The sequence below is a fragment of the Lolium rigidum genome, chromosome 6, assembly GCF_022539505.1.
Source record: "Lolium rigidum isolate FL_2022 chromosome 6, APGP_CSIRO_Lrig_0.1, whole genome shotgun sequence".
Taxonomy (NCBI): domain Eukaryota; kingdom Viridiplantae; phylum Streptophyta; class Magnoliopsida; order Poales; family Poaceae; genus Lolium; species Lolium rigidum.
The window spans coordinates 38,435,924-38,506,257 of record NC_061513.1 but is presented as its reverse complement, the minus strand read 5'-3'; the positions used below and the strand labels follow the sequence as shown (position 1 = coordinate 38,506,257).

Genomic DNA, 70,334 nt, shown 5'->3' with positions numbered 1-70,334 from the left:
CTGATCTAACGGCCGATATTGCCAGGTACCGATTCGGTGTTTAAGAGTCACTGACGCGCAGGCCCCACTTCGTCAGACGGCCCGCGGCGTGGGCAGCGCTAGTTGGGCCAGCCCAGCTCGTCTCCCCTCGTCCTGGCCCATTCTGTTTCCCGCGTGGCCCAGTCATTCAAATATGATTTAATCTATTTGGTTCAAATCCAATACTGCTGCCCACTTCAAATTTGAATAGTTTGAAATCTACTACACCAAATTTAACCAATTTTATATATATGGAAAGCCCATGAAATTATCTAAATAATGCCACTGGCCTCATAGCCAAATTCGTAGTTAAATTTAAATGATAAAAATAACAAGGCCGGGCCTTTTCTAACTTCAAATAAATATTAAAATTTGTCTATAAATGATTTTTAGTTGATTCCAACTCTAATAAATCACATTTGACATAATATATTTGTTTATGCAAAAATATAGCATAGTTATTTTGCATGATCATGGACTAGATTCAAATAATTGCTATGGAGCCATTTCTAGTCCATTTAACACATACACACAAACTTAATTAAATAGTATGAGAGCTCCTCTCTCATTTAAATTGTGATCCTAAGTAATTAAAATAGAGGTACTGACCTTGGTCTAATAAGCCTCATGCTTGGTTACTTAGAGACATTAAATTATTTCCATACTAGTATTAAGATGTATGAGGTGTAGCACCTCATTTAAATTATTACTCCCTCCTAATAGATATGAAAGGTTGACCTTGGTCAACTTATATTTCACACCTTATTATTATTTGTGGAGATTAAATCTTGATAGGATTTAATGAGAGGAAATTATTTTCTCCAAAGACTTAAATAGCAAATCAAATAAATACTTATAATGAGAGGAAATTATTTTTCTCTTAAATAAGAACAAACCAAGTAATTCACCATACCATGCTTGAAGTGATGTTAGAATTAGTTGTGTGAACCCTTTGGTGTGTTTTAGTCTAGCATGTAAGTATTGTTTGGTGATTGTGTACCTCGTATTCATTTATAGACACTAGTACCAGAGACTATCAAGAGGAAGATGTATTCTACCAAGAGGAAGAAGAAGAGAACTTTGATCACCTCACCAATCAAGGCAAGCTAGACTAATGCAAGTTATAATGTTGCAAGCTAATATTCTTGCAAGATACCCTAAGGCAAAGCTCTACAAGAGCAAGGCCTCATCCCCATTTAATTTATGCTTGATCCTATCCCAATTTTTTACCTTACAAGTTTTTGACTTTGGTTTATCAAAGCTTACTTTTGATTCATGATTCACCTGGTTTAGAGATAGAGTAGAACAAGAGCATCAAAGTTAGCCTAGAGCAAGACAAGCTAGTTAGCACCCCTCATGACTAGTTGCTAGTGCTAAACAAATAAAATTGACTACTCTAGATGGGAACTTGTGAAATGAAATGACTTTGAAAACCTTGGAATGATGATTCATTCTATTGAAAGATTTTGAAGGTGAATATGACTTGTGAATGACTTGGTGAATTTCACAAAAACTGATGGTTGGGTTCGGATGCGATACCATTCCAATTTTGAAAGTACCCCCACAATACCCAACATGGGTAAGGGCTTAACTAGAAATTTATGTGCTTTAGTATGGGTTCCCTCTGAACAAGCGTCATCGGGGTTATGCCAAGAGCTGCCTCTACAACAAAAGAAATGATACGATATGACGTGAATGAGGTGAATGTCCGGCCCAAGCCCTGTGCAGTTCCCAGGCTGACAGTCTGTCTTCACTGGGAGGCCAAGCTCATGGGGAGAGGTGCCTATACTAGAGTATGTAAGTGAAAGGTTATGGTTGGTAGTCCGCATACGGAGTATGATAAATCAGGGCCAGTTAACCCTGAAGGATTATTGCAAATGTTGTGGCACAAGTGTACGACCTCTGCAGAGTGTAGAACTATTCGAATAGCCGTGTCCACGGTTATGGACGGTTGGGAAGGCCATACTGTTCCGTCATCAGAACTTTTCCAAAATATGAATGGTGACTTGTGACTTGAATTTGAAAGGTGACTTTGAATTGAATCACAATAGAGTTGTGGGAATGACACTAATGCTCCCACTTGAGTTAGTCTAGCGATTCAAGCATCTTTACTAAATGTTTATGAAATAAACTTGGCTTTATGCAAATAAACCTAGAGCTTAGTATCCCCTTACTATAATTGATGGTGCTTACACTAGTATTAGTTTGCGAGTACTTTAAAAGTACTCATGGCTTTGTCCCTGGCTATTCAAATGGCCAGACTATGAAGGTGAGCAGCAGTACGAGGAAGATGGACAGCAGGACGTCTACGACATCTAGGACTGCTCCTGACGTCAAGCGTTGGCCTGTGGATTAGATAGCCACTACTACTTCGCTTCCGCTATTTGTGATGTTCGTTGATCGATAGATCAACTACTATTGTAATATTGGATCATGTGATCTACCTTTGTAAGACGATTATGTGTTGTAATAAATGATGACTCTATGATATTCAACTATTATGTCTCGCAACAACAATATTCCTGGGATTGCGATGTATGGCATAATAGGCATCTGGACTTAAAAATCCGGGTGTTGACACCACCTTCCTCCGCACCAGGGCCATGCTCCTGATGGAGGAGATGCAGCAGGCCAACGCGGCGGCCACCTCCGCCAACACCGCCCTCGTCGCCCAGGCCCGCGGCCCCGCCTCTTCATGCCCCGGCCCCGGATGCCGCGGTGACGGTCCCGCCCCTGGTGCGGACGCCGGGAAAGGCAAGCAGCCGGCCAAGCAGAAGGGCCGCACTAGCGGACGCCAGGGTGGAGGCGCCACCCAGGGCAACCAGCCCGCCCGCGCGCCGGCCCCGACCGGCCCGTGGGTCTGTTTCTCCCCGGGTGCTGGCCAGTGGTGCGCCCCCTCCTCTGGACAGGGCATCCTGGGCCCTCGGCCCCAGGCCTACACCGCCACCGCGCCGTCGACCTCGGCGACTACATGGGACAGCTCGGCTCTCATCGCCGCCCTCAACAACCTCGCGCTTCAGCAAGGTGGTTGGGTCATGGACTCAGGCGCGTCCTCACACATGACCAACGACGATGGTAACCTCACTCGTTCCTCCCACCTTCGCACTCCTCACTTCGTCACCGTCGGGGGCACCACCATCCCCATTACCTCTTCTGGTTTCACCTCCTTTCGCACACCTTCTGGTCACGTCTTTCGACTCAACCATGTACTCCTAGTACCGCACATTATTCGCAATTTGCTTTCGGTTCGCAAGTTTACCCGCGATAATATGTGTTCCATTGAGTTTGACTCCTTTGGTTTCTCTGTGAAGGACCTGAAGACCCGTCGCGTGATTCTTCGTTGCAATAGTGACGGAGATCTCTACACCTTTCCCGGGAGGAGCAGTTTTTGCCATTCCTCCTCCACCGCTTTGGTCGTCACCGCCACCGCCGAGCTATGGCACCAGCTGACATAGGCATCCCGAATGGGCCTGCCAAAGATAGTACCCGGGGTTTTACTGAAGGCCCACTACCCGAAGAATAAGAAGATTCGGGAGCCCAAGATATATTAAGGAAAGTTAGAGTTGTAATAGGAAGTGTTATTTGTAATCTGGCGGGATGAGTTAGGAACCGTCCCGGACTACGTAACTTGTACAAAACGAAACCCTCGGCTCCACCTCCTATATAAGGGGAGTCGAGGGACAAAGAAAGGATCGAATCTACTGTCAACATAACCCTAGTTTTCATAATCGTCGAGTACTTTTCGCTCTGAACCTTCGAGATCTACTTGCCCTCTACTTCTAGCAAAACCCTAGTCTACAATCTGTAGGCATTGACAAGTTAATCCCTTGTCAATTGGCGCCGTCTGTGGGAATTAGAGGTTGCAAGGAGCTGATCTCGATGGCACGTTCTTCGACTTCGTCGACAGCAAGCAACGCGATGGATCGAGGTAACAAGGGAAAAACTGATCTATTCAATTTTATTCCTCACCCGCCCTCCCGTATGGATGCATGTGCCTATCTGGAGGAGCCCATCATCATGACGTTCGGAGAATTCCGATTTGGCGTCACCAAAGAAGGATCCTACCGCCTCGAAGTTCCGATCTCGTCGGAATTTTCAGCGGTCGATTCTAACTTTTCGTCGAGCGACGAGGAGTTTTCGTCGACACGATTCGTCGACAGCAAGGCAAGCGGAAAGCTCGCCAAGATCTTCAGCAACACATCCTTCGAGTCGTCTGCGGACTCCTTTATAAGCAGCGACTCCGACAGCGTCGACAGCTTCAACTTCATCGACAAATCTGCTGCCATCGGAAAGGTCTTCACCACTCTATATGATGGTGTCACCAATCCTGACAAAAATCAATACGCAAAACATCATCAGATTTATGCGATAGGAGAGGCAAGCCGATCAGAGCCAGAGACGTCGGAGGCTTTCGACGATTTGGGAAATCCATACGTCGATCCCGCTGATCTCAGAAGAGGTCTAGGCACCAAATATATTGGGAATCCACCTCGCAACAGAGTCCAACTCCCGCAAGAAGCGTGGGATAGGGCTGCGAAAGCCTTAGATGGATCAGAACCAATGACCACCACCGCCACTGTCGCGGAGTTACAAGCATATCAATATAGACTTGCTCGGGTGAGCAGAGAGTTGGAAAAACAGACAGCTGACTTGAATAGAATAAAAGAGGCAGCATCCGCGTCAAGCAGGCGTCGAGCAGAGCTCAGCCGACAATCAGGAAATATGGGAGATAGTCACAGAGAAGCTCGAAGGAGAGCAATGTCCCGGCTACAAAACATACCCGAAGTAGAAAGAGGAAACATAATTCAAAATCTCGACATGTCCTTTATGTCGATTGATACAAGGGGAAATATCATCCCGAAAACGCCAGAAGCAGGATACATGGCGACACAAGCTTACATCTTAGCGTCTAGACCACCCCCTGGGGACCCGAGAGAACCATTGTTCAATATGGCGATGGCTGGAGTAGGAGTAATGGGAACAGCGTTTGCAACAACGCCTCCCGAAGAAAATCCTAGGCAAAATAGTCCACGACACAACACAGCAGTTCAAGACCCACCACGAACAAGTGGGGCAAGAGACACAGCAGCCCAAGTAAGGGTGGACAGAGTGCGACAAGAAAGAAGGGAACGTCAGCACTCACCAGAACTTGCCGACGAACATATGTGTGGGCTCCCGTGCTTTACGAGAAGAGTTCGAAAAACTCGAGAGAAGATGAAAATCGGCACGGTCTAAACCTCATGTATGCAGACACATTGAGGAAGATGAACATATCCCTAGCAACTTGAAACCAACTGACACACGTTTCCATGGGATTACACCAGAGAAGCCAAGTTACCCATTGGGCAAAATCAACCTCGATGTTCAGTTTGGAACCCGAGAAAACTACAGGATAGAGAACTTGGAGTTCGAAGTTGTGGATTTCCCGTCGCAATATCACGCTTTGTTGGGACGACCAGCGTATGCTAGGTTCATGGCAGTGCCGCATTACACATATCTGTTGTGGAGGTTGCCTGGGCCCAAGGGACCTATCACAATCAAAGGAAGTTTCGCGTTATCTGATAAATGCGACAAGGATTTTCATCGACTGTCAGAAACTTTCGGGATGCAAGCAGAATATGCGGCGCCAAGGTTCACCGATTATGATGTGCTGCCGGAGGTAGGGAGATCTTCTAAGGAGCCAACTTTCAACACAACCAAGGATTCAAAAGAGGTACAGATCCACCCGACAGATCCAAAGAAAACGACGTCCATTGCCGCAAACATGGATGTCCATAGGAAAGCGCGCTCGTCGAGTTCCTCCGTGAGCACTGGAAAATCTTCGCATGGTGTCCAGCTGACATGCCAGGAGTACCCAGGGAACTCGCCGAGCACCACCTCAATTTGGATCCTCTCGCAAGACCAATAAAGCAACCTTTGCGGCGTTTTTCGGAGCCTAGCCGCAAAGCCATGTTATCTGAAATAGATCGACTCAAAGATGCTGGATTCATCAGGGAAATATCTACCGAAGCCACGTGGGTAGCTAACCCAGTGATGGTGCCGAAAAAACACACAGTAGTCCTTCGCATGTGCGTCGACTTCACGTGTCTCAATAAACACTGTCCCAAGGATCACTTCCCCCTCCCAAGGATCGATCAAATCATCGACTCCACGGCAGGATGCGAACGTCTTTCCTTCCCGGACGCATATTCGGTTATAACCAGATTAGATTAAAAGAAGAAGATGAAGCCAAGACAGCGTTCATCACACCTTATGGCGTGTTTTGCTACAAAACAATGCCCTTTGGTCTGAAAAACGCGGGAGCAACATATCAGCGGATGATGCAGAAGTGCCTAGCAACACAGATTGGGAAAAACGTACAAGTCTACATTGACGATGTCGTAATAACATCAAAGAAAGGGTCGACTCTGATCGAAGACTTGAAGGAAACCTTCGACAACCTCGACAAGTTCTGCATCAAGCTGAACCCGACAAAGTGCTCTTTTGGAGTTCTCGAGGAGAACTTCTCGGGTTCTTAGTATCAGCAAGGGGGATTGAAGCTAATCCCGAAAAAATACAGGCCATCGTTACTATGAGAAAGCCAACAAAGCTGAAAGAAATACAACAGCTAACGGGGCGAGTCGCAGCTTTAAGCAGATTCGTCGCCAGGCTAGGAGAAAAAGCGCTGCCGTTCTATGCATTGATCAAACAGGGGGACAAATTTCAATGGAACGAAGAAGCAGATAGAGCCTTCGAAAACCTCAAACGAGCAATTTCGACACCACCAATCTTGGTGGCGCCTAAAGACAAAGAACCTCTCCTCTTGTACATTGCAGCCACACCCCAGGTGGTCAGCACGGTCCTAGTAGTCGAGAGAGAAGAAGAAGGCAAGCTCCATGGAGTTCAGAGGCCAGTATATTTCATCAGCGAAGTACTGTCGCCTTCAAAACAGCGGTACCCGCAATATCAGAAACTGGCATATGGAGTATTCACGACAGCAAGAAAACTGCGACACTATTTTTCGGCGCACCCGATAATAGTGGTCAATGAAGCTCCTTTGTCAAATATATTGAACAACCCAGAAGCTACGGGTCGTGTCTCCCTTTGGGGAATAGAACTTTCCCCTCGGGACATCACGTATGAGAAAAGAAAAGCAATAAAATCGCAGGTCTTACCAGATTTCATTGCAGAATGGATGGAGCTACAAAATACGGGGCCTCCAGATTTATCGAGAACCTGGACCATGAACTTCGACGGGTCCAAAAGGTTGGAAGGCGCTGGAGCAGGCGTGATATTGGTATCACCCGAAGGCGATAAGTTGAAATATGTTTTGCGGATGACGTTCCCAAACGCGTCTAATAATGAAGCAGAATATGAAGCTCTCATACACGGGATGAAGATGGCGAAAGCTTGCGGTGCAACGCGACTGAAAATTTTCGGCGACTCACAATTGGTGGCACAGCAAGTCATGAACCAATGCGATGCAGTCAACGAAAGTATGATAGCATACAAAGAGGTGTACAATGAGCTGGAAAAACTATTCGATGGTTGTGAGGTAAACCACATCAGCAGGATGAGCAACGATGAAGCCGACGTTCTTGCAAACATCAGGTCGCAATGCCTTGCGATCCCTCCAGGCGTGTTCTGGGAAGAGATTAGCGAGAGATCAACAAAGCCAGCAAAAACAAAAAAGGAGAAGAAGGAGAAACCCTCGAGTATCGCCAAAGACACAGCAGAAGAAGAAGAAGAGCAAGAGCTAGTCATGATGGTGCAAATTCCATGGATGCAGGTTTACATATCATACATCTTAAGGAAAACGATACCCGACGATCCAGTTGAAGCAAGGCGAATAATCAGGAGATCAAAAGCTTTCACTGTGGTAAAAGGGGAGTTGTACAAACGAAGTATTTCGGGCGTGCTGCAGAGATGCGTCACACCCGAAGAAGGAAGAATCATCCTGAAAGATGTGCACGAAGGGATATGCGGGCACCACGCGAGTAGCAGAGCTATCGCGGCTAAGGTTTTCAGAGCAGGATTTTATTGGCTCACAGCAATTGAGGATGCAAAGAAAATAGTGCGCACTTGCGACGCGTGTCAAAGATTTGCGGCAAGACCTCACTCACCAGCAGCAGAACTTATGCCAATCCCACTGTCTTGGCCCTTTGCTCAATGGGGTCTCGACATGGTGGGTAAATTGCACAAAGCTTCGCCAGGAGGATATGAGTACTTGCTGGTGGCTGTCGACAAATTTACCAAGTGGATAGAAGCGAAGCCAATAAACTCACCAGACGCAACATCCGCAATAAAGTTCGTGAAGGACATTGTCTTTCGTTTTGGAGTACCTCACAGCATCGTCACAGATAACGGCAGTAACTTTACTTCCAAGGAGTTCAAAGCATATTGTGCAGAGGTGGGCATCAAACTAAGTTTTGCGTCTGTCGCACATCCACAGACCAATGGTCAAGTCGAAAAGGCCAATGGCATCATCTGCAATGGCATCAAGAAGCGCCTGCTAGGACCTTTGGAAAAAGCTAGGCATACTTGGCCAGAGGAGCTACCAAGTGTTTTGTGGAGTATTCGAACAACACCAAATACAGCGACGCAGGAAACGCCGTTCTTTTTGGTCCACGGAGCTGAAGCAGTCTTGCCGATAGAAATAGAGCACGATTCTCCACGAGTCGCAGAATATGACGAAGAAACTTCGAGAAAAGCTTTGGAGGATGATGTCGACGCACTCGATGAAGCTCGAGACGAAGTCCTGTCACGAGTCGCCAAATATCGACAGGACTCGAAAAACTATCACAGTCGACGATTGCGACCAAGATCTTTCCAAGTTGGCGACCTGGTTTTACGACTCAATCAAAAAAGCCATGAAAAACTCGAGTCACCATGGCTAGGACCATACATCGTCACAGAAGTAATAGAAGGAGGAGCATACAGAATCAAAGATAAGAAGACAGGGATTGACGAGCCAAATCCCTGGAATGTGGCACAGCTCAGGCGTTTCTACGCCTAGATGTCGAAAATATAGTCCTCCTTTGTAAAGCTACAATGTACTGAAACGCCCGTGAGTTTTCAGACGCACTCTTTTCCTTTTTCGGGGCACCGAGTGGGGCCGGGAAAGGTTTCTAATGAGGCGGGCTCACGGTGCTGCAATATAATAAAGATAGTGGAATTATATATCTTCTTCCCGACAAGATCAGGGGTTTTCCCCTACATGATACAATATATATATATAAACACAGTGTCGACAAACGCAAAAGAAGCATCTTGCCTTGGTAAAAATACCTCGCCAAAATAAAAAGAGATATAGACAAAATAGTGATCAACAAAAGACTCGGGGGCTTGTACCCACAAAATAGTACAGTGTATATTATCTTGCCTTGGTTTAAAAACCTCGCATTATACAAATACAGCGAATAGCCACCGAAAATACTCGGGGGCTAGACAAATATAGAAATATGCTGTTTGCTTCACAATAGAATCATAATCATGATTTACAAAGGAGAATTATCTACCAAAGGAAAATAATTAGTCTTGATTCAATATATCATCAAGGGTCACTCTATTCTCTTCAGGAGCAGCACCAAGAAAATCAGCATAATGACCATCTGCAAAAAAGTCGGCATCCATCCGAAGAAGGTCTTCAATCATTTCTTCGGCTATAGGTGAAACCTTCGTGTTAATACGATCGACACCAACTCTTCGGTGCCGTACCTTCTCGTGAACTTTCTCAACAACTTGGGTCAGATCAAGCTTTGAGTGGCAGATCTGAAGCATTATAAGGACAAATCTGGCGCCAGCCACCAGTTGAGCCCTGACAAAGTGATGGATCCTGTGGGCATCCTTAAACTTCTCCATTAACTCGGGAAGAGTTTTTGGTTGAATGTTCCGAGGAAACATAGAGTTATAAACCATAGAGAGGGTCTTGGTACAGAAGTCAAGATACCCGCGAACCTGAAGAGCGCGATCTTGAAATCTCACGATTTGGCGAGTCCGTTCAGGCGTGCCCCAAAAAGTCGACCCATGTTCACGTGCAAGCTGAAGAAGAACATTGGAACGAGCCTCGACACGTTCATCCTCAGTAGCAGTATCCAAAAAAGCACCTATTGTTTCTTACAACAGGTCAGTAGGTAATAAGGAGGCAAGCAGCAAAGAAAAAGAAGCACGACAAAGATAATGAAACATACCCGCCATATCCAAGCTAGCATCTATTAGCAGTTGGAGCATGGAATTTTCCCGAGACGCAGCTGCAGCAGCTTCAACAACAGCAGAGTCCTTTTCAGCAATGGCAGTTTGTGCTTGTTGGAGTGCATTTTTTTCTCTTTCAGAGGACCCTCGAGATTGTTCCATGAGCTTAAGCGATTGTTTCTTCGTGAACTGAAGTTGTTGTCGAAGTTCTTGCAAATCTTCCGACAAAGGTGTGCTTGAAGGAACTTCACGGAAATTGTCATCGGTTTCTACTTTCTTCGACAAGGAAGATGCAGGAGCAGCATCGGGAGAGCAAGGATTGGTCGAATAATTGTCAAATATTAACTGGAAAATAAAATCTTCGGATCAATGACAGCACCAAGAGGAATTTCATTGCTTCTAAAAAGTTTACACTGTCATTACAAAAGAAGTTCTCCTAAGGGACTAGCAGAGTAATTGTCGCCAAAGCTAACGTGGCGACAATAGCAAAAGAAATAAAGAAAGCAAAAAATAGAAAAGACAGAGGCATGCAACTAGACCTCCGGCCTCGATGAACTAGGAGTCGAAGCTGGCTTGATCCCAAGATACGCCAGGATTTTCTTCGTGTTGGGTTTCGCCGCCTTGACCAAGGATCGCCACTTGAGCTGTTCAATTTGCTCCGTGTCGCCAACTTTGGTCCAGTCAATAGTCTGTTGACTGTCAGCAACCAGGGCAACAGTGCTTTCAACGGCAACCTTCTGGTTTTCATGGCGCATCTTCAGCCCAAGATCTTCGGGAGGATTAAAGCACTTGGCTAGTTTCAGGAAAGTTGCGGGTGCCTCTTTCTTCGGGAAGAAATAGGGGAAGAGCCGCAACAGTCCTGCTTTGGCTTCATCGATACCTTCACGTGCCTCCGTCCCGTGAAACTCGAGGAATGAAACAGCGTCAAGCAGAGGATCATTATCGGGATCTTCAAGTTCATATTCTTGAGCCGTTCTAGCTGAAAAGACGAAAATTCATTTAGCTACAAACGAGTAAAGGAAAGAAGATCCAAAAGATTTGAATTGGGGCAGATACTTACCGACAAAGCGACGATTTTGGGTCCTTATGCGCTTAAGGATAGCTTCTTCGCGAGCAGATTGAGCAGCTATATGCTCACTCAGCGAAGTCTCGGCATCGTGAAGGCTCTTCTGGAGATCTTCGACACCAGCAGCATCAGCCTTGGCCTTATCAGCCTCTGCTCGAGCACCAACAGCATCTGACTCAGCCTTTTTGCGAGCCTTTTCACTTTGCTCTAATTGTCGAGCAAGTGTGTTGGCACGCTCATTGGCTTCCGCCAGTTTTTCTACCAAGGAAGATAAATATAGTTAAAAATCTCGACAACAAAAAAGCAAAAGAACAGAGGCAGAATGAAGGAGCAAAGCATTACCTTCAGCTTTACTAGCATATTCACGGTACCCGACAAATTGGGCACTTATACGAAGAAGATCCTTTATCATAGGCTGTTCAACAAGGATAAAGGGAAAATGGCGGTATGAGAAAAATATAATGGTACGTAGAAATCAACAAAGAAAACATAGACAATAACAAGGAAGTTAAGAACTTACATCCTCCAAGAGAGGGTTAGAGGAGCTACTCAATTGGAGAGTAGGCTCCGGGATGATCTCCGTCCTTGCCCTTTTTGTTGAAGGGGCTCGGGGGCTTGAAGGAGGAGTAGCAGCGTCGACGTTTTGTCGAGGAGGCGAAGTTTCTTCTCCTTCAACTGGCGTTTCCGAGGCGACTAATGTATGTGACGTACTCGTTCGAGCAGCCACATCAGCAGTTGGTACCTCTTCTTCCTCGTCACTACAAGAAAAATGTCGACAATTTAACCAGCATGATAGACACGAATCTTCAAATACAAATAAAGATAGAAAAAGGACTTACGAACTGATGAGGGTCCCGAGGTATGGATCATAAGCTGCCTTCTGCGATGAAGGAACAGCCTCTTCGGGTTTCGAGGTCCCGGAATCTTCGACATCATCCCTCTTCCTTTTGTTCTTTGGAGAAACAGCAAGAGGAGGAGATTGGGCTGATGCAGTGCCTTCAGAGGCAGCATCCTTTTCAGCAGATCCCGCAGATTTTCGAGAATCTGCGGGTTCATTCACAAAAGAGGGGGCCTCTTGGTTATCATCAGAAATAACGGCCCTTTCTTCGACTTCCCCACCTTCAGGAAGAGGAGGAAGTGAAACAAGATTTGGGTGGTCCTGTATAAAAAGAGGGAAGGATATCAGAAAGGAGCAACAATGCAAAAAGCAAGGAAATAGTAAAATACGCGACAATGTTTACCTTAGGAAGTGCATGGGCGGCGCTGTATGGCTTCACGCGACAAGAAGAAGGGACAGAATCTTTTTTGCTGAGGGAGGTGATTTTTCGGACAAGTTTTTCCAAGTCCTTCACCTCCAAATCTGTCGACAGCCGATCCACGTCTTCGTCGCCAGTATATTTCCAGAGAGGAAATTTGCGAGCCTGAAGAGGCTGAACTCTACTCTTAAGGAAATACACTATAATCTGGATACCTGACAATTCTTTGCCGCGAGTATTTTGCAACTCATGGATGCGAGTCATCAAGGCCTCAGTCGAAGCTCTTTCTTCTTCGGTAGCCTCTGCATCCCAGGAACGGCGACGAAGAATTCTTTCGGCACCATCGAACGGAGGGATGTTGTCCTCTGCGCATCCATGGTTTTCTTCTCGAATGTACAACCACCTCTTGCGCCACCCTTGAACGGAGTCAGGGAGTTTGACGTCGAAGTAATTGGCAGTGGAGCGTATAGAGATAACAACGCCGCCTATATTATAGGCGACATTGTGAGAGCCATTGCGGCGACAGAAGAAAATGCGCTTCCATAGCGCCCAATTGGGCGAGACGCCAAGGAAAGCTTCGCAGAGAGTAATGAAAATGGAAATATGGAGGATTGAGTTTGGCGTGAGGTGGTGAAGTTGAAGACCGTAGACAAAAAGCAATCCACGGAGAAAAGGATGAATGGGGGCGGATAAACCGCGGATGAGGTGGTCGACAAAACTTACCCGGTACCCCATTGGAGGGGCTGGGTAGCTTTCTTCACTGGGGAAGCAAACCGCTTTGGCTTTCTTGGTGATCCCCAGTTTCTTCAAGAGATTCAGGTCCTGGTTCGTGACCTTGGACCTCTCCCACTCCGCGGTTCCTAGATCCGCGGCAGCCATTGATGAATCTGGTGTGCTGTGCCTGGTCAAGCGACGCGGTGGCATCAGCAATGGCGATGGAGTGCAGTTGCGAAGAGAAGAGCTCTGGGAGCAGTGGAGCGCAGGAGGAGATTTTGCAGAGGCGAGTAGAGGAACGGCGCGAGCGGAAGTGTTCGGGGAAGAAGAAGGGGATCTTATATAGAGGTGCGGCGAAGCGACGGAACCGTTGGATGAAGAAAGAATGCAGGAGATGATCACCACGTGGCAACAAGGGCAAAATAGTATTTCAACATTGACGAGGTTACAGAACGTGTACCGCAAAAAGGGGAGAACATGTGTCCTCCACTTGCACGACGTGTCCATCAGATAAGGAAATGGGACCCACAAGGCAGCGAAACAAGCGGTAATGGTCAGTTTCCAAAATAGAAATCGTGGCTATCATCAGCAATGACGCCGTCAAGATAAAAGAAAAAATTCGATTTCAAGGTTTCAAAAGTTTATCGACAACGCAAGATTATCTCGGGAGCCTTTGATCAAATACAAGTTTTTGCCCAAATGCTCGGGGGCTACTTTGGAAAAATAGAAAATTTCGAGTATGACAATATAGAAATGGCGAGAGCCTATGACCAAATGCAAGCATTTGTTCATAGCCTCGGGGGCTACTCCCATCGGGAGCGCTGGTCGCGCACCCGATAAAATATAAAAATATCGAGAAGGATTATAAATATAGCGGCAAAGGATACTAATCTGTGGAGCCTACACCCAAGCACAAGTTCTTGGCTGTAGCCTCGGGGGCTACTCCCATCGGGAACGCTGTTCGCGTGCCCGATGAATTTTTTTTTTTTTTTTAAAAAAAGAAGTGAGTATATTTCGAGTTTACAGATAACTCTACATATACTCCCATCGGGAAGACAAAATAAGTCATTAAATATGACTCGATAAAATGTGCTATTCCAAAGGCGAAAAGCACTCGACAATATATTCTCAGAACGCCAAAGCTGCGATCAATTTCTGAATGCCGCAAAATTGCGAAGGTAAGACCCCAGATCCGTTCTGCTCGGGCGTGGCATCGCCAAAGACTGCGCTCTGCTACTTTTATCCGTATCAACGGATACGAAGAAAAATCCTAACGGACGCGTTAGGTACCCGATAAATTTGATCGGGACTTGACAGAATGGTAAGACCTTAAGCGGCACTCGTCGAAGTTTACACCAGTATCCCGAGATCATGTCCAGGGACGTGATCTTGAAGTAGGTTTTTGCGGATTGCCACTAGAGCAGTTAACTAGTACCTGATCTGTCAGATGAACTAGCCCCAATTACCATTATCCCTGTACAATATAGAATTTTTTGTGAAGAAGTATAAATGAAAGTTCTCGAATAAACAGTCGAGATTTTCCCTGACTCTACGATTCAAGCAAAATCTCGGGGGCTACTGACATAGGCATCCCGAATGGGCCTGCCAAAGATAGTACCCGGGGTTTTACTGAAGGCCCACTACCCGAAGAATAAGAAGATTCGGGAGCCCAAGATATATTAAGGAAAGTTAGAGTTGTAATAGGAAGTGTTATTTGTAATCCGGCGGGATGAGTTAGGAACCGTCCCGGACTCGTAACTTGTACAAAACGAAACCCTCGGCTCCACCTCCTATATAAGGGGGAGTCGAGGGACAAAGAAAGGATCGAATCTACTGTCAACATAACCCTAGTTTTCATAATCGTCGAGTACTTTTCGCCTGAACCTTCGAGATCTACTTGCCCTCTACTTCTAGCAAAACCCTAGTCTACAATCTGTAGGCATTGACAAGTTAATCCCTTGTCACCAGCGTCTTGGCCATCCTGGGCATGATGCCATGTCGGCTCTTCAGCGTCTAGATTTTATCAAGTGTAATAAATTTAGTCGTCCTCGGGTGTGTCATGCATGTCAACTTGGCAAGCACGTCCGTTTACCGTTTCGTCAGTCTACTACCGCGTCTAGTGCCATCTTCGATTTGATACATTGTGATTTGTGGACATCTCCAATTATAAGCACCTCTGGTTTTCGATATTACCTTGTCATTGTCGACGACTACTCTCACTTTTATTGGTCTTTTCCACTTCGCAACAAGTCTTGTACCGCCCGCACTCTCGAAACCTTTTTCGCTTATGCGCGCACGCAGTTTGGTGTCACTATTCGCTCTCTCCGGACGGATAACGGTACCGAGTTCCTCAACAAGACCGTTGATACTCTCCTCACCACCCACGGCACCGCCTTACGGTTGTCATGCCCATACACCTCACGGCCAGAACGGTAAAGCCGAGCGTGCAATTCGTACCATTAATGATACTATGCGCACCCTTATGTTCCAGGCTCACATCCCAGCCCCTTTCTGGGCCGAGGCTCTGGCTACTGCCACATACTTGCTTAATCGCCGTCCTAGTACAGCCATACAATCCCAAGTGCCCTACACACGCCTCCATCGTCGTCCTCCCTCCTACACTAATCTTCGAGTTTCCGGTTGCCTTTGTTATCCTAACATCGCTTCCACCGCCCCACACAAGCTCAGTGCACGTTCCATGGCATGTGTCTTTCTTGGGTATCCCTCCAACCATCGTGGTTACCGCTGCCTTAACCCTGTCGCTGGGAGAATTATTGTCTCACGACATGTTGTCTTCGATGAGGCGGTGTTTCCTTTTCAGCATGCAGCTTCGTCATCCGCGCCTGCGCCTCCTGCGCCGCGCGGCCTCGATGACCTCTTCGGCACGCTGACCGTGCCACCACCGCGCGCCCATGCGCCGGCCCCGAGTGCGCCCGCCCGGCCGCGAGCGCCCTGCCTCGCCGCCGCCTCGCCGAGCCGCGCAGCCGGTTGCCAGGCCGGCCAGACCGGGCCCTGTGCCGGTCACGCCGGCGCTCCTGCCGGTCCAACCGGACCCGCCGCCTCGCCGCGCCGAGCAGCCGGTCCCCCAGCCGGCCAGGCCGGGCCCTGTGCCGGTCACGCCGGCGCACCAGCCGGTTCAACCGGACCCTGCCCCGGCTGCCGATGCTGCCCCGACGGCCTCCTCGAGTGGGGCCTCCAACACTCGCCGCACGCGCTCCGGCCGCCAAGTGCGTCCCGTGGACAGGCTCAACCTCTCCGCCGTGGACTCCGTCCCCGACGTCGTCCCCACCACCTTTCGCCAGGCAATGCAGGATCCTCAGTGGCGTGCTGCCATGTCTGATGAGTACCAGGCTCTCGTCAACAACGACACTTGGTCCCTCGTTCCTCGCCCTCCGCGGGCCAACGTCGTCACTGGCAAGTGGATCTTTCGTCAGAAGTTCCACTCGGATGGCACCCTTGCGCGCAACAAGGCCCAATGGGTCGTTCGTGGGTACTCTCAGCGTCCCGGCATCGACTACGAGGAGACGTTCAGCCCTGTCGTCAAGCCTGCTACGATCCGTCTTGTTCTTCACATTGCTGTCTCCAGCTCCTGGCCCATACGGCAGCTTGATGTGAAGAATGCGTTCCTGCATGGCTCCTTGGATGAGGTGGTCTACTGTCAGCAGCCCCCCGGGTTTGTTGATGCCTCTCGCCCCGACCACGTCCGTCGCCTCCACAAGTCCCCTGTACGGCTTGAAGCAGGCCCTCGCGCTCGGTACCACCGGTTCGCCTCCTACATCGCCACTCGGGATTTGTTGCTTCCGCCACGGACACGTCTCTGTTTGTCCTCCACTCTGCGGCAGACACGGCATACTTACTGCTCTATGTGGACGATATCATCGTCACCGCCTCGTCGACGAGCCTTCTTGAGGGGCTCCTTGCGCGTCTCCATAGCGAGCTCGGCATGACTGATCTCGGTGACCTCCACTACTTCCTGGGTATGAAGGTCAGCCGATCCTCGGCTGGTCTCTTTCTGTCACAGCGACAGTATGCTCTGGATATTCTACATCGGGCTGGCATGTCTGACTGTCACCCCTCACCTACACCGGTCGACACGTCCTCGAAGCTCTCTACTTCCGACGGCGAGCTTCTTCCCGACGCCACCGACTACAGGAGCATCATGGGCGGCCTTCAGTATCTCACACTGACGCGCCCCGATCTCTCCTACGCTGTTCAGCAGGCCTGCCTTCACATGCATGCTCCGCGCACGTCTCACTTGGCTCTCGTGAAACGTGTTCTGCGGTATGTTCGGGGTACACTGGAGTTTGGTCTCCAGCTCCATGCCTCCTCGTCGACCGCCCTTGTGGCCTACTCCGACGCCGACTGGGCCGGCTGTCCGGACTCGCGCCGCTCCACCTCCGGCTACTGCGTCTACTTCGGTGATAGTCTCATCTCTTGGTCCTCCAAGCGACAGACCACCGTGTCCCGTTCCTCTGCAGAGGCTGAGTACCGCGCCGTCGCCCACGCCGTCGCCGAGTGCTGTTGGCTCCGCCGGCTGCTCCGAGAACTTCATCGCCCCCGAGCTCTCGCCACGGTTGTCTATCGTGACAACGTCTCCGCCATCTACATGTCCTCGAATCCGGTGCAACATAAACGTACCAAGCACATCGAGATAGACATCCACTTCGTCCACGAGAAGGTGTCCTTGGGAGAGGTCCGTGTTCTGCATGTTCCGTCCTCCCACCAGTTCGCGGATGTCATGACGAAGGGATTACCGAGTCAGCTCTTCCTCGACTTTCGGTCCAGTCTCAACGTCCGAGAACCTCCCGCTGGGACTGTGGGGGGTGTTAGATTGCACATATTGTATTTACAGTAGGACTGTATTGTAATTGTAACCTAACCCTAGGCCTCTGGCCTATTATATAAACACCGGAACCCCACGTCATTATACGTGTGAGGCTTCCCCCAAAACCCTTCTACACCGAGGACAAGCCGACCAAGAACCCTCTCCCCCACCTCGTACCATCGCATCCGACCTTCTTCTCCGTCTTCGACTGACTGGTTGCCGGCACCGAGCCGCCTCCTGGTCGACAAGCTCACCGCAAAAATCCCTTATGTCAGTCGCAGCTGTTGCTATATTTCTTTAGGATCAGTAAGCATGTGCAACTCTTTCTTACAGGCCAAGCCTGACAGACGAGGCACATTCCAGATCCAATAGGCGACTGGCTCTCATTTTACCTTATTTGTTGACATCATCGTGTGTTACTGCTCCTACAACATCACATGAATACATTGCCGCACTCAGAACAATAGCATAAGAACAAATAATAATAGTGCTCCTATTTACGGTCAAGTTGTCAAATGGCGCGTTAATCTTTAAACAAGACACAACTGCAGGTTCGGGCCCTGTTTCTGAAGCATACTACTTCTTACTCCCCGCTCAATGGCCTGTGATCCAAAACAGAGAGCACATCAAAGGAAAACTGGAACCAACATAGCTAGTGGCACATCCTAGTGACAAGAGCCTGTGTGTTCAAGGATTATATATAACAACCATCCAAGGCAGCAATGCATCTCCTGGCAGCAATGAATTTGATCGTGTGCAGCAGCAAAAAAGAATAATCAACAGTGGACAAAAGCAAACAACTAAAAAGGTGAAATAATTAGTATTTCGCCACCCATGTCTAGGTTTAGCCAGTACTACTCCAATACTAAATCAGGTAAGCAACTTGAGATTATAAGGTAGACATGTTATAAGATAGATTATCATGAGAAACTTCACTGCCACAGTTTACTAAAAACCTGAAACGAAATGTTTTTGGTGTCTCTTCAGATTATAATAGGACAATCCAGTGAGCAAGATGTAGAAAAAGAATATTGGTTGTTTAATAGTTTATAGTGTCAGTTTGCTCTACAGTTATGGTAGCTATCTTCCGGTATTTAGGACTAACTTGCAACACTAAAGAAGTTCTGCTAGTTCAGGTGGAAGCCCAACAATGTGAACGTCTAATATTCCAAAAGAATTCTGTCTACAAAAAGAAATAAAGCAAGATTGAACTTTCAAAACAGCATATCCATGATAGATAGTCTTGCATAGACATCACTTCATCATTGAGAGGGGAAAACAAAAGTTTCCAAGCAATATTGTTGAGAAGAATGGAATTGAAGCATCAGCAAATGGAGATCCACGTACATACCAGTACTATAGTTCTCCAAATGCCAAAAAATAGGCAAGATTAAACAGCAAGTTGGAAAACAACAATTATTCACATACAGAGAAATAAGCAGAAACCAAACTCCAGATATCAAAGACAATGATGGTACAACAAGGCGATCATAGTATCCATGGTTAATCATTAGGCCGATGAAACTGAATGACATACTTGTATATACAAGGACACAAACATAAGACCCGTTACTAAATAAAGTGCAATAGTCAATAGCTAGCTCCATAGAGTCAGGTACATTAGCGCACTCACGCACCATGAGGAACGGTTACAAGTTCATATAGGTTTCCTCGGACCATCTGCCAATGACTCCGTGAACAAGGGAACATACGGAATAAAGGGATTCTTATTTATCTCGCCAAAATATTCATGACCATCCTGTCCAAGTTGACGTAGAGAACATCGCTTCTTGCAATCCATCTCATATGATATAAGTGTGTTATTGTGGCCATAAACTATGAAAATCATATTGCGCTCCGGGTGGAATGAGATAACATTGTAATCAGGGTACTCTGAATCAGTGTCTTCGAACAGTTGCAAGTGGCTAACAGTGTGCTTCAAGGTCCATTTCTCACTACTGTAATCCTCAAGAACCCAAACTAATAAGTTGGAACTATCAGATTCATCACTTCTTTTGGAAATGCTATCATCAGATTCAGAATTAGTACTACACGTAAAATGTAGTTGTCCCTGTGATAGAAAGACATCATTGACAGGAAAGTCATAGCGGCATGGTGGCGAAGGAGTCCTAATGATCCGCAAAAGTTTTCCTTTGACATCAAAGGTGACTACCATATCATCATATGCAGCCAAATGCATGACCCCATTAAAGAAAACACCTTTTGAATGAGCTGGTATCGCAAAGTCATTGTACTTAACCATTTTATGTGTCCAAACTCCAGCTTTGGACGAGTAGGTCGCCACCGCTTCAATACGTCCACCGTAATAGCTTAGCTCAGACTCATCTAAACCCCATACCTCCTGACTAATGAACTCAAACACATGGTAGTGTGCGGAGACGGCAGAGTCGAACCCGAGGCGAGCGACGTTCACCTTGCTGGACCATTCTGTGGCAGGCACAACCACCCATTTCATGGTGGCCGGATTGCACACCACATAATCTACTGTCTCAGGATCTGTGTCCTTCCAACAGCGGCAGAGGAGGAGCCCGTTGCAGCAGTCCATGATGTCAAGCCTCTCGCATTTTGGCAGGAATGATAGTGAGGGATCAATAAGACGGTAACCTTTCCCTGTGACGTTGATGAAATAGCGAGCCTTCTCTGGAAAGCGGTCCTCGTTGCAGTCTTCATAAAAGAAGCCGGCGATGGACTGGGGCATCTTCTTGCGGTGGTCGGGGTGGGAGAAGAGGTCGCGCCAGCGCGTGGAGACGCACTTGCAGCAGCGGGAGGACTTGTAGGGCACGCGCGAGATTATGTCGGCGAGGATGTCGTCCGTGAGCTTGTCCACTGGGCTCCCCTTCACGCCCTTCTTCTTCTTCTTGGAGCCCGGCGCCATCGCCGTCCGTGGAGACGATAACGTCGAGGAGCGGCCAATCTGCGCACATCAGGGGACAGAGAGGTTAGAGATCCATCCCGGAGGTGAGGGGAGCGTGATGGAAGAGAGGATCTACCAGGAGCGTGGTGGGCGAACGGCGAAGCCGGGAGCGGCGGCTGCCAGCAAGCGAGCCAGGGTTTGGCGTGTGCGGAGGCAGCTGCGAGATGCGGCGGAAGTGAAGAGGACTGGGCCGGTCGTGCTAGTATTATCTTTTTTCTTTTTGTCGGAATGGGCCGTGTGAGTTAAAACCCATGTTGTTAAAAAAAGAGTTAAAACCCACAACTGACGTCCTCTCTCAGTCTTTGCTTGTGCTGAAAAGCAAATATAGAAGTTGCCCTAAAAAAAGCAAATATAGAAGTAACATTGCTATGTAAATAAAGGAAAAGGATCCAATTTCTCTGGAGGGTGTGTCTTTCGCAACCTCCCGGTGCGGATTCGTACGATGCCCCATACCACACGATCCTCCGCTGCGGATTCGTACGATGCCCCATACCACACGATCCTCCGCTCGCCACGCGTTTCATGGGCCCCACATCACCACACACACACTATCTCTCTCTTATCTTCTTTCTCCGTAGTTTTCCCTAATTTTTCTGCGACAAGATCCCGACAAACGCCATGTCCTGCGGCTAGCGCTCCACGTCTCCGCCTCCACGCGATTTAACGCCGCCTCCACCTCCCGCCAACATGAATGACACCTTCCCTTCCACTGCCAACACTTCTCTCCTTCTCTCCACATCTCTCTCTCTCTCCCTTGGGAGGTGGTTCCATGGCGGTCGGTGTTGCTAGATCAAGGGGAGGAGGCGCCACGGCGGTGCTACAAGGTCAGGCCACCAGTGCTACTACAAGAGGCTGACGATGCTTCGAGTGGCGATCGTAGCTACTGCAAGGGGAGGTAGAAGAGCTGCGAACTACGAGCTCGGGCAGTGGTGGCGAAGCTGCATATGTTGTGTGGAGGTGTTGCGAGTGGTTGTCTGTCGAGTTGCATATGTTGTGTGGTGGAGCTGCAATCCCCCGTCACGGCAGCTACAAAGGATGGAAGCTAGAGCTGCAAATCCCCACCGCCACTACTGCAAAAGCTAGCTTCTAGAGCTGCAAAGGCTGGCCACGGAGCTGCAAAGTCGGTGGTGCGGCCAGCCAGGACGGTGGTGCTGCCATAGGCGGGTGATGGTGCCTCCATCGGTTGGAGGTGGTGCTTCCAATTATCGGATTCGACGCGTTGCTAGCGAGGTCCCTCACCGGACTTTTTCTTTGTGTCTCAGTGATGCTACCACAGGTGGGCGTTGCTGCTTCCATTGGTGGGAGACGGTGCTGCAAGGAGGTGGTGTTGGTGCTGCCAACCGGGAGTCAGATGTCAGTGGTGTTGCCGGGAAGGTCGCTCACCGAACTTCTTCGGACGGCGGTGCAGTTTGCCTGGCTTCTTCAAGCAGCGGTGTGGTAGTGTGGGGGATTTTGTTCTCGTTCTGTGTGAGGAGGAGAGGTGCACACAGGTGGTAGTCAAGAGGGACGGTGTCGATTGTTAAAGCCGAAGGTTCGGGAGGAGTTATCTTCCGAAGGATTATCAACGCTCCCCTAAAACAAAACAACTCGATTTCTACAAAATGCAAGTAGACTATTTGACTTGTCCGAGCGCAACCCCACAGATCATTCTCCCATTCTCCATTCTCTCATCGGTCCATTGTCACGGTGAGAGTGATACTAGTCCAAAAATTGTGGGAATCATCTTCGTACTGGTATAATTTTGAGAGGGCACAACGAAGATTGACACTTGTAACAGCTGACGTCGTTTTACTTTAATGAAGGCCTACCATTGTGCGGATGAAACTCTGCATTGCTGAACCACGTCCCTGTGCTCCTCACCCTAAAGCCAGAGCCAGGTGAGGCAGAACAGGAACTGTGCCCAACATTGGAGGGGTAGTGTCTATCAATATACAACAACATAAGATAAGGCGGTAGTGAGCTCAAGGAGTGTATCCAACAAGACCGGGACAGCAGAAAGTATATCTGGATCTTGTATATAAGACACTCACTGATGTCTGGTGACAGGCACATTCCATTGGGTGAAAAAAGCCCAGTTAGCTTCAAGCCACTGAGTTCTAGCTTCAATGCAATATAGCTTTTCCATGAGGATCTAGACTTCCTGGCTAGAGATTAAGAATAACCACCCATGATATTGGATAAAAATATCTTCCTTAGATGAAGTTATGGCCTAGCAGTCTGCATCACTGCACACACAGTACCCAACAGTAGATTAAAAAAATAAACCAACAGTGGAAAAAAAAGGCAAACAGTCGAATGGTGAAATGATCAGACATTACATTCCTATCCGGGAGTTAACTTCTACCTTGTATTATTAGTTGGTCAGAAATATTCAGATAAAAAGAGCAGTTAAGCAATACAATGTCCTTTCGAAAAAAAAAGCAATACAATTTCGATATTTTCCTTAGGGACACCTGGTAGTTAATTCTACCTTGTATTATTCACTGCATAAATATCAATTTTAGTTGTTTCGGCGGTCCAGGTGACCCACCCCTCGAGCACAAAAGACCAGTCTTAAAAGGAAATTCTTGGAAATAAGGCAGGCACCATGCAAAGATCATCATATGCAGAGTAGAAAATTGCTAAGAAATAAATTGTCGCAGCTTGCTCAAACCAGATTAAAGAAATATGATTGGATAATCCAATGACAGAATTGTTGATTGGTGTCACCCAACAGACACAAGAATAAATCAACAGCAGTCAGCTGAATGGTGAAATGATCAAACATTACTTTCCTGCTTGCCTAGTCAGTAGTCAGCACTGTTCCAATAAAAGAGCAGGTACAAGTTGGAAATCTTTATAGGGACAACTTAAAATCAACTTATTACAATCATTATACCGATCCCAAAAGACAGGCCAGTCAAAATATGAAATTCATGAAAATTGAGCAGGCACCATACAAAGAACTAGTATATGTAAAACAAACAGAAAGAGAAAGCATGTGCAATCAAAAGTTTCATAATTCAGGTGGAACCAAACCCATCATTCACTACATATGTGTTGCAACAAATGAATTGTCCAATTAAATAAAAATAGCTAGCAAGAAATGACATAAATCCAATTCCAACTCCAAAAAGTGTATCCTGACCATCTGCTATGGAACTCCAGGAAAAAACACCTTACACACAAATCATTTCATTATTAACTGGAGATCAAAAATAGGATCCTGACATTCAGTATCATGACAAAGCAAAAGGAGATCCAAATAAAAAACTTGCAACATATACAAAATTGAGAAAATATGCATCAACAGAATTCAGAAGTTAAATTTTAACGAACAAAACAATCGTAATATACATGATTGAAGTACTAGGGTGTTACACGACTGCGCGGACTGCTAACAGCCATGAATATATACAAGTACACGGACGCAAGCAGAATTTCTAAGTTGACTGAACAGTTAACCAGATGAAGCCAGGTCCAGGCATGACTGCACTCAAGCACCGTTTTTAACCATCACAACTTAAGAAAGATCTACCCAACTCACTTTTGCTCCTACTCAAGACGTAACTCCAATAATATAATATCATTAGAAAGATGGACAAATGCGAAGCTACACTACGCACGTAAGAGATTTATTACCCATCTGCCAATGCCTCCGAGAACAAGGGAACATATGGAAGATAAGGAGTCTTGCCCCACTGAATTTGACAATCCCGTCCAAGTTGGCATATAAAACACAGCTTTCTGCGATCCAGGTCATACGACATTAGTGTGTTGTCGTGCCCACAAACTATGAAAATCACGTTGCGTTCCGGGTGGAATGAGATGAAACTGAAATGATCTGCGAATGACGAATACGGTGCTCGATCGAAACAGCTCCAGGAGGCTGACATTGTGCTTCAAAGTCCATTTTTCAACATTGTAGTCCTCAAGAGCCCAGACTAATAGTTCAGAACCAGCATAAATATTAGTGAGATACAACTGTCCCTGTGATACAAAAATAGCATCGTCGCGAGCATCATCATAGTATGGTGGCACACGGATATCAATGAACCGCCATTCATTTCCTTCCACGTTAACAGCTGCTATAAACTTATAAGAGGTAGCCGAATGCAGGACCCCGTTTACAAAAACGCCTTTTGAATCCTTGGGTATTGCAAATGCAAAGCTGTCCAGGCTTTGATGCTTCCAAACTCCAACAACAGACGAGTATATCGCTAGTGTTTCAATGCGTCCGTCACAAGGGGTTAGCTCAGATTCATCTATACCCCAGGCCTTCTCATCAATGAACTCAAACACATGGAAGTGAGAGGAGACCGTTGGGTCGAATCCGAGGCGAGCGACCTTTACCTTGCTGGACCAATCGGTGGCAGACACGACGACCCATTTCTGCGTGGCCGGGTTGCACACCACGTAATCCAATGTCTTGCGATCAGCTGTCTTCCAACAGCGGCAGAGGAGAAGTCCATTACAGCAGTCCAAGATGTCAAGGCTGTCGTACTGGGGCAGGAATGATAGTGACGGGTCGACGAGAGGGCCGCCTTCCCCAGAGACCTTGGTGAAATATCGAGCTGTCTTGGGGAACTGGTTGTTGTTGCAGCCATCGTGGAAGAAGCCGGCGAGGGGCTGGGGCTGCTTCTTGCGGTGGTCGGGGTGGGAGAAGAGGTCGCGCCAGCGCGTGGAGACGCACTTGCAGCAGCAGGTGGACTTGTAGGGCAAGCGAGAGATGATATCCACGAGGATGTCGTCGGTGAGCTTGGACATAGGGTCGCCGCCCATCAATTCCCCCTCCATGGGGTCCTGCGCCATCGCCGTCGGTTGGTAGAGACGAGGGGCGCCGAATCTGCAGATCGGAGAGGATTAGAAATTCGTCGTGGGTAGAGCGGAGAGACCAAGTGCTTATTGCGCGAGCTGGGAAGCGAGGAATGGCGAGAGCGACGGTTTGGGTTCGTGTTCGCACCTGTGCGAATTGCGGAAGTGGGGATTTTTTTAGGCAGAAGGCAGGTATCTAGTCAGTATTTCGCGCGAATGGGCCGTCAGACTAAAAATGCGGTACGTAGCAGTGGAAATGTAGAACCAGACGTCCAGACCTACGACTCCACGGTAAGCTAACAGTGTCGGTGAAAGAAATATAAGTGGTGTTCCCTGAACAAAAAGTAGCGTGCCAACATAGCTAGCAGCACATCCTAACTAGTACAATCCTGGGTTTAAGAGCAGTCCACTCGTCGTCCCCCGTATGGACTCCGGCGTTTCAGGCCCATATGGTCGTCCTCCGCCTTGACGATGGACGCCGCCGCCCTGTACTTCGGCGGCGGCGTCCACTCTCGCTTGACATGTTGGAACTGGCGCGGCGGAGAAGGGTTGCGCCATTCGCAGATAACGACGCCGCCGCTACCATGGCGGCGCCAGCGAGGAGCCGCCTCCTCCTGCTCGTCCTTCACCGTTGCCAAGAAACGTGGTGATGGCGGTGCGCTACAGCGAGTACCTCGCCGGGGAAGACGACGGCGTCTGACGCCGCGCTGTCCACCTCCCCTGGCCTCCCGAGGGCGCCAACTGCAACTGCTGTGGCGGCATTTGCAGCGGGGGGTCGTTCCCCTCGGCGATGTAGGTAAGGACCCACACGAGGGTCCTCCTGGGCGAGCTCCACCACCGCTGCCATCCCCTGGAGTTGTTGTTCGCCGCTGGATCGCTGTTGCCGTCATAGGCGGCGAGACGATCCTCATGCTAGTGCTGGAAGAACAACGACCAACCGTGGTGGTTGTCGGGGGCCTGCGAGGGTCGTTGTGCTCCTCCGGCGTCAGCTCTCCCCAGTAGTGGTCGTAGATGGCAACCTGGCGCGCCACCCTCATCAGCACCGGCAGGCCGCCCGCGCTGAGCGCCCATCCCGACGGACAACGCATGTCCGATGGGATGGGGTACCCCGCCGTCCACAGTGCTCGCGCCTCAGCGACGAGAAGCCAATGGCGGCCGAAGCTGTTGGCAATGTCACCTTCTTCTTCGTGGTGGTCCATGGCGAGGGCGTTGGTGCTGGAGAAGATGGAGGAGGGCGACGGTTTTGGAGAAGATGGAGGAGGGCGTTGGCTAGAATGTGCGTCGAGGAAGTGGTGTGGGGGGTTTAAATGGCATCGAGGAGGCGTTGGCGAGCATTAACGCCAACGCTGAAGACGAGTAGGCGCTAATGACGAGCAGCATTAACGCCGACACTGAAGACGAGCAGGCGCCGATGAAGGCGAGCAATCTTTGACGGGCGCGGAAGGCGAGGAGGAAGACGACTCCACCGACGAGCTAGGTCCACAGCCAGGAGACATTTTCTGCGCCTTCTTCTCGCTTCGTTTCCGCCAACACGCAGCACCCCCGCTAGCCTCCGTTTCTACTAGGTTCAGCCTGGGGCGCTGGATGGAGAGTTTGGCCGCGCCGGCTGAAAAACTAATTTGGGGACCGTGGCTAGGCACGATTTTGGCGTCGGCACTCCACAAAGGCCTATTTAGTGGAGATGAAGTATACATCATATATCGGAGTGCAGAGTGCAGAAGTTAGTTCAAGGAATGTATTCCCACCGTCACACGGAGTAGATATATCCAAATTTTAACAAATCTCATTTATGGGACAGAGTACAACAACTATCCAAGGCAGCAATGAGCAGGCTATGCTATTCCATCAAGGCAAAGTAATGGCAACTGCGCACATTGATCGTATGGAGCAGCAGACGTGTATAGTCGACAGCCAACGAAAGCAACAGCTAACAAGTTCAAGCATTTTCTCGATGCATAGCTAGTTTAGCAATAACTACCCCAATATGAAATCAGGTAAGCGGCTTGGGATTTACCATACACAGGGTAGAAGTATTTCGAGGGAGATCACAATATATGATTAATCTACTCAAAACTTGAAGCCAAATGTTTTTGGAGCGTCACTTCAGATTATAATACTAGGATAATCAGGTGATAAAGGTGAAACAAAAGAATACTCTGGTTGATGATTAACAGATTAATATAATCCCAGCTTGTTCTACAGTTGTGATAGCTATCTTGCAGTATCCAGAACCAGGTTACACTACAAATGTCACCTACTTCAGGTGGAAACCATCATCACAACAGTGTTAACATCTGTAGAACATACAGATGTTTACTTCAGCAGACTTGACCGAGGTATGCAGCAGCAAAAAATAATAATTGACATCGAAAGAAAGCGAACAGCTAAAGAGAAGGAAATTATCAAGCATTTCATAAGGCATGCCTAGGTTTAGCCAGCACTAGTCCAATATGAATCAGTAAGCAACTTGAGATTTACAATACAAGGTAGTCGGTAGACGCTGCTAGTGTTTACCCAAAAACTGAAGCTAAATATTTTGGAAGTGCCACAACAGATTATAATAGATAATGGAGCTATCTAACTGTATTTAGAACCAACTTACACTATAAAAAAAGTCCCCTACTTCAGGGGAAGCCCAACAATGTCAACATTTGATATTCCAATACAAACCTATCTACAAAATGAAATAAATCCAGTTTGAACTACCAAAACTGTATATATCCTTAACAGCATATTGATCACAAGAAAACACCTTGCATACACATCACTTCATCATTGAGAGGGGAAAACAAAATTTTCCAAGGCATATTGTTAGCATCACAAAGCAAATGGAGATCCACATACATGCCAGGATTATAGTTCTCCAAATGCCAACAACGGCCAAGATTAACCAACAAGTTGCAATACAAATAAATTATTCACAAACACAGAAGTAAGCAGCAACCAAAGTCATGATAGCAAAGACAATGGTAAGTACAACAAAGCAATCATAGTATCCATGGTTAATGACTAGGCTGATAAAACTGCGTGAGAATGAGATACTTATATATACAAGTACAGAAACATAAGATAAGTTACAAAATAATGTGCAATAGCAAATAGCTAGCTCCATAGAGAGGGGAAAACAAAACTTTCAAAGCAACAACTATAGCTCTCCACAAAAAAAAATGGAATTCAAGCATCACAAAGCAAATGGAGACCCACATATGTGGCAGGACTATAGTTCTCCAAATGCCCAAAGGCCAACATTAACCAACAAGTTGCAACACAAATAAATTGTTCACGAGAGAAATAAGCAGAAACCAGACTCAACATATCACAATAAATTACAACAAAGTGATCATATATCCATGGTCAAGTACTGGGCTGATGAAACTGCATAGGCTACTTATACAAGGACACAAACATAAGTTCAGTTACTAATTAAGTGCCACAGCCAATAGCTAGCTCCATAGAGTCAGGTACATTACTGCACTCAAGCACCATGAGCAACTGTTACAAGTTCATAAAGGTTTCATCGTAAAGGTAGACAATTGCAAAGTTGCGCTACGCAAATAGGACTTTTTAGGGCCCATCTGCTGATGACTCCATGTACAAAGGAACATATGGAATAAAAGGAGTCTTCGCGTCAACACAAAGATGTTCAAGTTGACAATCTCGTCCAAGTTGACGTAGGAAACGACGCTTCATGCAATCTATCTCATAGGACACAAGTGTGTTTTCCTGGCCATAAACTATGAAAATCATATTGCATTCTGGGTGGAATGAGATAACATTGTAATCAAGCGCTGAATAATCTGTTCCAAACAGTTGCAAGTGGCTGACAGTGTGCTTCAAGGTCCATTTTCCAAGACTATAGTCCTCAAGAACCCAGACTGATAGGTTGGACAGATCAGATTCAGAACGAGTATTACTTGCAAAATGCAATTGTCCTTGTGATACGAAGACATCATTAACAGGAGAATCATCATAGTATGGTGGCGAATGAGGAGCACCAATGATATACAAAAGATTTCCTTCAACGTCAAATGTTACTACCATTCGATCAAATGCAGCCAAATGCATGACACAATTGAAAAAAACGCCTTTCGAATTTGTGGGTATTGCAAAATGATTGATCTCAACCGTTTGAATTTGATGCGTCCAAACTCGAGTTTTGGACGAGTAGGTCGCCACTGCTGCGATACGTCCACCCCAATCGCTTTGCTCGGACTCATCTATACCCCATGTCTCCTCATCAATGAACTCGAACACATGAAAGTGTGAGGAGACGGCGGGTTCGAACCCAAGGCGAGCCACGTCCACATTGCTGGACCAATCGGTGGCTGGCACAACCACCCATTTCTCGGTGGCGGGATTGCACACCACATAATCCAACATCTTGGGGTCAGTAAACTTCCAACAGCGGCAGAGGAGGAGGCCATTGCAGCAGTCCAAGATGTCAAGGCTACTGTATCTAGGCAGGAAGGATAGTGAGGGGTCGACGAGAGGGTCACCTTCCCCTGAAGCATTGGTGAAATAGCGAGCTATCTTGGGGAAGCGGTCCCTGTTGTAGCTTTCATAGAAGAAGCCGGCGAGGGGCTGGGGCAGCTTCTTGCGGTGGTCGGGGTGGGAGAAGAGGTCGCGCCAGCGCGTGGAGACGCACTTGCAGCAGCAGGTGGACTTGTAAGGCACCCGCGAGATGATATCCACGAGGATGTCGTCGGTGATCTTGGACATCGGGTCGCTCATCAGCGCGCTCTCCATGGGGCCCTGCGCCGTCGCCGTCCGTACAGACGAGGGGTGCCGAATCTGCAGATCGGGGCGAAGGAGCAGAGGTTAGAAATCCGTGCTATCAGTGAGTGGAGCGCCGGGGGTTTGGAGAGAGGATGTACCAAGTGCTTGCTGTGGGAGCTGCGAAGCGATGTACCGCCGGAGCGCCGGTGCTGAGCGCTCCCATCTGCACCGGCGAGCGAGGGTTTGGTGCGCAGCTGTGCGAACTGGGTTGAAGGAGTGGGAGGTGGAAGCCGATGGAGGGCCGTCTGTGTCTTTTGGAGGATGGGCCGTCTGGGTGAAAATGCCTTAGAGCAACTCTAAGAGAGCCCGTAAACCCGTCGGAACCGAACTTTTGGCGGATTTACGGAATCGGGCCAAAACGCGCGTAGATCAGCGCCCGAATACAAGGGCTGGCCCGAATCGAAAGTTCGGGGGCCGAGAAATCCCCCGCACGGCCCCTATTAAAAGGGATCGCGGAGGAGAGTTCGGTTCGCAAACCCTACTCCCCTCTGCCGTCTCCTCTCCCTCCGCCGTCGTCAGTTCCCCGCTCCGACGAGCAATCCACCAGTAGGTAGCCACCAATTCGACCGCCGCCGCCGCGCGATGGCCTCCCGTGGAGGTGCAGGCAGCCGAGCTGCGGGATTGGGCGGCGGTGATTCGCCGCCGCGTCCGCCCGTCTTCCGCAGCGAGGCAGAGCGGCGGAAGTGGAAGCGCAGCGAGGGCGCGCGCAAGCGGAGCGCGCGCCGGTGGACCAACTGGGGGATGACGCCCCGGGGAAGCTCGCCCGCTACGGCAACCAGGCCGAGAGCTCCCCCTCCGGGCAGTCGAGCCGCGCACCGCAGCTGCCCGTGGCGGCGAGCTTCGAGGACGACGAGCTCGTCCCCGCGCGCTCTCCAACCTTCTCCGCCGGGGACTACGTCCACGGCCGCGACGAGGAGGAGGCGGTGATGGCGTAGACGTGCGCCATCAGTGAGGCGGAGGCGAGGGCCCGTTTCTTCCGGGAAGAAGCCGACGGCGTCCGCCAGGTGCGGGAGTTCGAGGCGGCCCGCCGGGAGGCCCGCGTCCGCAAGGTGAAGCTCGAAATAGTCGAGCTTGACAAGGACGACGAGTGAAGGCCGACGCCGTCCGACGATCTTCGCCAGCACCGGCACCACCGCGCGGGCCATAGCTAGGCCGCATTTTGCTAGCTTTTACCTAGGTTAGGTTGCCGGTGATAAACAATGATCATCGCTAGTAGTAATTTGAATTCCCCGAACTATGTAGTATCTATTTCATCTATGGAACTATGATCATCGCGATAATTTACCCGCGCCAATTCGAATTCCAGTTTTCAGTTTCATTTTTACGGGTTCTATTCTGCGCCGGACCAAATTTCGTCAGATCTTGCGTTTTCGGTGAACTGAACTCGCGTTTTTCGGTTTGCACTTTTTTGGTCTATGCTAGAGATGCTCTTAGGCATCTCCAGCGACTCCAGCCGGACGACGCATACTGACCGGATTGTCTGCAACGACGCAAACACGACCTAAAAATGCGGCAAGTTTACGTATCAACATACGCTACGGTTCTCGCATGGGTCCGTTTGGCGGCGGCACAGATGATTCATCTTCCGTGACATAACTTACAGCCGGCGTGCTGCAGTTTTTCAGGGCCGTGTTAATGGCGTGCCTCGGCTTCGCAGTGGCAGGACATTAAAGGTGAGATGGCGTCCGAGCTTCTTAAAGGTTTGCTGCCTGCGTCTATTTCCTGACCACACCATTGCCAAAGTCTACCCTATCCACCCGACTGACGCAATGGGGAAGAAATATTGGCGTTCCGCAAGACGAAGAACGACCACGAGGCTAACGGCTCGCCGTCCGGCAAGAAGTCGCGGGGCGGGCGGTACGTCCGCATCGAGTTCGCGCGCCGCCTCTCGGAAGAAAATCGGCCGGTGTCATGGCCAGACGCAAACCTGCCTGGAAGAGGCTGGTACCTCAACTGCAGGCACGTGTCGGTCCCCCGTGCCACGCGAGGGCCGAGAGCGCCGTGACGAGGTGCACCGCCGCCAAGCGATCTTGCCGACAGATCTCCGAGAAGGTCTGGCGTACTCGTTGAACTCCTACAATTGGATCTCTTCGGGGCGTGGGAGTTCGACGCGCGCCGCCGAGCTGGATACATCGGCGACCTCGACTACTTCGACCGCGAGATCGCTGCGGAAGAAGAGGAGAACGACGATGAGGAAGAGGACACGGGCGAGGACGAGAAGGCGGAGCGCGCTGATACGTCTCCGACGTATCGATAATTTCTTATGTTCTATGCCATATTATTGATGATACCTACATGTTTTATGCACACTTTATGTCATATTCGTGCATTTTCTGGAACTAACCTATTAACAAGATGCCGAAGTGCCCGTTCCTGTTTTCTGCTGTTTTTGGTTTCAGAAATCCTAGTAACGAAATATTCTCGGAATTGGACGAAACGAAGACCCAGGGGCCTATTTCGCCACGAACCTTCCAGAAGACCGAAGAGCATACGAAGTGGGGCCACGAGGTGGCCAAACCACATGGCGACGCGGCCAAGGGGGCCCGCGCCGCCCGTGGTGTGGGCCCCTCGTCGGCCCCCGACTCGCCCTTCCGCCTACTTAAAGCCTCCGTCGCGAAACCCCTGATGCGAAAAACCACGATACGGAAAACCTTACTGAGACGCCGCCGCCGCCGATCCCATCTCGGGGGATTCTGGAGATCTCCTCCGGCACCCTGCCGGAGAGGGGATTCATCTCCCGGAGGACTCTACACCGCCATGGTCGCCTCTGGAGTGATGAGTGAGTAGTTCACCCCTGGACTATGGGTCCATAGCAGTAGCTAGATGGTTGTCTTCTCCTCATTGTGCTTCATTGTTGGATCTTGTGAGCTGCCTAACATGATCAAGATCATCTATCTGTAATACTCTATGTTGTGTTTGTCGGGATCCGATGGATAGAGAATACCATGTTATGTTAATTATCAAGTTATTACATATGTGTTGTTTATGATCTTGCATGCTCTCCGTTACTAGTAGATGCTCTGGCCAAGTTTTTGCTTTTAACTCCAAGAGGGAATATTTATGCTCGATAGTGGGTTCATGCCTGCATTGACACCTGGACGATGGACGTAAAGTTCTAAGGTTGTGTTGTGCTCGTTGCCACTAGGGATAAAACATTGGCGCTATGTCCGAGGATGTAGTTGTTGATTACATTACGCACCATACTTAATGCAATTGTCTGTTGCTTTGCAACTTAATACTCGGAAGGGGTTCGGACGATAACCTGAAGGTGGACTTTTAGGCATAGATGCAGCTTGGATGGCGGTCTATGTACTTTGTCGTAATGCCCAATTAAATCTCACTGTACTTATCATGCCATGTATGTGCATTGTTATGCCCTCTCTATTTGTCAATTGCCCGACTGTAATTTGTTCACCCAACATGCTTTTATCTTATGGGAGAGACACCTCTAGTGAACTGTGGACCCCGGTCCATTCTTTAATACTCGAAATACAAATCTGCTGCAATACTTGTTTTTACTTGTTTTATCTCGCAAACAATCATCTTCCACACAATACGGTTAATCCTTTGTTACAGCAAGCCGGTGAGATTGACAACCTCACCGTTTCGTTGGGGCAAAGTACTTTGGTTGTGTTGTGCGGGTTCCACGTTGGCGCCGGAATCTCCGGTGTTGCGCCGCACTACATCCCGCTGCCATCAACCTTCAACGTGCTTCTTGGCTCCTCCTGGTTCGATAAACCTTGGTTTCTTTCCGAGGAAAACTTGCTGCTGTGCGCATCATACCTTCCTCTTGGGGTTGCCCAACGAACGTGTGAAATACACGCCATCAAGCTCTTTTCTGGCGCCGTTGCCGGGGAGATCAAGACACGCTGCAAGGGGAGTCTCCACTTCTCAATCTCTTTACTTTGTTTTTGTCTTGCTTTATTTTATTTACTACTTTGTTTGCTGCATTATATCAAAAACACAAAAAAATTAGTTGCTAGCTTTACTTTATTTACTGTCTTGTTTGCTATATCAAAAACACACAAAAAAATTAGTTTACTTGCATTTAGTTTACTTTTGTTATCATGTCTAGCTCTGTACCTGCTACTTCTTCACCTGAGGAATTAGTCTTTACTTTTAAACAAGGGGATGAGGAAAGTTTTAAGGATGCTTGGTCTAGAATTTTTACTTCTTATCGTAAAACTGAACCTCAAATGACTCTAAGTTTGCTCCTTAGTAATTTTTATTTTGGTCTTATGATTCGCTATAGATATACCTTGGATGCTCTAGTGGGAGGAGATTTCCTCCATTGTAATGGGGATCAAGCTTTTAATGCCATAAAGAAGTTGGTTGCATCACATGATTCATCTAATAATTTTGATTCAGCCCTTATTAGCATTCATAATAGATTAAATACTCTTGAGACAAGTGCATCTCGCTTAAATGAAAATTATGGATACATTCGTAACCGTCTTGATCAAGTTTTAGTGAACTCTGAACCTTCATTGTGGAAACCTACTATTAAAATTGTCATAGGTAATCAAACTCTTCGTGCTAATTGTGATATTATGACTGAATTTTTCCTAATGCCTAAGGGGATTCATAAATCTTTGAAACTTTGGGAATTCACTGAAGTGGGAGAAGGAATAACTCTTATTGATAACTCTGTTATAATTCCTAAAGGGATAGCTGCGGGTGTGCATACAACCATTCTTGGGATAACAATATCCGTTGATTACCTTGTCATTGAATGCGCAGGAACAGGACAAATCACACTCGGAAGATCCCTGCTGAAATTATTGGGAGCAGTCATAGACGTGAGAGAAGGCACCATAAAATTCACCTCTACACCCGGGGGTAGTCATATATTCCCTAAGCCAAAGAGTAAGGATAAGAAAGGTAAGGGTAAAGCCCAAGGTAATGTCAATGCTTCATCTCTCGATAACACTTGAGTTACACTTTTTGCGCCTAGCTGAAAGGCGTTAAAGAAAAGCGCTTATGGGAGACAACCCATGTTTTTACTACAGTATTTTTGTTTTATATTTGTGTCTTGGAAGTTGTTTACTACTGTAGCAACCTCTCCTTATCTTAGTTTTATGTTTTGTTGTGCCAAGTAAAGTCTTTGATAGTAAAGTAAGTACTAGATTTGGATTACTGCGCAGTTCCAGATTTCTTTGCTGTCACGAATCTGGGTCTACCTCCCTGTAGGTAGCTCAGAAAATTAAGCCAATTTACGTGCATGATCCTCAGATATGTACTCAACTTTCATTCAATTTGAGCATTTTCATTTGAGCAAGTCTGGTGGCCTAATAAAATCCATCTTTACGGACTGTTCTGTTTTGACAGATTCTGCCTTTTATTTCGCATTGCCTCTTTTGCTATGTTCGATGAATTTCTTTGATCCATTAATGTCCAGTAGCTTTATGCAATGTCCAGAAGTGTTAAGAATGATTGTGTCACCTCTGAACATGTGAATTTTTATTATGCACTAACCCTCTAATGAGTTGTTTCGAGTTTGGTGTGGAGGAAGTTTTCAAGGATCAAGAGAGGAGTATGATGCAATATGATCAAGGAGAGTGAAAGCTCTAAGCTTGGGGATGCCCCGGTGGTTCACCCCTGCATATTCTAAGAAGACTCAAGCGTCTAAGCTTGGGGATGCCCAAGGCATCCCCTTCTTCATCGACAACATTATCAGGTTCCTCCCCTGAAACTATATTTTTATTCCGTCACATCTTATGTACTTTGCTTGGAGCATCAGTTTGTTTTTTTTTTGTTTTGTTTGAATAAAATGGATCCTAGCATTCACTTTATGGGAGAGAGACACGCTCCGCTGTAGCATATGGACAAATATGTCCTTAGGCTCTATTCATAGTATTCATGGCGAAGTTTCTTCTTCGTTAAATTGTTATATGGTTGGAATTGGAAAATGCTACATGTAGTAACTCTAAAATGTCTTGGATAATTTGATACTTGGCAATTGTTGTGCTCATGTTTAAGCTCTTGCATCATATACTTTGCACCCATTAATGAAGAAACACTTAGAGCTTGCTAATTTGGTTTGCATATTTGGTTTCTCTAGAGTCTAGATAACATCTAGTATTGAGTTTTGAACAACAAGGAAGACGGTATGGAGTCTTATAATGTTTACAATATGTCTTTTATGTGAGTTTTGCTGTACCGTTCATCCTTGTGTTTGTTTCAAATAACCTTGCTAGCCTAAACCTTGTATCGAGAGGGAATACTTCTCATGCATCCAAAATACTTGAGCCAACCACTATGCCATTTGTGTCCACCATACCTACCTACTACATGGTATTTATCCGCCATTCCAAAGTAAATTGCTTGAGTGCTACCTTTAAAATTCCATCATTCACCTTTGCAATATATAGCTCATGGGACAAATAGCTTAAAAAACTATTGTGGTATTGAATATGTACTTATGCACTTTATCTCTTATTAAGTTGCTTGTTGTGCGATAACCATGCTTCGGGGACGCCATCAACTATTCTTTGTTGAATATCATGTGAGTTGCTATGCATGTCCGTCTTGTCTGAAGTAAGAGAGATCTACCACCTTAATGGTTGGAGCATGCATATTGTTAGAGAAGAGCATTGGGCCGCTAACTGAAGCCATGATTCATGGTGGAAGTTTCAGTTTTGGACACATATCCTCAATCTCATATGAGAATAATAATTGTTGCCACATGCTTATGCATTAAAGAGGAGTCCATTATCTGTTGTCCATGTTGTCCCGGTATGGATGTCTTAGTTGAGAATAATCAAAAGCGAGAAATCCAAAATGCGAGCTTTCTCCTTAGACCTTTGTACAGGCGGCATGGAGGTTCCCCATTGTGACACTTGGTTAAAACATGTGCATTGCAAAGATCCGGTAGTCCAAGCTAATTAGGACAAGGTGCGGGCACTATTAGTATACTATGCATGAGACTTGCAACTTGTAAGATATAATGTACATAACTCATATGCTTTATTACTACCGTTGACAAAAATTGTTTCATGTTTTCAAAATAAAAGCTCTAGCACAAATATAGCAATCGATGCTTTTCTCTTTGAAGGACCATTCTTTTACTTTTATGTTGAGTCAGTTCACCTATCTCTCTCCACCTCAAGAAGCTAACACTTGTGTGAACTGTGCATTGATTCCTACATACTTGCATATTGTACTTGTTATATTACTCTATGTTGACAATTATCCATGAGATATACATGTTACAAGTTGAAAGCAACCGCTGAAACTTAATCTTCCTTCGTGTTGCTTCAATACCTTTACTTTGATTTATTGCTTTATGAGTTAACTCTTATGCAAGACTTATTGATGCTTGTCTTGAAGTACTATTCATGAAAAGTCTTTGCTTTATGATTCACTTGTTTACTCATGTCATTACCATTGTTTTTTATCGCTGCATCCACTACATATGTTTACAAATAGTATGATCAAGGTTATGATGGCATGTCACTTCAGAAATTATCTTTGTTATCGTTTTACCCGCTCAGGACGAGCGTAACTAAGCTTGGGGATGCTTGATACGTCTCCGACGTATCGATAATTTCTTATGTTCTATGCCATATTATTGATGATACCTACATGTTTTATGCACACTTTATGTCATATTCGTGCATTTTCTGGAACTAACCTATTAACAAGATGCCGAAGTGCCGCTCTCGTTTTCTCGCTGTTTTTGGTTTCGTAAATCCTAGTAACGAAATATTCTCGGAATTGGACGAAACGAAGACCCAGGGGCCTGTTTCGCCACGAACCTTCCAGAAGACCGAAGAGCATACGAAGTGGGGCCACGAGGTGGCCAAACCACGTGGCGGCGCGGCCAAGGGGGGGCCCGCGCCGCCCTGTGGTGTGGGCCCCTCGTCAGCCCCCCGACTCTGCCCTTCCGCCTACTTAAAGCCTCCGTCGCGAAACCCCGGATGCGAAAAACCACGATACGGAAAACCTTATCGAGACGCCGCCGCCGCCGATCCCATCTCGGGGGATTCTCGGAGATCTCCTCCGGCACCCTCGCCGGAGAGGGGATTCATCTCCCGGAGGACTCTACACCGCCATGGTCGCCTCCGGAGTGATGAGTGAGTAGTTCACCCCTGGACTATGGGTCCATAGCAGTAGCTAGATGGTTGTCTTCTCCTCATTGTGCTTCATTGTTGGATCTTGTGAGCTGCCTAACATGATCAAGATCATCTATCCGTAATACTCTATGTTGTGTTTGTCGGGATCCGATGGATAGAGAATACCATGTTATGTTAATTATCAAGTTATTACATATGTGTTGTTTATGATCTTGCATGCTCTCCGTTACTAGTAGAGGCTCTGGCCAAGTTTTTGCTTTTAACTCCAAGAGGGAGTATTTATGCTCGATAGTGGGTTCATGCCTGCATTGACACCTGGGACAGTGACAGAAAGTTCTAAGGTTGTGCTGTGCTGTTGCCACTAGGGATAAAACATTGGCGCTATGTCCGAGGATGTAGTTGTTGATTACATTACGCACCATACTTAATGCAATTGTCTGTTGCTTTGCAACTTAATACTGGAAGGGGTTCTGGACGATAACCTGAAGGTGGACTTTTTAGGCATAGATGCAGTTGGGTGGCGGTCTATGTACTTTGTCGTAATACCCAATTAAATCTCACTATACTTATCATGCCATGTATGTGCATTGTTATGCCCTCTCTATTTGTCAATTGCCCGACTGTAATTTGTTCACCCAACATGCTTTTATCTTATGGGAGAGACACCTCTAGTGAACCGTGGACCCCGGTCCATTCTTTAATACTCGAAATACAAATCTGCTGCAATACTTGTTTTTACTCGTTTTCTCTGCAAACAATCATCTTCCACACAATACGGTTAATCCTTTGTTACAGCAAGCCGGTGAGATTGACAACCTCACCGTTTCGTTGGGGCAAAGTACTTTGGTTGTGTTGTGCAGGTTCCACGTTGGCGTCGGAATCTCCGGTGTTGCGCCGCACTACATCCCGCCGCCATCAACCTTCAACGTGCTTCTTGGCTCCTCCTGGTTCGATAAACCTTGGTTTCTTTCTGAGGGAAAACTTGCTGCTGTGCGCATCATACCTTCCTCTTGGGGTTGCCCAACGAACGTGTGAAATACACGCCATCACGCGCAGACAACGACCACGACGATGGCGGACCGACGTGGGATCCGGAGGCCTAGTCGCCGGACATTAGCGAGGACGAGGTCATTGCCATGGCACCGGTCAATAGCGAGCTCAACGAGCTCGCTATGTGGGACGGGCTCGCAATCCAGCTTCGCGAGTCGGCGCTCTCGTAGGCAAGGCCAGCGACTCCTCCGGCCACGCCGACACGTTCCAACGATCGCGCGACGGCTGCTGCTCCTTCAACGGCCTAGGATCCGTGGTCACCTTCACCACAGCCTCCCGCGCCGCCGACAGCCTGGCCGTAGTTGCCGCAGCCTGTCATTCCTCCTTCACCACCGGCGTACCAGCTTCCATGGCCGACGCCGGAGTTCATCGACCTCATCACCGACGATGAGCAATAACCAATAGCTAGGTTTTAGCAGGCCTTTTTTGGCTTTTTTAAGTCTTTTATTTTTTTATTAATATAAATTATGACTTTATCAAAGGGAAAAAAATGCATCGTGCCGCTGGAGGCACTCCTGATGCAAATAAACCTGCGATCAATTTCGACTATTTAGACCAACGCAAACGAACGTGACTGTTTTAGCGTCCAGAATGCGTCGCCCTTATGTAGCAGTGGAAACAAGAACTTGTATATCTAAAAAAAAGTAGAAAGAAGAACCAAACCAGCAAACCTAGTGCTTGTCAGTTGGTGATTTTAACCAAAAAAAAAGGCAGTTGCTCGATAAAATAACCTGGCGTAGTGGCGTTGGAACAACACAAAACCGAGTGCCGTACTGGTTTGATCTTTCGTGTTATACTTACATGATTAGATCATCTCCAGTCGCGTCGGATTGAGCGTTTGAGGACGTGTTTCGTTCGTGCCGTATTTGGGGGACGTCGCTTCCCAGTCGCGTCCCCCAAACAAAATTTCGGAAATTTTAAACTTAGCGAGATTCGATTAGATTCGTCCAAACTTACATAGATTCGAATGAAATTTGACTAAATTTAAACCAAATCTAATTTAGAAGTACTTGCGGCGGCCGGAGGCGTCGTAGTACTGCTGGAAGTTGTACATGTCGTCGGTGACGACCTCCTGCTTGACGCGCTCGTCGACGGGCTCGTCGACGGGCTCGTCCTTCACCAAGCCGCTTGGTCATGCCTCGCCGTCGTCGGTGAGGTCCACGAGTGGCTTGCCGAAGTCGCGGATGGACATGGCGATCGCCATGTCGAGGTCGCCCCTCCAGGCGTCCTTGTCGTTCATGGACGCCAAGCATGCCGCCCGCAGCCCTGGGCAGTCCTCGGGGTCGCCGCCGCCGGCGATGAGCCGCCGCTGCCGCTCGTACTCCGCCGCCGCGCCGCTCGCGCCGCTTCCTCCGGCTCCTCCTTCACCTCCGGCTTCGGGATGAGGAGGGCACCGCCGCGCCTCTCTTGCTGCCGCCGGCTGCCGCTGCCGCCACGCCTCGTGTTGACGGGCATCGCCGGCTCCTCCTTCACCTCGCGTTTGGGGACGCTGTAGGGCACCGAGCGGTACGACGAGGACGGCGTCGATCGGGCCGGTCCTGAGGAAGAAGAGTTCGAGGAGGACGAGTACGTCGTCCTCCTCGGCTGCCATTGCGGTGGTCCTCCTCGAGGAGACGGTGGCGGTGACGATGGCATCTCCAACCTTGGAGCGCCGTTGCGGATGACGTTCTCGAGGGTGCGCCCCGGAACGCCCCAGAACAGGGCGCGACCGTCCTTGTTCCAGCTGTTGGGCCCGCCGACGAGCCCGTGGGTGTTGTACATCTCGACGTCGTACTTCGCCTTGAAGTACGTCTTCCACCAGTCGTCGTTGTTATTGGCCGCCCACGTCGGATCCAACCGCTCCTCGGCGGTGAGTTTAGCCCGCCGGGCCTTGATGTCGTCCTTCCATTGCTCCGTGCCCGGCTTCGGCGGCGGCGGGACGTCAATGCCGTTCACGGCCATCTTCCAGCCGCCACCGCTTGGCAGCCGCATGTCCGGCGGGACTGGATATTGGGCGTGGTACAACGCCCACGCCTCCGGCACGGTTAGGCTGCCGCGGCCGAAGCCGTTCGCCGCGGCGATCTTGCGGGAGGACGAGCTCGACATTTTTGGAACGGCGAGGAGAAGATCTATGAGGGGGGAGGCGGCGGCGACGAGAAGGTTTGGGAGCGGTGAGAAATTGGGACGAAGGCGTCTTAAAACAGCGGCGGCAGCGGGTGGTTGCGCGTAATAACGCCGGCGCGGACGGCCACGCGGCCATGCACGACGAGACGCGTCTCTACGTCACCTGGGAAAACAGGGACGCCATTAACGTCGCTTGACCAATGGTAATCGACGGAGTTTTAGCCTTCCGAGCCGCTGACACGTCGGGCCCGTGTCGCTTCGCCGCGCTTTTCGTTGTGTCCGGCATGCCCGGAGCGTCCCCCTGTGGGACGGGGACGAGCTCGGGGCGCCGGACACCGTATCGGGGCGCGCCGGACAAAATTGGGCTTTGGGGGACGCGACTGGAGATACTCTTATACCCAAGTACGGTACTCAGTAATGTTTGCAACACAGCGAGTGTAGAAATAAGGTAAAATAGCATAAGAACAAATACTAATAATGCTCCTATTTACGGTGAAGTTGTCACTTGTCAAATGGCGCGTTAATCTTTAAACGAGACACAACTGCAGGTTCGGGCTCTGTTTCTGAAGCATACTACTTCTTACTCCCCGCTCAATGGCCTGTGAGCCAAAACAGAGAACACATCGAAGGAAACTGGAACCAAAATAGCTAGCGGCACATCCTAGCTACGAGCCTGTGTGTCCAAGGATTGTATAACAACCATCCAAGGCAGCAATGCATCTCCTGGCAGCAATGAATTTGATCGTGTGCAGCAGCAGAAAAGAATAATCAACAGTGGACAAAAGCAAACAGCTAAAAAGGTGAAATGATCTAGTATTTCCCCACCCATGGCTAGGTTTAGCCAGCACTACTCCAATACTAAATCAGGTAAGCAACTTGAGATTAGAAGGTAGACATGTTATAAGATAGATTATCATGAGAAATTTCACTGCCACAGTTTACTCAAAACCTGAAACGAAATGTTTTTGGTGTGTCTCTTCAGATTATAATAGGACAATCCAGTGCCCAAGATGTAGAAAACGAATACTGGCTGTTTAGTTTATAGTGTCAGTTGGCTCTACAGTTATGGTAGCTATCTTACGGTATTTGGGACTAACTTAGCACTAAAAAAGGTCTTCTACTTCAGGTGCAAGCCCAACAATGTCAACATCTGATACTCCAAAAGAATTCTGTCTACAAAAATAAATAAATCAAGATTGAACTATCAAAACAGCATATCCATGATAGCATGTCTTATCATGAGAAAATACCTTGCATTCACATCACTTCATCATTGAGAGGGGAAAACAAGGCTTCCAAGCAATATTGTTGAGAATAATGGAATTGAAGCATCAGCAAATGGAGACCCACGTACATAATGCCAGTACTATAGTTCTCCAAATGTCAAAAAGAAATAGGGAAGATTAAATAGCAAGTTGCAAAACAAATCAATTATTGACATACAGAGAAATAAGCAGAAATCAGACTCTAGATATCAAAGACAACGATGGTACAACAAAGCGATCATAGTATCCATGGTTAATCACTAGGCTGATGAAACTGAATGACATACTTATATATACAAGGACACAAACATAAGACCCGTTACTAAATAAAGTGCAATAGCCAATAGCTAGCTCCGTAGAGTCAGGTACATTAGTGCACTCATGCACCATGAGCAACAGTTACAAGTTCATATAGGTTTCCTCGGACCATCTACCAATGACTCCGTGAACAAGGGAACATATGGAATGAAGGGATTCTTCTTTGTATCACAATAATATTCATGACCATCCTGTCCAAGTTGACGTAGAGCGCATCGCTTCTTGCAATCCATCTCATATGAGATAAGTGTGTTATTGTACCCACAAACTATGAAAATCATATTGCGCTCCGGGTGGAATGAGATAACATTGTAATCAGGGTACCCTGGATAAATGTCTCTGAACAGTTGCAAGTGGCTAACAGTGTGCTTCAAGGTCCATTTTCCACTACTGTAATCCTCAAGAACCCAGACTAATAAGTTGGAACTATCAGATTCAGAACTTTCTTGGGAAATGATATCATAAGATTCAGAATCAGTACTGCATGTAAAATGTAGCTGTCCCTGTGATAGAAAGACATCGTTGACAGGACACTCATAGCAGTATGGTGGCGAAGGAGTCCCAATGAACCGCAAAAGTTTACCTTTGACATCAAAGGTGACTACCATATCATCGTATGCAGCCAAATGCATGATCCCATTTAAAAAAGCACCTTTTGAATGAGCGGGTATCGCAAAGTCATTATACTTCTTAACCATTTTATGTGTCCAAACTCCAGCTTTGGACGAGTAAGTCGCCACCGCTTCAATACGTCCACCGTAATTGCTTAGCTCAGACTCATCAATACCCCATACCTCCTCACGAATGAACTCGAACACATGGAAATGTGCGGAGACAGCGGAGTCGAACCCGAGGCGAGTGACGTCCACCTTGCTGGACCATTCTGTGGCAGGCACAACCACCCATTTCATGGTGGCCGGATTGCACACCACATAATCTACTGTCTCGGGATATGTGTCCTTCCAACAGCGGCAGAGGAGGAGCCCGTTGCAGCAGTCCATGATGTCAAGCCTCTCGCATTTTGGCAGGAATGATAGTGAGGGATCAATAAGACGGTAACCTTTCCCTGTGACGTTGATGAAATAGCGAGCCTTCTCTGGAAAGCGGTCCTCGTTGCAGTCTTCATAAAAGAAGCCGGCGATGGACTGGGGCATCTTCTTGCGGTGGTCGGGGTGGGAGAAGAGGTCGCGCCAGCGCGTGGAGACGCACTTGCAGCAGCGGGAGGACTTGTAGGGCACGCGCGAGATTATGTCGGCGAGGATGTCGTCCGTGAGCTTGTCCACTGGGCTCCCCTTCACGCCCTTCTTCTTCTTCTTGGAGCCCGGCGCCATCGCCGTCCGTGGAGACGATAACGTCGAGGAGCGGCCAATCTGCGCACATCAGGGGACAGAGAGGTTAGAGATCCATCCCGGAGGTGAGGGGAGCGTGATGGAAGAGAGGATCTACCAGGAGCGTGGTGGGCGAACGGCGAAGCCGGGAGCGGCGGCTGCCAGCAAGCGAGCCAGGGTTTGGCGTGTGCGGAGGCAGCTGCGAGATGCGGCGGAAGTGAAGAGGACTGGGCCGGTCGTGCTAGTATTATCTTTTTTCTTTTTGTCGGAATGGGCCGTGTGAGTTAAAACCCATGTTGTTAAAAAAAGAGTTAAAACCCACAACTGACGTCCTCTCTCAGTCTTTGCTTGTGCTGAAAAGCAAATATAGAAGTTGCCCTAAAAAAAGCAAATATAGAAGTAACATTGCTATGTAAATAAAGGAAAAGGATCCAATTTCTCTGGAGGGTGTGTCTTTCGCAACCTCCCGGTGCGGATTCGTACGATGCCCCATACCACACGATCCTCCGCTGCGGATTCGTACGATGCCCCATACCACACGATCCTCCGCTCGCCACGCGTTTCATGGGCCCCACATCACCACACACACACTATCTCTCTCTTATCTTCTTTCTCCGTAGTTTTCCCTAATTTTTCTGCGACAAGATCCCGACAAACGCCATGTCCTGCGGCTAGCGCTCCACGTCTCCGCCTCCACGCGATTTAACGCCGCCTCCACCTCCCGCCAACATGAATGACACCTTCCCTTCCACCGCCAACACTTCTCTCCTTCTCTCCACATCTCTCTCTCTCTCCCTTGGGAGGTGGTTCCATGGCGGTCGGTGTTGCTAGATCAAGGGAGGAGGCGCCACGGCGGTGCTACAAGGTCGGGCCACCGGTGCTACTACAAGAGGCCGACGATGCTTCGAGTGGCGATCGTAGCTACCGCAAGGGGAGGTAGAAGAGCTGCGAACTACGAGCTCGGGCAGTGGTGGCGAAGCTGCATATGTTGTGTGGAGGTGTTGCGAGTGGTTGTCTGTCGAGTTGCATATGTTGTGTGGTGGAGCTGCAATCCCCCGTCACCGCAGCTACAAAGGATGGAAGCTAGAGCTGCAAATCCCCACCGCCACTACTGCAAAAGCTAGCTTCTAGAGCTGCAAAGGCTGGCCACGGAGCTGCAAAGTCGGTGGTGCGGCCAGCCAGGACGGTGGTGCTGCCATAGGCGGGTGATGGTGCCTCCATCGGTTGGAGGTGGTGCTTCCAATTATCGGATTCGACGCGTTGCTAGCGAGGTCCCTCACCGGACTTTTTCTTTGTGTCTCAGTGATGCTACCACAGGTGGGCGTTGCTGCTTCCATTGGTGGGAGACGGTGCTGCAAGGAGGTGGTGTTGGTGCTGCCAACTGGGAGTCAGATGTCAGTGGTGTTGCCGGGAAGGTCGCTCACCGAACTTCTTCGGACGGCGGTGCAGTTTGCCTGGCTTCTTCAAGCAGCGGTGTGGTAGTGTGGGGGATTTTGTTCTCGTTCTGTGTGAGGAGGAGAGGTGCACACAGGTGGTAGTCAAGAGGGACGGTGTCGATTGTTAAAGCCGAAGGTTCGGGAGGAGTTATCTTCCGAAGGATTATCAACGCTCCCCTAAAACAAAACAACTCGATTTCTACAAAATGCAAGTAGACTATTTGACTTGTCCGAGCGCAACCCCACAGATCATTCTCCCATTCTCCATTCTCTCATCGGTCCATTGTCACGGTGAGAGTGATACTAGTCCAAAAATTGTGGGAATCATCTTCGTACTGGTATAATTTTGAGAGGGCACAACGAAGATTGACACTTGTAACAGCTGACGTCGTTTTACTTTAATGAAGGCCTACCATTGTGCGGATGAAACTCTGCATTGCTGAACCACGTCCCTGTGCTCCTCACCCTAAAGCCAGAGCCAGGTGAGGCAGAACAGGAACTGTGCCCAACATTGGAGGGGTAGTGTCTATCAATATACAACAACATAAGATAAGGCGGTAGTGAGCTCAAGGAGTGTATCCAACAAGACCGGGACAGCAGAAAGTATATCTGGATCTTGTATATAAGACACTCACTGATGTCTGGTGACAGGCACATTCCATTGGGTGAAAAAGCCCAGTTAGCTTCAAGCCACTGAGTTCTAGCTTCAATGCAATATAGCTTTTCCATGAGGATCTAGACTTCCTGGCTAGAGATTAAGAATAACCACCCATGATATTGGATAAAAATATCTTCCTTAGATGAAGTTATGGCCTAGCAGTCTGCATCACTGCACACACAGTACCCAACAGTAGATTAAAAAAATAAACCAACAGTGGAAAAAAAAGGCAAACAGTCGAATGGTGAAATGATCAGACATTACATTCCTATCCGGGAGTTAACTTCTACCTTGTATTATTAGTTGGTCAGAAATATTCAGATAAAAAGAGCAGTTAAGCAATACAATGTCCTTTCGAAAAAAAAGCAATACAATTTCGATATTTTCCTTAGGGACACCTGGTAGTTAATTCTACCTTGTATTATTCACTGCATAAATATCAATTTTAGTTGTTTCAGCGGTCCAGGTGACCCACCCCTCGAGCACAAAAGACCAGTCTTAAAAGGAAATTCTTGGAAATAAGGCAGGCACCATGCAAAGATCATCATATGCAGAGTAGAAAATTGCTAAGAAATAAATTGTCGCAGCTTGCTCAAACCAGATTAAAGAAATATGATTGGATAATCCAATGACAGAATTGTTGATTGGTGTCACCCAACAGACACAAGAATAAATCAACAGCAGTCAGCTGAATGGTGAAATGATCAAACATTACTTTCCTGCTTGCCTAGTCAGTAGTCAGCACTGTTCCAATAAAAGAGCAGGTACAAGTTGGAAATCTTTATAGGGACAACTTAAAATCAACTTATTACAATCATTATACCGATCCCAAAAGACAGGCCAGTCAAAATATGAAATTCATGAAAATTGAGCAGGCACCATACAAAGAACTAGTATATGTAAAACAAACAGAAAGAGAAAGCATGTGCAATCAAAAGTTTCATAATTCAGGTGGAACCAAACCCATCATTCACTACATATGTGTTGCAACAAATGAATTGTCCAATTAAATAAAAATAGCTAGCAAGAAATGACATAAATCCAATTCCAACTCCAAAAAGTGTATCCTGACCATCTGCTATGGAACTCCAGGAAAAAACACCTTACACACAAATCATTTCATTATTAACTGGAGATCAAAAATAGGATCCTGACATTCAGTATCATGACAAAGCAAAAGGAGATCCAAATAAAAAACTTGCAACATATACAAAATTGAGAAAATATGCATCAACAGAATTCAGAAGTTAAATTTTAACGAACAAAACAATCGTAATATACATGATTGAAGTACTAGGGTGTTACACGACTGCGCGGACTGCTAACAGCCATGAATATATACAAGTACACGGACGCAAGCAGAATTTCTAAGTTGACTGAACAGTTAACCAGATGAAGCCAGGTCCAGGCATGACTGCACTCAAGCACCGTTTTTAACCATCACAACTTAAGAAAGATCTACCCAACTCACTTTTGCTCCTACTCAAGACGTAACTCCAATAATATAATATCATTAGAAAGATGGACAAATGCGAAGCTACACTACGCACGTAAGAGATTTATTACCCATCTGCCAATGCCTCCGAGAACAAGGGAACATATGGAAGATAAGGAGTCTTGCCCCACTGAATTTGACAATCCCGTCCAAGTTGGCATATAAAACACAGCTTTCTGCGATCCAGGTCATACGACATTAGTGTGTTGTCGTGCCCACAAACTATGAAAATCACGTTGCGTTCCGGGTGGAATGAGATGAAACTGAAATGATCTGCGAATGACGAATACGGTGCTCGAAACAGCTCCAGGAGGCTGACATTGTGCTTCAAAGTCCATTTTTCAACATTGTAGTCCTCAAGAGCCCAGACTAATAGTTCAGAACCAGCATAAATATTTGTGAGATACAACTGTCCCTGTGATACAAAAATAGCATCGTCGCGAGCATCATCATAGTATGGTGGCACACGGATATCAATGAACCGCCATTCATTTCCTTCCACGTTAACAGCTGCTATAAACTTATAAGAGGTAGCCGAATGCAGGACCCCGTTTACAAAAACGCCTTTTGAATCCTTGGGTATTGCAAATGCAAAGCTGTCCAGGCTTTGATGCTTCCAAACTCCAACAACAGACGAGTATATCGCTAGTGTTTCAATGCGTCCGTCACAAGGGGTTAGCTCAGATTCATCTATACCCCAGGCCTTCTCATCAATGAACTCAAACACATGGAAGTGAGAGGAGACCGTTGGGTCGAATCCGAGGCGAGCGACCTTTACCTTGCTGGACCAATCGGTGGCAGACACGACGACCCATTTCTGCGTGGCCGGGTTGCACACCACGTAATCCAATGTCTTGCGATCAGCTGTCTTCCAACAGCGGCAGAGGAGAAGTCCATTACAGCAGTCCAAGATGTCAAGGCTATCGTACTGGGGCAGGAATGATAGTGATGGGTCGACCAGAGGGCCGCCTTCCCCAGAGATTTTGGTGAAATATCGAGCTGTCTTGGGGAACTGGTTGTTGTTGCAGCGATCGTGGAAGAAGCCGGCGAGGGGCTGGGGCAGCTTCTTGCGGTGGTCGGGGTGGGAGAAGAAATCGCGCCAGCGCGTAGAGACGCACTTGCAGCAGCAGGTGGACTTGTAGGGCAAGCGCGAGATGATATCCACGAGGATGTCGTCGGTGAGCTTGGACATCAGGTCGCCACTCATCAATTTCCCCTCCATGGGGTCCTGCGCCATCGCCGTCTGTTGGTGGAGACGAGGGCGCCGAATCTGCAGATCGGGGAGGATTAGAAATTCGTCGTGGGTAGAGCGTGTGGGGAGAGAACAAGTGCTTATTGCGCGAGCTGGGAAGCGAGGAATGGCGAGAGCGACGGTTTGGGTTCGTGTGCGCACCTGTGCGAATTGCGGAAGTGGGGATTTTTTTAGGCGACTCACTGCACAAGTGGGAGGTGGAAGACGAACGATGGGAGAAGGCAGGTATCTGGTCAGTATTTCGCGGGAATGGCCGTCAGACTAAAAATGCGTTACATAGCAGTGGAAATGTAGAACCAGACGTCCAGACCTACGACTCCACGGTAAGCTAACAGTGTCGGTGAAAGAAAAATAAGTGCTGTTCCCTGAACAAAAAGTAGCGTGCCAACATAGCTAGCAGCACATCCTAACTAGTACAATCCTGGATTTAAGAGCAGTCCACTCGTCGTCCCCCGTATGGATTCCGGCGTTTTAGGCCCATATGGGTCGTCCTCCGCCTTGACGATGGACGCCACCGCTAAAGTACAGAGCGACGGCATCCACTCCCGCTTGACGTGTTGGAGCTAGCGCGGCGGAGAAGGGTTGCGCCATTCGCAGATAACGACGCCGCCGCTACCATGGCGGCGCCAGCGAGGAGCCGCCTCCTCCTGCTCGTCCTTCACCGTTGCCAAGAAACGTGGTGATGGCGGTGCGCTACAGCGAGTACCTCGCCGGGGAAGACGACGGCGTCTGACGCCGCGCTGTCCACCTCCCCTGGCCTCCCGAGGGCGCCAACCTGCACTCGCTCGTGGCGGCATTTGCAGCGGGGTCGTTCCCCTCGGCGATGTAGGTAAGGACCCACACGAGGGTCCTCCTGGGCGAGCTCCACCACCGCTGCCATCCCCTGGAGTTGTTGTTCGCCGCTGGATCGCTGTTGCCGTCATAGGCGGCGATGCGATCCTCGCACTAGCGCTGGAAGAACACCGACCACCCGTGGTGGTTGTCGGGGGGCCATCGCGAGTCGTTGCGCTCCTCCGGCGACAACTCGCCCCAGTAATGGTTGTAGATGGCAACCTGGCGCGCCACCCTCATCAGCACCGGCAGGCCGCCCGCGCTGAGCGCCCATCCCGACGGACAACGCATGTCCGGCGGGACAGGGTACCCTGCCGTCCACAATGCGCGCGCCTAGGCGACGAGAAGCCAATGGCGGCCGAAGCTGTTGGCAATGTCACCTTCTTCTTCGTGGTGGTCCATGGCGAGGGCGTTGGTGCTGGAGAAGATGGAGGAGGGCGACGGTTTTGGAGAAGATGGAGGAGGGCGTTGGCTAGAATGTGCGTCGAGGAAGTGGTGTGGGGGGTTTAAATGGCATCGAGGAGGCGTTGGCGAGCATTAACGCCAACGCTGAAGACGAGTAGGCGCTAATGACGAGCAGCATTAACGCCGACACTGAAGACGAGCAGGCGCCGATGAAGGCGAGCAATCTTTGACGGGCGCGGAAGGCGAGGAGGAAGACGACTCCACCGACGAGCTAGGTCCACAGCCAGGAGACATTTTCTGCGCCTTCTTCTCGCTTCGTTTCCGCCAACACGCAGCACCCCCGCTAGCCTCCGTTTCTACTAGGTTCAGCCTGGGGCGCTGGATGGAGAGTTTGGCCGCGCCGGCTGAAAAACTAATTTGGGGACCGTGGCTAGGCACGATTTTTGGCGTCGGCACTCCACAAAGGCCTATTTAGTGGAGATGAAGTATACATCATATATCGGAGTGCAGAGTGCAGAAGTTAGTTCAAGGAATGTATTCCCACCGTCACACGGAGTAGATATATCCAAATTTTAACAAATCTCATTTATGGGACAGAGTACAACAACTATCCAAGGCAGCAATGAGCAGGCTATGCTATTCCATCAAGGCAAAGTAATGGCAACTGCGCACATTGATCGTATGGAGCAGCAGACGTGTATAGTCGACAGCCAACGAAAGCAACAGCTAACAAGTTCAAGCATTTTCTCGATGCATAGCTAGTTTAGCAATAACTACCCCAATATGAAATCAGGTAAGCGGCTTGGGATTTACCATACACAGGGTAGAAGTATTTCGAGGGAGATCACAATATATGATTAATCTACTCAAAACTTGAAGCCAAATGTTTTTGGAGCGTCACTTCAGATTATAATACTAGGATAATCAGGTGATAAAGGTGAAACAAAAGAATACTCTGGTTGATGATTAACAGATTAATATAATCCCAGCTTGTTCTACAGTTGTGATAGCTATCTTGCAGTATCCAGAACCAGGTTACACTACAAATGTCACCTACTTCAGGTGGAAACCATCATCACAACAGTGTTAACATCTGTAGAACATACAGATGTTTACTTCAGCAGACTTGACCGAGGTATGCAGCAGCAAAAAATAATAATTGACATCGAAAGAAAGCGAACAGCTAAAGAGAAGGAAATTATCAAGCATTTCATAAGGCATGCCTAGGTTTAGCCAGCACTAGTCCAATATGAATCAGTAAGCAACTTGAGATTTACAATACAAGGTAGTCGGTAGACGCTGCTAGTGTTTACCCAAAAACTGAAGCTAAATATTTTGGAAGTGCCACAACAGATTATAATAGATAATGGAGCTATCTAACTGTATTTAGAACCAACTTACACTATAAAAAAAGTCCCCTACTTCAGGGGGAAGCCCAACAATGTCAACATTTGATATTCCAATACAAACCTATCTACAAAATGAAATAAATCCAGTTTGAACTACCAAAACTGTATATATCCTTAACAGCATATTGATCACAAGAAAACACCTTGCATACACATCACTTCATCATTGAGAGGGGAAAACAAAATTTTCCAAGGCATATTGTTAGCATCACAAAGCAAATGGAGATCCACATACATGCCAGGATTATAGTTCTCCAAATGCCAACAACGGCCAAGATTAACCAACAAGTTGCAATACAAATAAATTATTCACAAACACAGAAGTAAGCAGCAACCAAAGTCATGATAGCAAAGACAATGGTAAGTACAACAAAGCAATCATAGTATCCATGGTTAATGACTAGGCTGATAAAACTGCGTGAGAATGAGATACTTATATATACAAGTACAGAAACATAAGATAAGTTACAAAATAATGTGCAATAGCAAATAGCTAGCTCCATAGAGAGGGGAAAACAAAACTTTCAAAGCAACAACTATAGCTCTCCACAAAAAAAAATGGAATTCAAGCATCACAAAGCAAATGGAGACCCACATATGTGGCAGGACTATAGTTCTCCAAATGCCCAAAGGCCAACATTAACCAACAAGTTGCAACACAAATAAATTGTTCACGAGAGAAATAAGCAGAAACCAGACTCAACATATCACAATAAATTACAACAAAGTGATCATATATCCATGGTCAAGTACTGGGCTGATGAAACTGCATAGGCTACTTATACAAGGACACAAACATAAGTTCAGTTACTAATTAAGTGCCACAGCCAATAGCTAGCTCCATAGAGTCAGGTACATTACTGCACTCAAGCACCATGAGCAACTGTTACAAGTTCATAAAGGTTTCATCGTAAAGGTAGACAATTGCAAAGTTGCGCTACGCAAATAGGACTTTTTAGGGCCCATCTGCTGATGACTCCATGTACAAAGGAACATATGGAATAAAAGGAGTCTTCGCGTCAACACAAAGATGTTCAAGTTGACAATCTCGTCCAAGTTGACGTAGGAAACGACGCTTCATGCAATCTATCTCATAGGACACAAGTGTGTTTTCCTGGCCATAAACTATGAAAATCATATTGCATTCTGGGTGGAATGAGATAACATTGTAATCAAGCGCTGAATAATCTGTTCCAAACAGTTGCAAGTGGCTGACAGTGTGCTTCAAGGTCCATTTTCCAAGACTATAGTCCTCAAGAACCCAGACTGATAGGTTGGACAGATCAGATTCAGAACGAGTATTACTTGCAAAATGCAATTGTCCTTGTGATACGAAGACATCATTAACAGGAGAATCATCATAGTATGGTGGCGAATGAGGAGCACCAATGATATACAAAAGATTTCCTTCAACGTCAAATGTTACTACCATTCGATCAAATGCAGCCAAATGCATGACACAATTGAAAAAAACGCCTTTCGAACGTGTGGGTATTGCAAAATGATTGATCTCAACCGTTTGAATTTGATGCGTCCAAACTCGAGTTTTGGACGAGTAGGTCGCCACCGCTGCGATACGGCCATCCCAATCGCTTTGCTCGGACTCATCTATACCCCATGTCTCCTCATCAATGAACTCGAACACATGAAAGTGTGAGGAGACGGCGGGTTCGAACCCAAGGCGAGCCACTTCCACATTGCTGGACCAATCGGTGGCTGGCACAACCACCCATTTCTCGGTGGCGGGATTGCACACCACATAATCCAACATCTTGGGGTCAGAAAACTTCCAACAGCGGCAGAGGAGGAGGCCATTGCAGCAGTCCAAGATGTCGATGCTACTGTATTTGGGAAGGAAGGATAGTGAAGGGTCGACGAGAGGTTCACCTTCCCCAGAGACGTTGGTGAAATAGCGAGCTATCTTGGGGAAGCGGTCTCTGTTGTAGGATTCGTAGAAGAAGCCGGCGAGCGGCTGAGGCAGCTTCTTGCGGTGGTCGGGGTGGGAGAAGAGGTCGCGCCAGCGCGTGGAGACGCACTTGCAGCAGCAGGTGGACTTGTAGGGCACGCGCGAGATGATGTCGGCGAGGATGTCGTCGGTGAGCTTGTCCACCTGGCTACCCTCCACGCCCTTCTTCTTCTCCTTGGAGCCCGGCGCCATCGCCGTCCGTGGAGACGAGGAGCGGCCAATCTGCGCACGCCAGGGGTTGGAGAGGTTAGAGATCCATCCCGGAGCGTGAGGGAAGAGAGGATTTACCAAATGCGTGGTACGCGAACCGCGATTGGGGAGCGGCGGCGAGAGTGTCAGCAGCAGCCATCGCCGCCAGCGAGCGAGGGTTTGGATTTGGGCGTGCGCAGCAGCGAGATGCGGCGGACGCGGAAGTAAAGACGACGGGGGGACTATTGTTTGCCTGTTTGGGCCGTGTCAGGCAAATTTCAATTTGCTGGACTGGGCCGCTTGAGTCTGACGCGCAGCATTTCAGAAATAAAATGTGTCACGACTAGAAAAAGATTTCTCCCTCTACTAAAAAAAGATCGACTGGAAAAAGATTTCCCTTTCGGAAGGGCAGCTCGTCAGATTTGCTCCGTGGTCGACGCGACGAAGGCTTCCATTTGAAAAATCAAATCTAGAGAAAAAAAAAAGAGAGAGAAATAGAACAACTCACCACCTTTCCGTGTGTATCTCTCGTCCCCATTTAGTTTCTTTTGCGACAAGTGACGAGCACGGAGATCATTTGCTGATAGCTTCCTAGCACGAGAAGCAACCACATCGAGGTATTATTTTCAAATGGAGGCCAATCTAAATGCAGCCCTTTATTTTCAAAATTTTGAAAATTATATTGTAAGTTTCAATTTTTTATAAAAAAAAACTAGATGTAGTAAATAATGCGTACTTCATACGTGCCAAATCTCAAGACAAACTATCACTCAAACTTCTTCATCCACAATAGGTGTTATGATTTCCACATCCCTCGTGTGATATTGCTCGCCCGACGACGCTTCGTGTGTGAAAGTGCTTCGGCCTCGCTCACGCCTGGAGCGGTATCAGTTAGAGGAGGGTGTCGTGTCTATAGGTCGTGCGGGCATGTGCAGCAGTGCAGGTGCGGCAATAGTTTGTACTTAACACGGGTAGATCAACCAGGGTTCAAAGTTTCATTGAAATTTTAAGTTTTTTTTTTGTAATTTTGACAGTACCATTATATTTGTTCCCTTAAAATATTGGTCTAGATTCAAACTATATTCAAATGAAATTTAGTTTCATTCAAGATTCATCTAGATCCAATAGAATTTAACGAAACAAATTTCTAAATTCCCATAATTTTGGATATGCAATGCAAGAAATAAATGTGATACTGAAATTTAAAATCCTGAACCAACTCTATCGGGTGCTCCATCAACTATTGCTACCACAGCCGACAATCATGGCCCAAATAACAAACCCCATGAGCCATTTAGTTTTATGAAACAGGTTACTACTTCGTTTGGAACACATGTAAGATATATGTTGTGAATACTTAGACTTATGATGTGTTGAAATCATGCTTTAGTCATGCTCTAATCGATGGGACCATTCAGGTGCATGTGATGATGCATATCGCATGGAGTGCTTGTCGTAACTGAAATTGCCAGAGTATTACATGTATCATCTCTGTTGCAAAAGAGTGTACCGACGAAGCATGTTCCAAATTCAGGAGGCAATTAGACTTTTCTTCTTAACAATCTAGTTTTCCAACGCGCGCGCCACCATGGAGCTTGGCACACGGCACCTGTTTGCAAGAACAGTTTTCTGTTCTGTTCAAATTAAGGCTCGGGTTAGGCTTAAGCCTCATAATCTTCTTCAGCTGAACTGGCTCATTTAATATCCAGAGCCAGCCAAGGCAAAAACGGGAAATATCAACAACAAAAAAAGTAACCAACATAGGTATAGCGCACATCCTACAAACCTGCAGAGAATTGACTTGTGCACTAGTAACGCTCTACAACACATAGTGCAACATCGTGTTGGAGGGTTGTATTCAGCAATCAGATAAAGCAATGCTCGTCCACAGCATGCATCTCCCATAACAGAAAATATAACATGATCTTTTGTGAGCCACTGACAGATATCTCTATCAGGCACATTGCATAGAATAAGAAAGTCCAATTTAATTCATGCCAGCCAGACAACAAATTCTAGTAGTTTGCAACCAATGCAACATCCAGCTTGACAATCCCATCAAGGCAGTGCATTAGTCTTACACAGCAGCAACAGAAAATAATGATTGACATCGGGCAAAAAATTACTTTATGACAGCAAAATGCAGTTTTTTAGTGGTTAACAACCTCCACATCATGACAGGAGCATAAAAGACATTGTTCATGGGTAGGTAACCAACCACAGCCCAGCACACCATACTAGTCATACGAACTTCACTGTCACTGCATAGTCAAACCTGAAGTCAAATAATCGTCAGGTGTCACTTAAAGCGAAGCTAAGTTAAGAATTTAAAGCAATATATAGCATCCACATATTCTACAGTAGCGACCTTTCAGTATTAAAACCGCAAGTGGGTAGTAAAACAACATCAGCTATTACTCCAGATGGAAGCCATCAATCATACATCCGCTACAAATATGAAGATCCAATGCTTGTTGCTGGAGCAAATGAATCATGCATATATCATAAGTATCTAGAGATGGCATAAACCCGGTTTGAACTTCCGAAACTAGACGAGATTATATAACTAGAGAAATAATATATCGCAGAAAGGCCATCTCATCATTGACGGGAGAATTCAGATAATAGGATTCACACTTTCAGACATTCGAGAATGACAGACTAATTATAGTATCCATGGTAAACTACTAGGGTGATAATATATATTAGTACAAACATAGAGGCAGAGTTACTAAGTTAACTGAACTACAGCAGCTATCTGAATGAAGTTAGGTACATAGTTCAGTCAAAGCACCAACAAGAACTACCACAACATCATAGAGGTCTTCCCAAGTTAAGTGTTGCTCGGATCCAAGACCTAGCTCCAGTCCAATATCATCAACATAAAGATAAGACAATTGTGAAGCTAAACAAGTAGGGACTTCTAGTGCCCATCTGCCAGTGACTTTGAGAACAAGGGAACATATGGAATATAAGAAGTTATTGTGCAATCCCATCCAAGTTCACATATAAAACACAGCTCCCTGGAATCCATGTCGTAGGATATTAGTGCCTTATCAGGCCCACTGACCATGAAAACCACATTGTGTTCTGGATGGATTGAGATGACCTTGTAATACTTCCCAATTAATGAATACAATTCTCCAAACAATTGTAGGCAGCTAACACTCTGCTTCAAGGTCCAATTTTCACCTTCAAGAACCCAGATTGATAGTTCAGAATCACCTTCATGTGTAAAATACAACTGTCCTTGTGATAGATAAATACCATCAGGGGTATCCTCTCTGTATGCAGGAGTATGGATGAACCTCCAGTTGTTTCCCTCAAAGTCAACAGCAACAACCAGACCATAAAAGGCAGATAGATACAACGTCCCTCTTAAGAAAACGGTTCTTGAATCCACGGGAACTTCAAGTCCACAGGTCGACGCCGGAACTTTCTTCTCACTCCAAACTCCAGCTTTGGACGAGTAGATCCCCACCTTTATGAAGCATGGGACTGCATAAGCAGAAGGTTCATGCCTTTTCCAGAAGACATCGGCAGGTACAAACTCAAACACATGGAAGTGAGAGGAGACGGCCGGCTCGAACCCCAAGCGGGCGACGTTCACCTTGCTGGACCACTCGGTGGCAGGCACGACCACCCATTTCTCGGTGGCGGGATTGCACACTACGTAATCTAATGTCTTGGGATCAGTCGCCGTCCAGCAGCGGCAGAGGAGGAGACCATTACAGCAGTCCAAGACCTCAACATTCTCATATTTGGGCAGGAATGGCAGCGAGGGGTCGACGAGAGGTTCACCTTTTCCAGAGACGTTGGTGAAACGGCGAGCAATCCTGGGTAAGGGGTCAATGCTGTAGTCGTTACAAAAGAAGCCGGCAAGGGACTGGGGCATCTTCTCACGATGGTCGGGGTGGGAGATGAGGTCACGCCAGCGCGTGGAGACGCACTTGCAGCAGCAGGTGGACTTGTACGGCACGCGCGAGATGATTTCGGCGAGGATGTCGTCGGTTAGCTTGGCCATCGGGTCGTCGTTCATCTCCTTGGAGCGCGGCGCCATAACCGCGGATGCAAGAAACGGCCGATCTGCGCAGATGGGGACGGAGGAGGAGGAGGGGGAGGGGTTAGAGCTCCATCCCGGCAGTGAGGAGAGCGTGAGAAAAGAGAGGATTTACCAGGTGGTTGCTGCGGGAACCGCGAACCGAGGAGCTGCCGTGTCGGGTGGTGCCATCGGCGGCGGCGGCGAGCGGGGGTTTGGGGTGACGGCGGTGAGAAGTGGAAGTGAGAGAAGACGGGGCGGCGGCGCAATGCTCGTATCTGGACGCTATGTGAGCCCAAACGATTTTGTACTGAATGGGCCGCGCGGAGATACAGATCAGTTTTGTCCATCTAAAAAAATGGAAGCTAGCTGGCCTTTCTAAAAATGAAAAAACTGGTTTCAACCGGAGCAACCGCTCAAAAGAAAAGAAACCTGACCATTGTGTTTAATATGTAAACAAATTGAAGTTCTACAGAAAACAAATTTTAGTTGCCACAAATACTAGTCAGCAGAAACATAATTTCAATGTTTAGAACCGATAAATAGTTGATTCAAACACAAACTATTGTCATTTGTCAAGTTGCAAAAAAAAAAAAAATTCAGTTCAACTCAAAGAAAACTCATTTTTACCAAATAAACCCATCAAAAAGAAGCTAGGTTTCAATTTGTATTTTTACTGAGAACCAAACACGTTGTTCCCCTTCAAAAGATCCAAGTGCAGCTAAAAACAGCAAATACAATGCCAGCGAAAAAAAAGAAGATCGGAGTAACGAATATCGTAATCAATTAAGTTTCTGTTTTTCAATACCGAGCCATTTCGTTGTATGAAAACAAGCTGCTGTTTCACCTTTTAGCCTTCATTCACTCCTTTCCGGTACAACCACCCGGCGAGCGCCCCACTTCCTTTTTTTCATGATAAGAAGTCAGAAACTATTTTTCTGACATCAGTAAATAGATTGCTTGTTCAATAAAATTAAATAGTACTCCCTCTGTTTTCATTTACCTGTGTTCTAGGTTTAGTCAAAATCAACCTTTATCAAGTTCGACCAAAATTGTAGCAAAAAATATTACATCCAAAAAACAAAATTCATATAATTTAAAATGCATTTTACAATGATTCTAACAATACTCATATTATACATTTAGAGGAGATGTTTGTTTCACATGTATTGCCATCTTTTTTTTCATATCTCAAGTAAAATTGTTTTGACAGTGTTACCATGGCTTTGCCCATCCCTCACAGATTCAGTAGGGCAACTTCTGAATATTGTTTTGACAATTTTCATATCCCTTTCTGAAGCCTAGTGACGTTACAACATCAGCTGGCTACTTCTTTTGGTAGTCCTCTCTAACAACCAAAAGCACCGTGTCTATTTTCTTTTGTTTCTGTTCGCTGACATGTTCAGGTAATAAACTGACATATGTACATCAGTCTGCATTGTTACCAGGGAAGTTTGTAGCTGGACGCTTGCATCAACGGATGTGCAAAGTATGCTCCCACAGTTAAGGCTGTGATCGTGATGTACGGTAACCGGATGAACTCCTTGTAATAATCCGCAGGTAGTTTCTGCCGTCCATCAACAATCGCAGCAAACGGCATGACACTAGTCCTCTTCTTCAAAACCTCAAAGGCTTCACCGTAGCGTGACGCCAGCCTCCTGTCGCCGTTCCAGACACCAAATGCATGGTGACCAATCAACCCAACAGAGGCCGCAACAGCAACTGAGTTGCCCATCCATAGCGTGTGAGCTAAGCACCAAATTACTTGCCCAACAAACTGAAAGATAATTGATGGTTAGAATGCTACGGGATAAGGCATGTATTAGCATATGATGCAAAAGTAAAAGGAAAACTAAATCTTAAACTTGTTTAGCACAAAAATAATTAATGACCCATATATATCTATAGGCATGGCCTTTGAGAAACTACCTGTGGATGTCTTGTGATGCGCATTATCCCGGTTTCCCACATGTGTAATTTTGGCTTGTCCACAGCTGCCACTTCTAACAGATTGAAAGTAGATGGGTACAAAAATAAGAATGAGATGAAAGACGAGAGCCAGACAAGCTCGTGGACGCCTGGGACGCCTTGAACTTGCCACAGTTGAATACCATCATAGCGATGATTTATGAAGTAGACCTGCAAGATAGGACAAATTTTCTAAGATACTCAAAGGCTTATCAACTTAGATACCATCTATGAAAAGAAGAAACTATACCAAGCACTCACAATAGTACTAACTGCTAGCGGCAGTGACAATCCAGCAAACAGCACACGGTAGGCTCGCTCCCCTATTATTTTCTCACCAGTTTCACGAAAGCTTGCCAGACCACTATGGGCTACAGCAAAGATGATGGTAAGGAGCAACAAAACGACCTGCAATGGAAGGGCAGAGGTTAAAGATATTTCGTATCTACACCGTTACAATCGCCTAGCTAACAAGCAGTAGGTAGAGTATATTACTTCATGTGTTCCTAAATATAAGACGCTTTGGCAAGTCAATTTGGCTTGCCAAAACATCTTATATTCAGGAGCCGAGGCAGTACCATAAATATAAAGGAAACTCGTAGGGACTGAACAATTAACTGGATCGTATAAATGGTTGCAATGCAATAAGATTTAGTATTATTAGTCATCAACCGGTGCGCTTTGATAACTGAAAAGTTGTACAGTAAGTCTGAAACCCACATGTCCACGTATTGCACAGTAAGTCTGAAACCCATATGTCCGCTTATGGCCTCACATATTTAGGATGTGAAGCACTATTGGAGTTCATAATAACCTATCTAGACAGTTCTTTCAAGATTGTGAGGGACCTATTAAGCTTAATGTGCACAAAGCCGGGTTACTCTTGTCTGCTTTCTTCGCCGAAACAGAACAGCATCCAGATGCCATTGCAGACTAAACGAGTCTAAGGATGGCAATCAGGAGCACATAACAGGGTACATATCTAACTTATTTTTTTAGCAGTTCTTCAGGCACCTGCGTGTAACCCACACAAATTCTAGCACTAGCATCATAGTATCGATGGGCTAAGTTTTCCCAGGTTCTTGCGTATGTCCTTGCATATTTAGCATACCAAACACTAGTGGAGTTCCTGGCCCAATCAAATTGGATGGTTCTTTCAGGATCGTGAGGGATCAGGGATGCATGAAGTCTAATGTTATTTGCTCAGTAGTTAGATTCCATTAATTGCCAACATATAGCAACATTTGAATGACACTGGAGATAGCCAGATTCCAGGAACCACATTTAGGAGCTATATATCCTACTGGATTATATAGCAGCGCAGTTATCTAACTTGTAATTCGTGAACCAGGTGTAGCCCACACAAAGTCCATTTCTACTTGAAGCATACAAAAACCAACCCATTCCATTGCGGACATGACATAATTAGTGTATTACTGTCCTAGACTAGATAGCAGCAGGAACCAGAGCAGAATGTATGAACGAATTGCTCGGCATAGGCAGGCAGTAGTGGAAGAGAATGGTGTGGACGGACGCACCTCGTGGCTGTCGGAGATGGAGCCGACGGCGTCGAGGAAGCTGGTCCCGAAGCCTGTGGCCGGGTCGATCCAGAGCACGTTGAGGGCGTAAAGCACGACGGCGAGGATCCCGCTGAAGTAGGCCCAGGACAGCACCCGCTGGTCGCCGAGGCGGAACACCGCCGAGTCCTCTCCCACGAGCCCCTCGCCCTCACCGTCGGAGCCCTCCTCGGCGCGGTCGACGGAGGCCCGGAGCGGGGCAGAGGACAGGAGGCGCGGGCGGCGCAGAGGAAGGGACGCCGGGGCTGGGGAATTGGGGAGGGGGAGTTTTGGTGGGCGCGGGAGACGGAGGCGGTGGTGGAGGAGGGGAGGTGGTGGGGCGGCGAGGTGGAGGCGGAGATGGGAGGCCATGGAGAGCGGGGCGGTGGGGAGGTTGGGGGTAGTGGTGGCGGTGGTGGTGGTGGGGGGAGCGGGAGGCGGGAGGTTAGAGACAGAGTGGTGGCGGCATCTTTGAGGTCGGGGAGGGAGGAGGAACAGAGGATGCGGTATTGGACGGACTAGTGTGGCGCGGACGGCCGGCCGGTGTTTGGCTCCGTGGCTCCGTTTGGGTGGCTAGCTGACCCAGTGCGTTCGTGCGTGCACCAAAACACACCCGACGGGCAACGGAAGCTGTCGTCATCCAGCAATCAAGTGGTGAAATTGAAACTCCAAACTCCTCGAATAAATAAGTAGGGGTGTAAACGTGGATGAATAAATAAGCAGGGGTGTAAATCTGGATCGGATCGGATTTTGCTCGTACCATATCTTTCACCATATTTGTTCCCTGGATTCAGATCGGGGTAGATATTGATCGGTTTCAGATTCAAATGCATATATACTGGACTGTGGATTCAAATCGAAAATGGGGTGGACTTGAATCGGAAATAAAAATAGTCGAATATATGCTCTCATCGGTAGATAGTTATAGCTTTTGCAATTCTTGAGAGAGATTTAATTTTTAAATCTTCACAGTTAGAAAGGAAAAAAAGAGACACAATACTCTGAAACTCAAGCATCGATAGAAGTTTAGAGCTAAAGATGCTCGCTAAATGAATTCGGTAACTCAATATCTACTACCCTTGCAATATTGGCCTTGACTTTTGAATAAATAAAATCAGATTTTCCGGTTTAAACCTTTCGATTATCCTAATTAAATTTTGGATAATCCAACTATACCGTATCTGGAGAACAACTTCGGAATCGGATATCTTTATCCATCGGATTTTTTAATAATCGGATATGAAAACCTTAAAATGGATTCGGCGCCGGTTTTGGTGCGGAAATTATCCTATCCGTTTACACCCATAAAAATAAGCCCTTGACTCTTGATTTCTGGACAGTGGGGTCAAGTCACTTGCAACTTTCTATCACAAAATATTTCTGCACGCAGGTGCTCTGTTAGGAGCGCTAAGAATTTGAAGAGGAAGGAGGGCAGAAGCAATATGAAGCTCATGTACTTGAGATAGGAATACAAGATGTTTACACAGCGCAATACTTGCCTGTGTAAAAGCAGAAGCAACTTGAGATAGCAATACAAGGTAGGCATCTTTTGCAGGGACATCTGATGATTCACTTCCAAAACTTAATCACAACAGACATGAGAGCATAAGTGTCATTTCCAGCAAGTAATTTTGGATGTACAGGTGCACTGACCTCGTCCAACACATCAGGTTATTCACAGGCGAAATTCTTGCAAAGACAAAGAACACAAGACGAGGTGCCACTGCTTACTAGTAAAATTAAAGTGAGATATCTTTTTCAAGTCCTTAAGCATCACTTCCAGCAAAGCTAAGCTAGGCTTCATAGAAATACAATATGATGACCCAATCAAGGAATGCTAATTGGTGTAAGAAGAAGACTAGTAGTTTCAGTTTCTCAAACTAGCAGGAAGTAGGAAGGTATCTACTAGCAAAAGATTCCTACTTCAGGTGGAATCCAATCATTCACATCAAACGTTGAAGGTCACTGAATAACAGAATGGTATAATAACTAGGATAGTTTCTATCTAGAAATGACAAATCCAGTTCCAACTTCCAAAACTTGACACCTTATCTAAATAGAAAGAAAAATTGGGTACAGATAACCGTACTGTTTGCAAGGAGATAAACAAATACTCACATGCCATATCGTTAAAAGAAAAAAAGGGGTTCATACATTCAAGCATGGTACAAGGTTAAGAATATTGTTTTTTCCATCCATCTTCTCCATGATTAAGTACTCCACACTCAACGCAAAAGCAGAAGCAACGAGAGATAGGAACACAAGGTACACACATCTTTTATAGGGACATTGGAAAAATTAACATCCACCCTTCCTGATCGCATTTTCTGTTTCTAAAAAAAGAAAATGATAGAAAATTTTAAAATAAAATCTTTCAAGGTGGTCATGTGTTATTTGTCCTAGTTGTTAGGAAAATTAACAAACATGAATTTTGACTTTTGTTTTATAAATTGGAGCCATCATTCGGTAAAACGGGGCATTCGGTATGGCCAAGGAGGACACACTCCGAGCTCCACCTCCATCCTAGACGCGAACAGCAGCAGGCACCACCAACCCTCCGGGCTCCAGCAGGAGTCAGGCCCACATCCACCCAGCCCGAAACCCAGATCAGACCCAAGAAGGACCCAGAGGCCCTGCGCCTCCACTCCCTCCTCGTCGACACCATCGGGGGAACGGGGACGCGCGTCCTCCTCCTTGGCCGCTGGCCGGCCTCCGCTGCACCAGGAACTCCCCTGGACGCACTCCACGCCGCCGCTGCCACCAAGCTCCTAACCCGCGTCACCGCCCCCGTCCAGCGCCGAACCTCCACCGCGCGCCCGCCGCCACTGCGTCCACCTCCGAGATCCTCCACTCCTCCGCGCCTCCCCGCCGTAGCCGGAGAGCTACTCCACGCACACACGCCACCCGCGCCGCCATGGAGACGTCCTTCCGCGCGCGCGAGGAACCCATCGGGGGGCGCTGATGTCTACGGGTGCTTCTATTCTTGTAGACAGTGTTGGGCCTCCAAGAGCAGAGGTTTGTAGAACAGCAGCAAGTTTCCCTTAAGTGGATCACCCAAGGTTTATCGAACTGAGGAAGAGGTCAAAGATATCCCTCTCATGCAACCCTGCAACCACAAAGCAAGAAGTCTCTTGTGTCCCCAACACACCTAATAGGTGCACTAGTTCGGCAAAGAGATAGTAAAATACAAGTGGTATGAATGAATATGAGCAGTAGTAACGGCGCCAGAAAAGTGCTTGCTGGCGTGCAGTTGATGGTATTAATATTGCAGGAGGTAAAGATGCAGTAAAACAGTAAACAAGCAGCGATAGCAGTATTTAGGAACAAGGCCTAGGGATCATACTTTCACTAGTGGACACTCTCAACATTGATCACATAACAGAATAAATAGATAGATGCTAGACTCTACACCCTCTTGTTGGATGATGAACACCACTAATTGTGTAGGATTACACGAACCCTCAATGCCGGAGTTAACAAGCTCCACAATATTCAATGTTCATATTTAAATAACCTTAGAGTGCATGACAGATCAACATAAACAAACCAAGTACTAACATAGCATGCACACTGTCACCTTCACACTACGAAAGGAGGAATAGATCACATCAATACTATCATAGCAATAGTTAACTTCATAATCTACAAGAGATCACAATCATAGCCTACGCCAAGTACTACACGATGCACACACTGTCACCATTACACTGTGCAGGAGAAATAAACTACTTTAATAACATCACTAGAGTAGCACACGGATAAATTGTGATACAAAACACATTGCAATCATAAAGGGATATAAATAAGCACTTCACTATGCCATTCATAACAGTGAATAAGTACTCTGTGAAATATAGCCTAAGAGACCCACACGGTGCACACACTCGTCACCTTTACACACGTGGGACAAGGAGTCTCCGGAGATCACATACGTAAAACCCACTTGACTAGCATAATGACATCTAGATTACAAGCATCATCATATGAATCTCAATCATGTAAGGCAGCTCATGAGATTATTGTATTGAAGCACATAGGAGAGAGATTAACCACATAGCTACCGGTACAGCCCCGAGCCTCGATGGAGAACTACTCCCTCCTCATGGGAGACAAGCAGCCGCTGATGCAGATGGCGGTGGTGTCGATGGAGGAGCCTTCCGGGGCACTTCCCCGTCCCGGCGGCGTGCCGGAACAGAGACTCCTGTCCCCCAGATCTTGGCTTCGCGATGGCGGCGGCTCTGGAAGGTTTTCTCTGGTTTCGTCCAACGTCTCGAGGTTTTAGGCCAGAGACCTTTTTATAGGCGAAGAGGCGGAGTCGGAGGGGCGACGAGGCGACGACACAATAGGGGGGTGCGGGCCCCCCCTTGGCCGCGCCAGGGTCATGTGTGGTGGGCCTGTGGCCCCCCTCTGGCGACTCTCGGGTGTTCTGGAAGCTTCGTGGAAAAATAGGATGTTGGGCCTTGATTTCGTCCGATTCCGAGAATATTTCCTTACTAGGATTTCTGAAACCAAAAACAGCAGAAAACAGGAACTGGCCCTTCCGCATCTCGTCAATAGGTTAGTTCCGGAAAACGCATAATAATGACATAAAGTATGCATAAAACATGTAGATATCATCAATAATGTGGCATGGAACATAAGAAATTATCGATACGTCGGAGACGTATCAGCATCCCCAAGCTTAGTTCTTGCTCGTCCCGAGCAGGTAAACGATAACAAAGATAATTTCTGGAGTGACATGCCATCATAACCTTGATCATACTATTGTAAGCATATGTAATAAATGCAGCGATCAAAACAATGGTAATGACATGAGTAAACAACTGAATCATAAAGCAAAGACTTTTCATGAATAGTACTTTCAAGACAAGCATCAATAAGTCTTGCATAAGAGTTAACTCATAAAGCAATGATTCAAAGTAAAGGTATTGAAGCAACACAAAAGAAGATTAAGTTTCAGCGGTTGCTTTCAACTTGTAACATGTATATCTCATGGATAATTGTCAACATAGAGTAATATAACAAATGCAATATGCAAGTATGTAAGAATCAATGCACAGCTTCACACAAGTGTTTGCTTCTTGAGATGGAGAGAAATAGGTGAACCGACTCAACATAAAAGTAGAAGAATGGCCCTTCGACGAGGGAAGCATCGATTGCTATATTTGTGCTAGAGCTTTGGTTTTGAAAACAAGAAACAATTTTGTCAACGGTAGTAATAAAGCACATGCATCATGTAAATTATATCCTACAAGTTGCAAGCCTCATGCATAGTATACTAATAGTGCCCGCACCTTGTCCTAATTAGCTTGGATTAACACGGATTATCATTGCATAGCATATGTTTCAACCAAGTGTCACAAAGGGGTACCTCTATGCCGCCTCGTACAAAGGTCTAAGGAGAAAGCTCGCATTGGATTTCTCGCTTTTGATTATTCTCAACTTAGACATCCATACCGGGACAACAAAGACAACAGATAATGGACTCCTCTTTAATGCATAAGCATACAACAACAGCTTAAAATTCTCATAAGAGATTGAGGATTAGTTGTCCACACCGAAACTTCCACCATGAATCATGGCTTTAGTTAGCGGCCCAATGTTCTTCTCTAACAAGTATGCATACTCAAACCATTTGATCGTGAAAATCGCCCTTACTTCAGTACAAGACGAACATGCATAGCAACTCACATGATATTCAACAAAGTGTTGATGGCGTCCCCGTAAACATGGTTATCGCACAACAAGCAACTTAATAAGAGATAAAGTGCATAAGTACATATTCAATACCACAATAGTTTTTAAGGCTATTTTGTCCCATGAGCTATATATTGCAAAGGCGAATGATGGAAATTTTAAAGGTAGCACTCAAGCAATTTACTTTGGAATGGCGGAGAAATACCATGTAGTAGGTAGGTATGGTGGACACAAATGGCATAGTGGTTGGCTCAAGGATTTTGGATGCATGAGAAGTATTCCCTCTCGATACAAGGTTTAGGCTAGCAAGGTTATTTGAAACAAACACAAGGATGAACCAGTGCAGCAAAACTCACATAAAAGACATATTGTAAACATTATAAGACTCTACACCGTCTTCCTTGTTGTTCAAAACTCAATACTAGAAATTATCTAGACTTTAGAGAGACCAAATATGCAAACCAAATTTTAGCAAGCTCTATGTATTTCTTCATTAATTGGTGCAAAGTATATGATGTAAGAGCTTAAACATGAGCACAACAATTGCCAAGTATCAAATTATTCAAGACATTTTAGAATTACTACATGTAGCATTTCCCGTTTCCAACCATATAACAATTAACGAAGCAGTTTCAACCTTCGCCATGAACATTAAAAGCTAAGAACACATGTGTTCATATGAACCAGCGGAGCGTGTCTCTCTCCCACACAAGCATTTATTCAAACAAAAACAAAAATAAAAACAAACAGACGCTCCAAGTAAAGTACATAAGATGTGACCGAATAAAAATATAGTTTCAAGGGAGGAACCTGATAAATTTGTCGATGAAGAAGGGGATGCCTTGGGCATCCCCAAGCTTAGATGCTTGAGTCTTCTTGAAATATGCAGGGATGAACCACGGGGCATCCCCAAGCTTAGACTTTTCACTCTTCTTGATCGTAGTATATCATCCTCCTCTCTTGACCCTTGAAAACTTCCTTCACACCAAACTCGAAACAAACTCATTAGAGGGTTAGTGCATAATCAAAAATTCACATGTTCAGAGGTGACACAATCATTCTTAACACTTCTGGACATTGCACAAAGCTACTTGACATTAATGAAACAAAGAAATCCATCCAACATAGCAAAAGAGGCAATGCGAAATAAAAGGCAGAATCTGTCAAAACAGAACAGTCCGTAAAGACGAATTTTAAAATGGCACCAGACTTGCTCAGATGAAAATGCCCAAATTGAATGAAAGTTGCGTACATATCTGAGGATCACGCACGTAAATTGGCAGATTTTTCTGAGTTACCTACAGAGAGGCAGGTCGAAATTCGTGATAGCAAGAAATCTGTTTCTGCGCAGTAATCCAAATCTAGTATTGACTTTACTATCAAAGACTTTACTTGGCACAACAATGCAATAAAATAAGATAAGGAGATTTTGCTACAGTAGTAAACAACTTCCAAGATACAAATATAAAATAAAGTACTGTAGTAAAATAAAGACATGGGTTATCTCCCAAGAAGTTCTTTCTTTATAGCCATTAAGATGGGCTCAGCAGTTTTAATGATGCACTCGCAAGAAATAAGAGTTGAAGCAAAAGAGAGCATCAAGAAGCAAATTCAAAACAAATTTAAGTCTAACATGCTTCCTATGCATAGGAGTTTTGTAAATAAACAAGTTCATGAAGAAAAAAGTAACAAGCATAGGAAGATAGAACAAGTGTAACTTCAAAAATTTCAGCATATAGAGAGGTGTTTTAGTAACATTAAAATTTCTACAACCATATTTTCCTCTCTCATAATAACTTTCAGTAGCAACATGAGCAAACTCAACAATATAACTATCACATAAAGCATTCTTATCATGAGTCTCATGCATAAAATTATTACTCTCCACATAGGCATAATCAATTTTATTAGTTGTAGTGGGAGCAAATTCAACGAAGTAGCTATCATTATTATTCTCATCATCAAATATAGGAGGCATATTGTAATCATAATCAAATTTATCCTCCATAACAGGCGGTACTAAAAGACCAATATCATTATAATCATCATAAATAAGAGGCAAAGTATCATCAAAGTAAATTTTCTCCTCAATGCTTGGGGGACTAAAAATATCATGCTCATCAAAGCCAGCTTCCCCAAGCTTAGAATTTTCCATATCATTAGCAACAATGGTGTTCAAAGCGTTCATACTAATATGTTCCATAGGTTTTTTAATTTTCGCATCAAACCATCCATGTCTTAAATCAGGAAATAGAATAAGAAGCTCATTGTTGTCCATTATACCAAACTAGTGTAAACAAGAAACAAAAAGATGCAATTGCAGGATCTAAAGGAAATAGCTTCGAGCACACACACAACGGCAACATGAAAAGTACTTTACCCGGGACCGGAGTATGAGTACCTTTTACCTTTCCTCCCCGCAACGGCGCCGTAAAAGTAGCTTGATGTCTACGGGTGCTTCTATTCTTGTAGACAAGTGTTGGGCCTCCAAGAGCAGAGGTTTGTAGAACAGCAAGCAAGTTTTCCTTAAGTGGATCACCCAAGGTTTATCGAACTCGGGGAGGAAGAGGTCAAAGATATCCCTCTCATGCAACCCCGCAACCACAAAGCAAGAAGTCTCTTGTGTCCCCAACACACCTAATAGGTGCACTAGTTCGGCGAAGAGATAGTGAAATACAAGTGGTATGAATGAATATGAGCAGTAGTAACGGTGCCGTAAAAGTGCTTGTCGGCGTGCGCT

The 70,334-nt window shown here is 46.8% G+C and overlaps 8 protein-coding genes across 8 annotated transcripts; all 8 read right to left on the bottom strand.

Moving 5' to 3' along the window:
• Positions 1-19,557: 19,557 nt before the first annotated feature.
• LOC124667269 (putative F-box protein At3g22650) lies at positions 19,558-21,104 on the bottom strand. Its single transcript, XM_047204573.1, has one exon. The coding sequence runs from the start codon at positions 20,943-20,945 to the stop codon at positions 19,707-19,709; it is 1,239 nt and encodes a 412-aa protein (XP_047060529.1). The 5' UTR covers positions 20,946-21,104; the 3' UTR covers positions 19,558-19,706.
• A 2,089-nt stretch (positions 21,105-23,193) lies between these two features.
• On the bottom strand, positions 23,194-25,776 carry LOC124662490 (putative F-box protein At2g16220). The gene is made up of 3 exons (XM_047200322.1): positions 24,825-25,776; positions 24,606-24,664; positions 23,194-23,209 (listed from the first exon to the last, which is right to left on the bottom strand). The coding sequence occupies exons 1-3, from the start codon at positions 25,773-25,775 to the stop codon at positions 23,194-23,196; spliced, it is 1,026 nt and encodes a 341-aa protein (XP_047056278.1). The 5' UTR covers position 25,776.
• Positions 25,777-29,070: 3,294 nt separating this feature from the next.
• On the bottom strand, positions 29,071-30,737 carry LOC124667271 (F-box protein At3g49450-like). Its single transcript, XM_047204574.1, has 2 exons — positions 30,653-30,737; positions 29,071-30,569 (listed from the first exon to the last, which is right to left on the bottom strand). Exon 2 carries the CDS (start codon positions 30,522-30,524, stop codon positions 29,343-29,345), a length of 1,182 nt encoding a protein of 393 aa, XP_047060530.1. The 5' UTR covers positions 30,525-30,569; positions 30,653-30,737; the 3' UTR covers positions 29,071-29,342.
• Positions 30,738-43,454: 12,717 nt separating this feature from the next.
• LOC124662489 (F-box protein At1g30790-like) lies at positions 43,455-44,858 on the bottom strand. The gene has a single exon (XM_047200321.1). It carries the CDS (start codon positions 44,694-44,696, stop codon positions 43,455-43,457), a length of 1,242 nt encoding a protein of 413 aa, XP_047056277.1. The 5' UTR covers positions 44,697-44,858.
• A 3,186-nt stretch (positions 44,859-48,044) lies between these two features.
• LOC124667672 lies at positions 48,045-49,713 on the bottom strand. Its single transcript, XM_047204934.1, has one exon. The coding sequence runs from the start codon at positions 49,517-49,519 to the stop codon at positions 48,350-48,352; it is 1,170 nt and encodes a 389-aa protein (XP_047060890.1). The 5' UTR covers positions 49,520-49,713; the 3' UTR covers positions 48,045-48,349.
• A 3,149-nt stretch (positions 49,714-52,862) lies between these two features.
• On the bottom strand, positions 52,863-54,455 carry LOC124667468 (F-box protein At3g49450-like). The gene is made up of 2 exons (XM_047204740.1): positions 54,434-54,455; positions 52,863-54,367 (listed from the first exon to the last, which is right to left on the bottom strand). The coding sequence occupies exon 2, from the start codon at positions 54,335-54,337 to the stop codon at positions 53,135-53,137; it is 1,203 nt and encodes a 400-aa protein (XP_047060696.1). The 5' UTR covers positions 54,338-54,367; positions 54,434-54,455; the 3' UTR covers positions 52,863-53,134.
• Positions 54,456-56,989: 2,534 nt separating this feature from the next.
• Positions 56,990-58,597, bottom strand: LOC124667536 (F-box protein At5g07610-like). The gene is made up of 2 exons (XM_047204805.1): positions 58,510-58,597; positions 56,990-58,420 (listed from the first exon to the last, which is right to left on the bottom strand). Exon 2 carries the CDS (start codon positions 58,392-58,394, stop codon positions 57,258-57,260), a length of 1,137 nt encoding a protein of 378 aa, XP_047060761.1. The 5' UTR covers positions 58,395-58,420; positions 58,510-58,597; the 3' UTR covers positions 56,990-57,257.
• An 890-nt stretch (positions 58,598-59,487) lies between these two features.
• Positions 59,488-62,284, bottom strand: LOC124665892 (15-cis-zeta-carotene isomerase, chloroplastic-like). Its single transcript, XM_047203249.1, has 4 exons — positions 61,880-62,284; positions 60,603-60,749; positions 60,303-60,512; positions 59,488-60,150 (listed from the first exon to the last, which is right to left on the bottom strand). The coding sequence occupies exons 1-4, from the start codon at positions 62,267-62,269 to the stop codon at positions 59,815-59,817; spliced, it is 1,083 nt and encodes a 360-aa protein (XP_047059205.1). The 5' UTR covers positions 62,270-62,284; the 3' UTR covers positions 59,488-59,814.
• Positions 62,285-70,334: the final 8,050 nt, after the last annotated feature.

What these genes read in the sequence shown, in the direction of transcription:
- LOC124667269 (XM_047204573.1), bottom strand. Translation starts at nt 20,945, where the DNA reads ATGGCGCCGGGCTCCAAGAAGAAGAAGAAGGGCGTGAAGGGGAGCCCA.
- LOC124662490 (XM_047200322.1), bottom strand. Translation starts at nt 25,775, where the DNA reads ATGGCGCAGGACCCCATGGAGGGGGAATTGATGGGCGGCGACCCTATG. An exon ending in AGCTGTTTCGATCGAGCACC is followed by an intron (nt 24,665 to 24,824) that starts GTATTCGTCATT and finishes TGTCAAATTCAG; the next exon opens with TGGGGCAAGACTCCTTATCT.
- LOC124667271 (XM_047204574.1), bottom strand. Translation starts at nt 30,524, where the DNA reads ATGGAGAGCGCGCTGATGAGCGACCCGATGTCCAAGATCACCGACGAC.
- LOC124662489 (XM_047200321.1), bottom strand. Translation starts at nt 44,696, where the DNA reads ATGGCGCCGGGCTCCAAGAAGAAGAAGAAGGGCGTGAAGGGGAGCCCA.
- LOC124667672 (XM_047204934.1), bottom strand. Translation starts at nt 49,519, where the DNA reads ATGGCGCAGGACCCCATGGAGGGGAAATTGATGAGTGGCGACCTGATG.
- LOC124667468 (XM_047204740.1), bottom strand. Translation starts at nt 54,337, where the DNA reads ATGGCGCCGGGCTCCAAGGAGAAGAAGAAGGGCGTGGAGGGTAGCCAG.
- LOC124667536 (XM_047204805.1), bottom strand. Translation starts at nt 58,394, where the DNA reads ATGGCGCCGCGCTCCAAGGAGATGAACGACGACCCGATGGCCAAGCTA.
- LOC124665892 (XM_047203249.1), bottom strand. Translation starts at nt 62,269, where the DNA reads ATGGCCTCCCATCTCCGCCTCCACCTCGCCGCCCCACCACCTCCCCTC. An exon ending in CCATCTCCGACAGCCACGAG is followed by an intron (nt 60,750 to 61,879) that starts GTGCGTCCGTCC and finishes CTTCCATTGCAG; the next exon opens with GTCGTTTTGTTGCTCCTTAC. An exon ending in GCATCACAAGACATCCACAG is followed by an intron (nt 60,151 to 60,302) that starts GTAGTTTCTCAA and finishes ATTATCTTTCAG; the next exon opens with TTTGTTGGGCAAGTAATTTG.